The 72,089-nt window shown below is 31.8% G+C and overlaps 4 protein-coding genes, 2 long non-coding RNA genes and 1 other non-coding gene across 11 annotated transcripts; 4 read left to right on the forward strand and 3 right to left on the reverse strand.

Annotated features, from left to right (window-relative positions):
- The first annotated feature begins 797 nt into the window (after positions 1 to 797).
- Positions 798 to 6,300, forward strand: LOC112697844 (alpha-amylase-like). The gene is made up of 5 exons (XM_025751200.2): positions 798 to 994; positions 2,321 to 2,459; positions 4,460 to 4,708; positions 5,274 to 5,821; positions 5,902 to 6,300. Exons 1-5 carry the CDS (start codon positions 902 to 904, stop codon positions 6,157 to 6,159), a joined length of 1,287 nt encoding a protein of 428 aa, XP_025606985.1. The 5' UTR covers positions 798 to 901; the 3' UTR covers positions 6,160 to 6,300.
- A 394-nt stretch (positions 6,301 to 6,694) lies between these two features.
- Positions 6,695 to 11,873, reverse strand: LOC112697845 (uncharacterized). Of its 3 annotated transcripts, none has more exons than XM_025751202.3 (3): positions 11,721 to 11,873; positions 8,718 to 10,773; positions 6,695 to 8,516 (listed from the first exon to the last, which is right to left on the reverse strand). In XM_025751202.3, exons 2-3 carry the CDS (start codon positions 10,740 to 10,742, stop codon positions 6,756 to 6,758), a joined length of 3,786 nt encoding a protein of 1,261 aa, XP_025606987.1. In that variant the 5' UTR covers positions 10,743 to 10,773; positions 11,721 to 11,873; the 3' UTR covers positions 6,695 to 6,755. The 3 variants fall into 3 exon arrangements, with proteins under 3 accessions (XP_025606987.1, XP_025606988.1, XP_025606986.1); XM_025751203.3 differs by lacking the exon at positions 11,721 to 11,873 and adding an exon at positions 11,107 to 11,654; XM_025751201.3 differs by lacking the exon at positions 11,721 to 11,873 and adding an exon at positions 11,144 to 11,653.
- A 14,666-nt stretch (positions 11,874 to 26,539) lies between these two features.
- Positions 26,540 to 27,838, forward strand: LOC140180322 (uncharacterized). Its single transcript, XM_072220800.1, has one exon. It carries the CDS (start codon positions 26,540 to 26,542, stop codon positions 27,836 to 27,838), a length of 1,299 nt encoding a protein of 432 aa, XP_072076901.1.
- Positions 27,839 to 31,358: 3,520 nt separating this feature from the next.
- On the reverse strand, positions 31,359 to 37,270 carry LOC112697846 (UDP-glucuronate:xylan alpha-glucuronosyltransferase 2-like). Of its 2 annotated transcripts, none has more exons than XM_025751204.3 (4): positions 36,991 to 37,270; positions 36,106 to 36,766; positions 32,531 to 33,098; positions 31,359 to 31,997 (listed from the first exon to the last, which is right to left on the reverse strand). In XM_025751204.3, exons 1-4 carry the CDS (start codon positions 37,192 to 37,194, stop codon positions 31,607 to 31,609), a joined length of 1,824 nt encoding a protein of 607 aa, XP_025606989.1. In that variant the 5' UTR covers positions 37,195 to 37,270; the 3' UTR covers positions 31,359 to 31,606. The 2 variants fall into 2 exon arrangements, with proteins under 2 accessions (XP_025606989.1, XP_025606990.1); XM_025751205.2 differs by having other exon boundaries at positions 36,986 to 37,153.
- On the forward strand, positions 34,819 to 34,891 carry TRNAR-CCU (transfer RNA arginine (anticodon CCU)). Its single transcript has one exon. It is a non-coding gene; the product is annotated as a tRNA-Arg (tRNA).
- A 2,188-nt stretch (positions 37,271 to 39,458) lies between the features above and the next one.
- On the forward strand, positions 39,459 to 42,766 carry LOC112697847 (uncharacterized). Of its 2 annotated transcripts, XR_011873570.1 has the most exons (6): positions 39,594 to 39,883; positions 40,139 to 40,283; positions 41,372 to 41,546; positions 42,020 to 42,106; positions 42,204 to 42,301; positions 42,562 to 42,766. It is a non-coding gene; the product is annotated as an uncharacterized lncRNA (long non-coding RNA). The 2 variants fall into 2 exon arrangements; XR_003151316.2 differs by lacking the exons at positions 41,372 to 41,546; positions 42,020 to 42,106; positions 42,204 to 42,301; positions 42,562 to 42,766 and having other exon boundaries at positions 39,459 to 39,883; positions 40,139 to 40,463.
- A 630-nt stretch (positions 42,767 to 43,396) lies between these two features.
- Positions 43,397 to 44,693, reverse strand: LOC112697848 (uncharacterized). The gene is made up of 2 exons (XR_003151323.3): positions 44,247 to 44,693; positions 43,397 to 43,991 (listed from the first exon to the last, which is right to left on the reverse strand). It is a non-coding gene; the product is annotated as an uncharacterized lncRNA (long non-coding RNA).
- Positions 44,694 to 72,089: the final 27,396 nt, after the last annotated feature.

The following is a 72,089-nucleotide window of genomic DNA, read 5'->3' on the forward strand; positions in this document are numbered from 1 at the left end:
ATGTATGTAAAAAAAAAAATTGGCAAATACTTTCATATATTTTCTTTCTATCAGAGATTTTATGAAGAAGAGCTTTTTTTTGCTTGTTGTCGTTGCAGCTGAATTAAAGTTTATAATAAAGCTTATGATGAACTAGGATTTACAAACACAGTTTCAGGAATAAAGAATTTGCAATCCGATATTTGAGGGAGGACACCAAAATGACATCAGTGTTCACGACTACTCAAGGATTATTTTGTCATTTTCACACACATGGGACACTTAACTATTATATATGCGAATTAACATGTAAAGTCAGTAGCTTTTGTTAATAAATCATGCTGAAAATTAGAGTAAAGACTAATTTAGTTATTGAAAATAAATGTTAAAAATTGATATATGTATTAATTTTTTTTAAAGATTAAAATATCTAATTTTAATATTCTCAAAAACTGATTTAAATAATTACTTACTTTAATTAAACCTTGAACTTTTAATTTTTGAATTTCTAACTATATCAATTTAATAATCCGTTCGAAATAGAGATATATACTACGTTGCATATATATGTTGAATTGTGGTACGGTGTCCCTATCTTTTACAAATACGTGTGCTATCCTCTTAGCTTTATTAATATTTAATAATCAGCAGCAACATTGTTTGAATTGAGGCCAAAATTAGAGAGTAGAGGCTTCTACTTATCTACTAGCTAATTACTTGTCAAACTTTCAAGTCGTTAAATTTTGACAAAACTTTGGAACATTTTTCTAGACTTGCGCCTAACGTATAACGTACGAGACATAGGACACATTTGCGTTTCTTTGAAAATTCATTGCACCTTATTCTCATCAATGATGCCTATATAAGGCTACATAAACACCCTGTTATTTATTGCCACACACAAAAATAGAAAGAAAAAAAAATGAAGTCGTCACTACTCTTGTTTTCACTATGCTTCCTATGCCTTTGCATTTCTCTTCTCCCTTCTTTCTCCACCTCTACCATACTATTTCAGGTATATATCTGTCGCCAATATACTTTGTTGAAATTTTAAATGTTATTTGTGAAGAAGTATTACATTAGTTAAATTTAAATTAAATGAATAATAAAATTTCCTTTTCTTTTTTAAGTCGAATTAATTAATAGTACATATATACTTAAATAGAACTGTTATCTTAAAGTTTTGGATAATATATATTAGGTGAGTTTTCTGGTGCCTGGATACTGGTGACTAACGGTGGCTATGCTTTGACCCACCAATAATATCATAACATCTGACCCAAAGGACTCTCTAAGAATGAGCGAAACGACGTCGCTCAGAATTATGCAATTAAAGAATAAAGATAAATACAGTAACTTCAGAAGTTTACTGGGAAGATATTTATGTAATTTTGCATTCCAAAAATAATTTTTGTTTCTTTTTTAAATAAAAGTCTTGATGTTCCATTGGATAAGAAGCATCACCATGGTGGAGCACTGTACCAGCAGGAAATGAATGCATATGCTCTTTTACTGAAACTCAAAGCACCGTATCTTGGGATTTGGACCCATTGGAAGAAGTAGCGGTTAGAAGTGTCCAAAAGAACCGTGGCAGCTCATCAGCGTCTTCGACGGATTGATAAGGAAGAAGGGGCGTGTTCTCTTCAGGTCCAGATTTTTATTTGGGCATGTCTTCATGAAGGCCATGACAAAAAATAAAAGTAGTGAGGGTATTTGTGAAAAACAATGTATTTGTAGATGCAGCGGATGTTCAAAATGAATTCAGTTGCCAGATTGCAAGTTCCATTGTTTTATTAGAGACGAGAAACAAGTTGAGAAAACCGTGACTTTCGCAGTGGAGAAATATAGAAGGCTTTCAGCCGCACCTACCTTTGATGATTTTTGGAAGTTGTGGAACCTTTTGAACCAATCTTTTTATTTTTTGTATTTTTTAATTTATTACATTTTTCTGGGATGATTTAGTTAATTGTTTATTATTCTTAATTAATATCCAAAAATTTTACCTTTTTTTATTTTTTTTATTAGCCAATTTATTATGGTCAATTATGTCAAAGCTTTCTATTTGTGCTAAACATGCCACATGTCAACATTATATTGGTTGATCTAATTTAACTAGTCACCTTAGTCACCATAGTCACCGTAAGAGAAAAGTCACCATAGAAGTCACCTATATATTATAACATGCATCTAACTCATTTAATTATTTAGCGACGTTTTGAAACCGTTGTTAAACTAAATAAAAACTGTTGTTATCTATTATTATTTTAGTAGATAAAAACATTAATATCATTAATTAGTTTAAGAAGAAATAATTGATAGTTTTGTGGATTTATCATTATAGGGGTTTGTGTGGGCATCAAGTGAGCAAGAAGGAGGATGGTGGAATCATTTGAAGCCATTAGTGGGTGAGATTGCAGCTTCTGGTGCTGAATATGTTTGGCTTCCTCCTCCCTCTAATGCTGATATTAACGGCTCTCAAGGTATATATATATAAATTCTTTATGATTTCTTCAACATAGTTTTTCTTTCGGACATATTTTGGACATGATATTTACCGACACTCGTCTGACATGCGTGTCTGTTGTTTCCAACCGTGTCATAATAAAAAATAAAAAAATCTTTTCCGAACACACCTAAATAGCATTACGTGTCAGCGTGTCCAGTTTTATTCTTAATATATATTCTTAAAATAAATTTAGATATAATATATATTATTATTTATTAAAACAAAAAAATATTTTAAATACTTGATATAATTAAAAAATATTAAAATAATTAAAATTTTTAATTTTTATTTTAATATTAATAAAATATCAAAATATCATTACGATTTATCTAAAAAATACTTTATATTTTATATGTATGCTTGTTCCCGTATCATATAAGATTTTGAAAATCACATATCAACGTGTCTCGTATTATATCGTGTTTCGTGTCCGTGTCAGTATTCATACATCATAAATCATAACTATATATCATCCAATACAAACTAATCCCACTTTTTTTATAATATTGTTATACACATTTACTAATAAGTAAAAGAAGATATTAATATTATATAATGGACACTTTAATAAATTGCTGCCCTGCCTAACGCGGTTGAAATTAATCAGAACTGCAACTTTGTAAGTCGTGGGGTAGGGTCTTGAGTCTTGACTCAACTCCTTATTTATACATTTGTAAATAAAATTAAAGAAATAGTATTGAGAGTTCATGTCAGAATAAATATCGCCACAACTTAATTAGCCATAGCGTCGCTCATTTACGTAAATATTTCATTAATAATACAATATAATCTTAATATAATTTTTTCTAAATCAGTATAATAATATACTGAAAAGAAAAATGATTATACTACAATGCAACAATTATATATATATATATATATTAATTCTTGAAAAAGTGAAAATGTTTAATCTAAGTCCATATATTTCACTTGAAATATACATCAGGTATAAATTTCTAATTGTAGACAAATAATGATAACTAATCTTAATGTCTAAGATATTTAATTGTATTTTATATATTTTTATACTTTTAAATTTGTATTTAATTATTATATTCTAACTTAATTTGACTATGTACAAAGTCCTTTTATTCAAGTCAATAATTTTGACTATAAAATTAAATATATCTTCTAATTTTTTAATACTTGTATTTTTATTCTTAAATTTATAATTTTTAAATTTAATTTGTCAAACATAATATATAAAACTTCTATGATATTCTAATAACTTGATCAACTCTTATTTATTTTTTATTAAACTTTTATTTTTTTACCATTGGTTGTTAACTTGAATAAGTAACTTTATCATTCATGAACATTCTAGTAATAATTTCTAAAAATTTTAATTCAACATTCAGCAACTTGTCGATAACCTCAGTTTAATTCCAATTCATTATTATCTCTTTCACAATATAATGATTATTAAGTTGTTAATTATTTTGATATAATATATTTTTTAGCTAGTTATATAGGTTATTTTATTTATATAAACAAAAAATTAGCCATTAAATTAATTTTTCATATAGAATATATGTTAGAATACAAAATTTACTAATATACACAACTACATGGTAAATATTTTTGGTGTGCACATATATAACATTTTTTAGGTAATTTGAGAGTAATGGTAATTAAAAAATAAAAAACGTCAAACTTTAATTCGGAATTTTTTGTACGGTGAAAACTCAGGCGCAATCGACCTCGCGTGAAATTGATAACTGAGAGTCGCTAGATGAAAATTTAGTCAAATTAATCAAATCATCTAACGGCTCCAAACTATCAACTTCATGTGAAATCTACTGCATCTGAATTTTTACCTTCTTTTATATTATCAAAACAATATTAGATTGTTTTCAATAAATTCTGAAACTATAAAATAATATGATATATATCGAGAAATTTGTATAATATACATGATATGCTTGATTTGAATTTATATATGTAACAAAAATAGAACACAATTTGAATTTGCAGGTTACTTGCCGAAGAGGCTATATGATCTTGACACATCCAAATATGGGAACAAGGAAGAGTTGAAATCACTGGTTGCTGCATTCAAACAGAGTGGAGTAAAGGCTGTATCCGACATCGTCATCAACCACCGTATGCCGGAGAGATTCGACAGCAATGGAAATAGTATATTCGAAGGCGGCACCCCAGATAGTCGTCTAGACTGGGGTGTGGCCGAAATTTGCAGAGATGATCCTGAATTTCACGGTACAGGTATAATTTTCTAAAAATAAAAATATAATTATTTATGTAGTATTGTCATCATATTTCATAAAATATAACGTATATTTATTATTGAATAGTGAATAAATAGAAATTTACATCTCATTTAACATAAATTGATCACATGTTAACACACAATATAATATGGTAAATTTTATAGTGTCTATTATTATAGTGATTATATAAGTATAGTTGAAATTTAAGTTATATTGATTTTGCACATTTTTTAGTTACTCACAATTATAAACTTTTTATTTTTAATATTTGAAGAGTAGTGGTATTTTTTTAAAATATGGATTATTGAGATGTTATTCTTAAATGTGGAATCGTTTAACTAGATAAGTAGAAATTGGATCGTCCGATTTGTGTTAAAAAAAGTTAAAAAATTTGAAGTACTAAAATCGGACCATCTGATTTGTGTACTTTCTATAATTTTAAAAAATACCAAAATTTCCAATATTAAGGTGTATCACCACTTTTACTTCAATAACAACAACAATTAGCCTTATGAACTTTTATATATTCAAATTCAAATAACATTACTCGGTTGGTGCAGGTAACCCTGACACAGGAATTGGGTGGGGTCAGGTCCCAGACATAGATCACACAAGTACAAGAGTACAACAAGAACTCTCAGATTGGATGAACTGGCTCAAAACAGAAGTAGGATTCTCAGGTTGGAGATTTGACATGGTTTTAGGATATGCACCAAAATTCACCAAACTCTATATAGACAACACTAAACCAGAATTTTCAGTTGGAGAATTATTTGAAAAAGTGGCCTTGGGAAATGACAACAAGCCCCTTGCAAACCAAGATGCACACAGGGGCAAATTGGTAAATTGGGTGAATGAGGTTGGAAGTGGTGTACTTACATTTGACTTCACAACAAAGATGATTCTTGGTGCTGCTGTTGAAGGTGAGTTATGGAGGTTGAAGGATGGTAATGGAAAACCACCAGGTATGATTGGAACAAAGCCTGAAAGTGCTGTGACATTGGTGGATAATCATGACACTGGGTCTCAGAAGACATATCCTTTTCCTGAGGATAAGATTATGTTGGGTTATGTTTACATTCTCACTCATCCTGGTCACCCTTCAATTGTAAGTAAACCACCACTTGCATTTTTTCTGATCTTGGGATTGTGTTTTCTTTAACTATGTTTTATATATTGTACATGCAGTTCTACCATGACTATTTTGAACGTCAGAATGGTATAAAGGATAACATAAAGAGTTTATCAGCCATAAGAAAAAGGAATGGAATCACAGCAACAAGCTCAATAAACATTCTAGCAGCTCAAGCTGATCTTTACATGGCCAACATTGCCAACAAAATCATTGTCAAGATTGGACCAAATGAGAATCTTGGAAACCTTCTTCCATCAAATGCTCAAGTTGTTGCCAATGGACAAGACTATGCTGTGTGGGAATTAAAGTGAAATGCACTTTATACAGATATATGCATATGTATTTTTATTACATTTCTTGTAAAAATAAATTGATGACTAGAATAATGACATACATGTCCATTGTTGATGTTCACAAAATACACATGAATGGATATCTAAATTTAAAATATATATCTAATTAGTTTCTTTTTTTTTTTTTTGAAGTGACTAAATTAGTCTCAAATTTTAAAAATTACCATCTGAATCTCCAAAATATTAAGCCGCGAGACAGATTGGAAGAATTAATCTATATCACGGAAAAATAATGATAATCTTTTAAAGTTTCAGGACTAATATGATCACTACTCTGCCAAAATTTGAAGATTAATTTGAATATTTGTTCTGAAATTTATGTACTCTAATGTAAACTTTCAAAAAAAATCACGTTTCCTCTAGACAAAGGCACATAAAACAAATCCTCAGGGTGAATAGGTGTGTAGAATGCAATCCAATCAAAGCAATAACAAACATGTTGAGAAGTATATGGTTATAATTTTTCAAAAGGGAATGAAGAAAAGAAAGATCATGAGATGGTTAAGAATTTATTTATCATGAATCATGATGCAATATCAATAAAAATGATGTTTTCAATAGGGACTACAGTGATGTGACGAATATGATTTTCTTCTTGCAAAGAACATCAAAAACCTTGGAAAAAATGACTTCTTCTTCTTCTTTCCATTTCTTAAATCTGGTGATCCAATTGCACTGTCATAACCCCTTGAACCTGAATCAAAACTGTCCCTGGACATGCTTTTCTGGTGTTCCCCTCTGTCGCGCTCCGACCTCCATCTTCGCAACTCGTATTCCATGCCTAACTTTCCTTCTTTAGCCTTCTCAGCTTTACACATTGCATCCCTTAAAGTTTCTCTTCTAGCAGCAATCTCTGTAGTCACTTCATTCAACTTTTCCAAACTTATCATTTCAGATTCCTTAGCTGCCTCAATTTCAGCATTCGCCGTCGCCATCACTGCCTTGGCTCCCTCTTCAGCCTCATGTGCATGCTTGCTCAGCAAGTAATACTCCTCCAAAGAAAGCGTCACTACCTCCGCCGACGAATCTGCTTCTTGGCTGCTTTGAGCTAATTCACTCTCCTTCAATGCATTGATTGCCGCCATTGCGCATCTCTCGGAAGTCTTGGCAGCCTCAATCTCCTTTAGAACTTCAAGTAATCTGCTCTGCATTGCGCTCGCTGCCGCCTTCGCTTGCTCAGCCTCCTCCTTCGCTCGCTGCAGCTCTTCGCGAGCTGCTTGACTCAGTGAGTTGGCTTCTTTAGCCTCTTCAGCAGCTTCTCGTACTTTCTGCGGAATTCTAGCTTCCCTTTCTTTCATCTGAAGCAGAAGCTTTTCTGTTCTGCTTTTCTCTACTTCAGCTTCTAGAGATTTCGCAGTGATTGAGGCCATTTCCTCTTTTTGCCGAATCGATGCAAGGTTCAATTTCTCTTCTTCAAGTTCGGTTTTCGACGCCGCTGCGGCTTCCTTTAAGTTACTAACCTCAGCAGTTGCTTTTTCTATGTTACTTTTCACTTCCGCAAGTTCCTTCTTCGCAGATTCAACGGCTTCTTTTATTTCATTGTGTATCTTCGTCCTCAAAGGCCACAGTTCTTCACGTTCGGCACTTCCGTCTTGCCTCGACTGTGCTTCTGTATAAGCATTCATTTCATCTTTCAGATCCGTCAGCAAAGTCGAAGCCGTGTCCAATTTAGACTTAAGATCTTTAGCAGCTAAGATTTTCTGGTTTATTCTTTGAAGTTCTTCCTCTGAGTGTTTAAGATCTTTTTCCCAATTGAGAGAGTCCTGATCCCTAGCCATAACCGATTCCATCCGATGTTCTTCGGCTTCCATGTGCGCTGCATGTGCTGCTTCCATCGATTCCTTTATAGCAAGCAACTCAATGGTTAATTCTTCCACAGTCTTCTCAACCTGTTTGGACGAAGTAATTGCTTCTTCCGATTTCTGAATAGCTTCCTCTTTTTCAACAACTAAGGAAGCGTATTCCTTACGCAACGCGTCCAGCTCCTCTTTAACCGATGTTAGCTCTGTAACTGCCGCAGTGTACCTGGCCTTTGCGACCTCAAGCTGTGCCTTGGCCGCCACGCTAGAGTCCTCGGCGATACCTTGCTCCATCTCTTCCACTCTAAGCTTCGCGAGTTCCGAATCCTGTCTTGCCTGACGCTCTTCGGTTTGTGCTCTCTCCAGGTTCAGTTTCAGCTCTTCTATTAGTCTCTTGGTGGTGTCCAGCTCCTGAAGTACTTCTTGTTTCGCTTTCTCTGCCGTCTCTGATTTCTTTTTGTATATTGGGATCTCCTGCTGCACTTTCTCGAGTTCTTGTTCTACGTCCTTTCGTCTCTGCATCATAGAATGTGCCAAAATTAACATTCACTGAATATATCATAACATTTGGGTGGAAACTCAGATGGTTTGACTGATTTGACTAAATTTTCATCTTACGGCTAGCTCTCAGCTATCAACTTCACGTGAAGTCGACTGCACCTGAGTTTCTACCTAACATTTGTAATTTGTGTTGTAATTATTTTTTAAATTTTATACCTCCACGGTCTGTTTCTTATGAGCCTTCCAATCCACAATTCCTCCGAACTTGGAAACAGCTTCCTTTACAGATTCGAAGGGAGCTGCCGTGTCGATGAAGCCTCTATTCTCAGCATTTTTCTTTGAACTTGAAGGCGAGCCGGTTGGTATATGAGCAACATCAGCCCTTTTTCGAGCCGTTGAGTTCATCTTTCGTCTTCTATTCTCCTTCAGCATCTGCAACAATTTTATTTCCGGTGCCGATGTAGACCGTTTTATCAAGTCATTTGCATCCGTAATGGAAGAAGTTTTAACGGCAGAACCACCTTGATTACTATCATAGAAATCTTCCGGTTCAGAATCAGCATTCATGGCATCCATAGCATTACAAGAATTTGAACTCGTCAGTGTTGAATTTTCCTTGCTAAAATCAGTAACTATGATTTGAGGCAATGATAACATAACTTCTTTGGTACTGTCATCATGGAACTCTTTTGTTTCAGGATTAGAAGCCGGAATCTCCGTTTGATCATCGATGGTAGTGACACTAGATTCATCATTGTTAATATTCTTCTGCCTCTCAAGAATTTCTTCAGAATTTGCTTTTTCTGTAGAAGCTGAATTCTCTTGTTCTAAGATTTGACCATCATTTGAATTATCGGTATTAACATTCTTCTGCTGCTCAAGGATCTCTTCAGATCCTGGATTTTCTGTAGAAGCTGAATTATCTTGCTCTATGATTTGATCATCTTTTGAGTCTTCATCATTAACATTCTTCTGCGGCTCAAGGATTTCTTCAGAACCTGCATTTTCTGTAGAAGCTGAATTTTGTTCTATGATTTGATCATCTTTTGAGTCTTCATCATTAACATTCTTCTGCGGCTCAAGGATTTCTTCAGAACCTGTGTTGTCTGTAGAAGCTGAATTTTGTTCTATGATTTGATCATCTTTTGAATCTTCATCATTAACATTATTCTGCTGCTCAAGGATCTCTTCAGAACCTGTATTTTCTGTAGAAGCTGAATTTTGTTCTATGATTTGATCATCTTTTGAATCTTCATCGTTAACATTCTCCTGCTTCTCAAGAATCTCTTCAGAATCTGCAATCGCCGTAGAAGCTGAATTATCTTGTTCTATGATTTGATCATCATTTGGATCATCATTAGTAACATTCTCCTGCTTCTCAAGGATCTCTTCAGAATCTGCATTTTCTGCAGAGGCTGAATTATCTTGTTCTATGATTTGATTATCTTTTGAGTCTTCATCATTAACATTCTTTTGCCTCTCAAGGATCTCCTCAGAATCTGCATTCGCCGTAGAAGCTGAATTATCTTGTTCTAACGTTTGATGATCATTTGAATCATCATTATGAAAATTCTCCTGCTTCTCAAGGCTCTCTTCAGAATCTGCATTTGCTGTAGAAGCAGAACTATCTTGTTCTATGATTTGATCATCATTATTAACATCCTCCTGCTTCTCAAGGATCTCTTCAGAATCTGCATTCTCCATAGAAGCTGAATTTTCTTGTTCCATGATTCGATCATCATTATTAACAATCTCCTGCTTCTCAAGGATCTCTTCAGAATCTGCATTCGCTGTAGAAGCTGAATCATCTTGTTCTGTGATTTGGACATCATTTGAATCATCAGTCTCAACATTCTTCTGCTGCTCAAGGATCTCTTCAGAATCTACATTCTCTGTAGAACCTGAATTATCTTGTTCTATAATTTGATCATCATTTGATCCTGCTGTGTGAAGCTTAGTATCATCCAGCGGCGATGATGCCGAGTCATCTGTGGGAGGATTTTCAATTTCTTCAACAATAATTGGACTACCAGAAGAAGCATTAGGCAGCATTGCTGATTCGGTTAATTCCTCGGCTGTTGTCTCCGGCAAACGAGTCTCGGATTCTTCTCTACTATCACTAACAGTGGATTCATTTACATGTGAAGTTTCACCAGGGGTTTCTACATTTTGCTGCTTTTGCTCATTAGCACTTTCTGAAGAGGATTCTGATGAGGGTAGATTCTCCTCAACACCCTCCATTCTTATCAACTCTTGGAACTGCAAAAGCTACCTGAAACACAAGATGCAAAGAAACTCAATCAATGAAAAACAAAATTAAGAACAAAAATGATTTCTTATTGCCCAAAATAGGGACCTGATTGAAAAACTTCTCTAAAGACAATACTTTTAGATCAATCAAACCATATCATTTTTCTTTTAGAATTCATCATATCTATTGGGAAGTTAAATTAGATCAAGGGTTATGCAAATTGCCCTGAAGCACTAAAATCATGATATTTGTTAAGCCTTCACATTGTTCTTTGCACACAGAGACATACATTATTTAGAATTCTAGTCTTCCTAAATAGAATTACCAATATAAAAAACAGAACAAAATTGAGACCTATATATTACACCATCTGCATTCTGTAGCAGCTAACCTTGTGGAGGCAAATATCTCAGCCTTTAACATTTGAAGATCATTGTGGTTGCCGGGCAATCGAATTGGCAATCGAAAACCCCGCGAATTCTCAACTGATTTGTTGAAAAATTCTGGTGATATATATAGTTATAATGAAGGTTGGCAAAGGCAATAACAAATATTTCTTAATCCTATAATCTTAATGCCATGCAGTTAGGCAAATATATGTTCCAATCCCAGCTACAATTGATATAGAAAACTGCTATAATCCAAAGGTTTTGCAAGATGGAAAAGAAAAAGAAGTGATGATCATAACAAATTAAAGATGAATATACAAGGACTTGATTAAAAGTCAATACTAAAATTTTGCCACATTATCTTGATCGACATGCAAAGAGGGTATACAGCAGACAGGGAGACCAATTCAATCTCCAAGGAAGAATTGGCAAACAACCAAGAACATAAACCAGATATTAAGCTACAATAATTTGGGGTGTTGAAAAAATGTAGGAAAATAGAAAAATAGAAAAGGAAAAAAAGATAAAAAAAATTAAAAAAAATTATGCATAGGGGGAGAGAGAGAGAGAGAAACATACCTTGATTAAAGCAGAAACCAAAGTGATGATTGAGAGTTGAAGAGATATTAAAGATCACTGAAAAGTTTCTGAGGAGGAAAATACATCAAACAATGAAAAAAAAATCAAAATTAGCTTCAGGGAGGAAAAAGTATGAAGCTAAATTTAGTAATTAAGAAAATAAAAGCAAAATGAAAATAAAATAAAATGTGAAGAGTTAAAAGGTTTGCACAGTTAGTGCAGCTAAGCCTACCTTGTAACACAAACAAATAAACCAATAGTAATAATAATATTATTAATATTTCTCTTTCTGTTTTCTGAAATACTACTAAATTTTAAAGGTGGCAAAAATATTATTTAAAAAAAATAAAAATACTTTTTGCATGTTAAAAATCAATTTAATCTATTATGTATTTATATATAAATATATATATTATTTAATTTATTGTTAATATATATTTATATTTTAACTTATTTTATATGAATAACTAATTTAATAATTAATTATTGTTGTGTATGTAGCATAATTGTAAAAGATTTAGAAAATTGATGCTATGTGATTTGATTTCTTCGTGTTCTAAGAAAAGGTCACATGACACTTGGATGATGATAGCTATAAGCCTATAATAGTGCATCTACACACATACACCAATGTAACTAATTTATTGTTAGGGTTACTAAATCTAAATACATCTATGTTGACGCAAGTTTGATTGTCTTATAGTTTATCTTACAGCAAAATCTACCAGTAGCCAGATCAGAATTATTGAGTTAGTTCACCTTTTTAATTTTTGATCTGTTATCTTATAGTTTATTTTTTATTGTGCATTATGAGTCATAATTTAATTTTATTTGTTTTTATTTTAATTTTGTAACGGACAATTTTAATAATTATTATTCTGACTTAATAACGCCGCTAGTAGAAAACCGAAATAACTAGTTATAGTGGGCATAAAGAAGCTAAATGAAATAAGTTCTTTTTATACGTATGTTTACAAAACACTTCCCTAAGTTTCCAAGGAAATACAATCGAACAGGAGAAGAAGAAAAAAATACCATTTGAAAAATACAATTGAGATTTGTGGATTTCTCAATCATTATAGACGAACAAAAATAGAGTGACATCGATAAAAAATCAATTCATCACCTATGACAACTATCCATCCTGTGGTTCAAAATCAACAGATTTTTTGAGCAACTCGTAAATTGAGTAAAATAATCCAAAAAGAATTTCAAATTATTTTTTTATTTCTAGTTTCTAGAATATTTCTATTTCTTCTTTCTATTCTAAAATAGAATATTTATTCAGTTCTATTTCGAAATATTTAATAATTTTAACATCAATTCTATTTTTAATTCTATGTCTATAAAAGACACCTATTTCTATATCTCAAAAATATTAGATAATAAATTTTACAAGTTTTATTTTATATCTAATATTTTATATTAATAAAATTATTATATACTTTTTAAATACTTATCAAAGTGCCTTTTACTGCAAGTACTCATCTTTCGTATTTTTCATTCACACAATAACAATCGACGTTTATCGAAGTCGATAAACTAATTTCCTGCTCTATTAAAGTTCAAAATATTTAAATTACCTTTAAATTCTTGAATCAATTTTTCGATAATTTCTACACTAATTTAACAATTTAAAAATTAAAATAACAAAAAAAAATAGTCCTGACTTTTGTTATATTTTTATTTTTTGTCGATGATTCAAAATTCCAAAACATATACGTCAAATTACTAAAAAATTTGAATAAATCAATATCATCTATGATTTCTATAATTTTAGCCCTTTAATTTCTTGGTCATGCTGTGTATAATTGTTATTGTAGCTTTTTAAAGTTAAATCTTTAAATCTATGATGTTAATTAATTATATTCATAACATAAATACAAAAAATGACAAATATATAAATATTTAGTAACAAAAAAAATTAATAAAAAATAATCAAAAAATTTTTTATTTAATATTTATTAATTTTTGTTTTTCTAATATTATTAAATACTAAATAAAATAAATTTTAATAAATTTTGTTTTTGTTTTTCTAGCATTACCAATAACAAAAATGATTATGAAAAAGTAATAGTGAACGAACTTTTTAGTTTGTTTTTGAAGAACCCTAAAAATCTTCCATTGTTTGAAAGTGTATTGAGCTATGTTGAATTTGAAAAATTGAAATGGTGATCAAGCATTATTAAAATATAAATTAAAAAATTATTAAAATTATTATTAAGTGTTTATTTAATTACTTCTAATTGTTTATTTGATGAATTTAATTTAGTGTGTATGAAAGAAAATTAGTTTTTATTGGGCCAAAGCTAACCAAGCCCAATCTGACTTTCAATAAATTAACCCTTATGCAAAAATCATTTCATATCAAGTGGCTGAATTTAAAAAAAAAATAGTAAAATTAATTGACCCAAGAAATTAATGCAAAGTCCAAGTCAACATATCTCTTGGTCCAACATCTTTCTTGATCCAAAATAGAAGAAGAAAGAAGGAAATGGATCAATCACTCTTCGGTTACCTACTTTCTTTGGTTACTAGAACTCAAATTTCAATTCAATTAATTTCTCTTTTAGTAACTGTAACTCCCAATTCAATTCAATTTAATTTGTATTGAAAGCTTTTATCAAAGGCTTTTCTTTTCTCTCTCTTCTCTCTCCTTCGGTCACGTCTATCATCAAAAAGGAAGATAAAAGAAAAATAAAGCCTCAGAAAAAAGGCTATGAAAAAAGGCTAAGAAATATATTTTTTATGGAAAGAAAAATTTGAAAAAAGACTTCAAGATTTTGTTGCCAAGAAAAGGAAATGATCGGTCTCGGTCAAGAAGCATCTACCTTAGTAAAAACTTATTTCCATTTTTTGTTCCACCAAGAAGAAGATAGCCTCTAAATCTCAGATAGGAAAGAAGCAAAAATAAGAAACTTGAAGTTGTCCTGAGTTAGAAGTTCATCAATGGTCAAAATTAAATCTTGGGGCCAAAGTCAATATCAATGGCCAAGATTGAAGAAGATGTATAAAAAAGGATGAGAGCGGTACATGCAAGTAGGTTTGGGTTCCCTCTCTCTCTCTTCTCTGTTCGAACTGCTGCTACTCTAAGGTTGGAGAAGAAGTTGCTAGGTTGGCTGAACCAGTTTCAACCTTAGAAGCTTCCCCTTCTATATTAAAGGTGAACGGCCAAGGGTTGAGATCAAGGAGAAAAAGTGTAAAGCACAGAGTTCTCATAGCTATTCGAGCTTCCTGAGTTCTTCTCCTTCAATGGTACTCATTTTGTTTTCTTTTTATTAGTTTTGTCTGTCTGAGTCTCATGGTGAAAAAGGCAAATATGGTGAGGTTTGTAAGAAAAAACCAATGAGAGAAAAAAGACAATGATCAAAATTAGAGAAAAAGTTATAGATGTTTCAGAGTTTCTTTGTACATCTTTCTATTGTGTTTCGTGATCCTGTGTGGATTCTCTTGCAAATTGGGTTAGTACTTTGCTGTTGAAAGTTAGATTGAGGTCTAGTCAAGTTCAGATTGGAGTTAGAATCTGGATTTATCCCAAATAGGAATGGGTAGTTTCTAAGGAGAAATTGGTATTTGTAATGTGAAAATATAGTGAAATTTCATCATTGTTGTGATGAAGACTGAATATATGCTACATTGTACCTAGTAGCTGAATCAGGATGTATCTGAAAAAAATCTCCTGAAATTCCATTAAAAAATTAAAAATTAATATTCAATAAAAAAAGACTAAGATTCAACCCTATTCTCTTAACCACTTATTACCATCAAGTCACAACTCCAAGTTGTCTCCCACGATTAATTTTCATGGTGTTCCCTGAAGTGAATAGAAGCTTTTAGCGCGACAATGGAGGTGAAGAGGAGCCATCTTTGCCGGAATTCCTCTGCCTTAATGTCCACCGGACATTCGATGAAACTCCGGTTTTCGAGTTTAGAAGAAAAAAAGGAGTCCAAGCAGATCAAGAAGAGTTGCCTCTTGACGGTTCAGTAAGAGGTAACTTCCACCAAATAGTTCCTTGCAAGACATTAAGAAGCTGGTGATGATAGCTTTAAGGATATGTGTATGCGTCAAACAAAACCTTCTATCACAAGTACATGGAAAATAATGCAACTAACTCATCAAATATATATATATCCTCTCTTCATATATATGACATTTCAAAAATCAAATCAATGTTGGTTACTTGGTCATAGTAATTAATTAAATTTAAGATCACTACTCACACGTGAAAATATTTTTATGTGATTAATATATAATTAAAAATTATTTAATATAATACGTATTTATATCTTAATTATTATTTTTTTATAAAGATATATTTAGCTGAATAATAACTAAATTTAAATATTTTAAGGTCTAGTTTGGGTAAACAACTTAATTAAGTTTCTTTTGAAAAATAGCTTAAACAATAAATGATTACATTAAAAGTAGCTTATAAATAAGTTATTTTGTATTTGGATTTTTAGTCATGCTTATTTTATAAAAATATGGTAAAAAGTAGTAGTATTAAGAGAGAAGTCATTTTTTTTAACTTCTCAATAAGCCTCTAAATAGCTTCTTAGAAAGCCCCAATTTGATTTTGAAAATTGCACCAGACATTAATACTACTATTTTTCATAAATCAAAAGCTAAAAAAATTACTTTTGAAACTTTTCAAACAGGCCCTAAGTGAACCAAAGAATAAGTTTTAATCTTAATATTCCTTTGGCTAGAGATGAAATAGAAAGAAAATAAGCAACAATTATTTCTCAAGATTTAAAAAATAAGTTCATCATTCACTATATTTTAAGATAGTTTCAAATTATTAATTTTCAGAAAAAAAATTAGTGCGATCAAATACTTAATTATAGTTCTTCTTTTTAGAAAAATAAATTAAGATAATATTGTTTATCATGCATTGATTATTGCTAGGGTCATGTGTTATCTCGAATAAAATAAGAATTAAATATTTTTTTATTCCTAAAGTTTGAGGTCAAAATCAAAATCGTTTTCGATTTCTTTTTCTTATTAAAATCATCCTCAACATTACAAAATATTATAAAATTATTTTTTTATCCATAAATAATAATTTTCAGACAATTTTACCCTAAAACAAAAATAAAAAAATCTTTTCTATTCTCACCCCTAACACCCTCTGCATCATCAGTCATCACGACTACCATCACCACACCATTCTTTATCCATCCATCAATCTAAACACATCACAACATCACCTTTTCATCCAAATAACACCAACAATAGTAATAGCAACTTAATTTTAAAGTGAAAATAGAGAAAAAAAATTGGCAGTAACAATTCAATGACAACAACTCAGAAGTTATATTTTTTATTCCATCTCTATTAAATTACCAACAATGCTATAACACAATATAATGTTTAAAAAATTATCATTTAAATTGTAATTCAGACATACACATGTTATTAGGGGTAATGTAGACCATCAATTGAAAGCAGAGAAGAGAGGCGTGTGCGGCCACAGGCTCAAAATTTTATTTTAATTTAAAGATCTCATAACAAAAAATAATAAAAACACTGATGTATATGTTCTTCAAAAATAAAAATGAAAAATTGGAAGAACAAAATGAGAACATCGAACAAGAATAGACAGCAAGGAAAGAAAATAGGAATAGAAAGACGGTGGAGTAGGAGACCCAACTCGAGATTCAACTTCAAAATGAGATCTTTGGACTTAACACTGGAGTAGGAGACCTAAATCGGTAGCTTCAGCTGAAATGACGCTGTTGAGGTCAATGCCAACATGGTTGTCGTTGAGTCCTAAGGAGGAAGGCGAGATGAGGAAGGCGAGGCTAACACTAATGGAGGAAGGGTTGAAGTTGGTGATGGAGAGAGAGAGAGAGAAAATTTGAAGAAGGAGGCAGAAAACGGAGGTGGTAAGGTGGCGAAAAGGGAGAGAAGAAGAATTTTGGAAAGGGATGGGGGAGGAAGAGTCCCAAGAGAGAGTGGTGGGTGAAAAGGGAAGAAAGTGAAGATTTATCCAAAAGAAGGTGGGTTTAATTTTGTTTTTTAATATTATTTTTATTATTGTTAAAGATAATTTAGTTAAAAAATTAAAATTGAGGTAAAAAAGACGAATGTTTAGTAATGTTGAGAATGATTTTAATAATAAAAAAATATTGGAGACGAATTTGATTTTCACCCCAAACCTTAGGGATGAAAAAAGTACTTAACCCATAAAATAATATAGAGTCCCACTAGGGAGCCAATGGGGGTATTTGTACAATATGTACAATGGGCTGCTTATTTAGCCCAATATGAATTAAAAATGAAAATTATCCACGAAATAATAAATTTAAAAACTCTTATTCAGTTATTTCACATCAAAATTCAAATTTCAAATTCTCCAATTTCAAATTTTAAATTTTTAAAATATCCAGTTAGTTATTTCAAAAAAATAACCATCTAAAATCCTCCAATACTCTCTTCTTTTTCAACCGGCGGCCACCCCACGTTCATCAATAATCATCACATTTCACCGTCGCTACTTAGCTTGCCACACGCCACTCACTCTTAATAAAAATAACCATCTACTTAAGGATAAAAATAATTATTCGCATAGCTAATGAATTGAACTAAACTCAATCCAATCAAAATAGTCATCTACATGAAAATAAAATAACCATCCGCATACCTACTAAAATGACCATCCTAAATTGACCATTAAAATAGAAGAAGATGAATAAACAGAAGAAACTATTATTGTGGTGAAACATAATTTTGAAAGACTAGTCATGACAAAAGCGGCACTATTGTGAAGCATAGGGCTCAAATCTTGAAAGAAGCTAACCATGCTTAGATCCGAAAAAGGAGAAGAGCATGGTGGTATCATCGGTGAGAAGATGTTTGAAGGAATGGGAGAAAGTGAAGCCGGTTTGGAAGAGAGGCACGAAAACAGCGACAACAACGTTAGGCTGAGCGTCGGAGGTGAGGACGGTGTCGGTAGGAGGATGCAGCGGCCTCGCCGGCGAGAAATTGAGGTGAGAACCGGAGAAGATGACGGTGAGTTTTGGACGTGTAATGTAACACCCTAACTTTCAGCACGTCATGATCGTACCAAAAGTGAGGCGTTACTGACCTGTTTTCTGTATTTAATATTTAATACTGAGCCTTTAGTTCGATTTTGCGTTTCAATTTTTAAGAAAAAGCCGAAAAGTTTTGTTTCTATTAATTAAAATCATATATCAAAGATCTCCAAGCAATACTAGTCACATAGTTAGTAAGAATAATAAATATCATACAAAAGAATTCAAATAAAACTCAGATACAACTCCTATCCCTCTGTATAAAATAAAATGTTAACTAACAAAGGCGCGCGAGGGAATTCTAGGAAAGCGACTCAACATATAAACTTAATTCAAATAAGACTAATAATCGCTCGCAGCTTCAAACTGAGTCTTCGAATCTGTGACACTGAAAGGGTGGAAGATTTTAGGGTGAGAACAACCCACGAGTTCTCAGTAGAAAATGGGAATGCCATAAGAGTAATAAAATAATGTGCAAATAATTAACTTTATTCAATAAAACTGTATTTTTATCAAACCTTTTGAAAATACTTTTTACTATTATTTTATATAATTAATTACCTTCTTTAAATTTCCGAACTTAAGACAAATCTCAATCATAACCTCAGTTATTAATCACCTCAATACATAAACTAATAGCACAGGAAACAAATCAACACACAAGCAAATAGCAATAAGACAAACAGCACAATCACAGAGAGACAAGATAAGCAAACACAATCAAATGCAAATGTGCAAACAATGATGATGCATATCTAATCCTATCGCAGGTAATGAGCTCATTTGTCGGTTTCGACCCGCACCTGACGCAATCCGACTCGCAAGTCAGATAAGGCATTCCAGCGGCATAACCTCTGCAAGTTTCTACTTCTTGCAGGCGCTGATTCTCCTGCTAAAGCATGTGCCACTTTCTCCTGGAAGTCATTCCATACACACGGGCATCCCCGCACAATCATTCACACATAAAGCCCATGGCCTCCAGTGAGCGTTACGTATCGCCATCCTCACTGAGCCGTCTCTATTGTGTCAAGTGAGCGTTACGTATCGCCATCCTCACTAGACACTTGGCACTAAGGTCCAACAACACTCAATATCTTTTCGGTCATTGCTCTCTGCTCTTCTATGGCAGAGATCCCTTTACTTAATAAACCGGATTCAAGTCATTTTTTATTTAAAACCAACATCACTCTTTATAACCTTTTCCAAGCCTCCGAAACTACTTTATTTACAAGAAGTTCTTCTTTCATACAAAAATCAGTTCTTACTTAACCATGATTTTCCTAAACCAACTTCAACACCATTTCAAATTTAAACCTCTTTCAAAAGACTAAAAGAATCATTTTTTATAAATCAATAAAACTCATTCCCACTATCTCAAATAATTTCAAATGCGGATTTATTTTCAATATCAAAGTAACCCCAAATCAAGAAAAGAAAATCAGTTTACATAATATTCAATCAAACTGACTTTCCAACTCAATAATCAGAATTTTCAGCCACAACCAACCAATTCAGCATAATCTCATAAATTAAAATTTTAAATAGTTCTATCAAAATCAGAAAACCAACATCAATCATAGCCTCAATTCAACCCGTTGCAATTCAATTTCATCAATTAACCACTCACAACAACAAAACTAGTTACGATACATTTATAAATTATTTGCACTTATTCACTAAACTTTAATGACATTCATAAATTAAAACGATTAATTTTAAAATAAAATCATCTACTTCCGTACGAAATCAAAACAACAGAAGTTTTAGAAAAACTTCCTAATCGAACTACTGAAGAAGAAAATGTCAAAAATCGTTTATGACTTCTAAAACTCCAATGAACTGAACTCAAGGAGAAGGGGAATTACTTCACCGTCAGCTTCTACCAAACAAAAATAACGCCAACACAAAAAAAAAAAGATATAAACATTTTTACCGGATTAAATTTTTTATTGAAATTACGAATCTTAAGAAATTGGAACTGGAAACTCATGGTTTCCATGGAAGCTCACACTCTCTCTCTCTCGGCCTTTCTTTCTTCTTTTTTCCAAGTTCAATCCGGCGGTGAAAGCAAAGAAATGAAAATGATAAGGCTGATAGAAATAAATGGATAATTTGTGGTGGCTAATACTTCATTAGGTGTCATTGATTAATAGTTAAAAGTGGCATGTATAACAATTATATGTATGTATATATGCACAAAAACACATAAGTCACGCTTCTAATTCTTTCATTTAGTTATATATATAAAGGGAGCATGTGTCATGTTATAAATAAGTAACAATATAATATTGTAATAATATAATACAAGCCATGTTTGGCTTCATGTTTTCTTAATGGCTTCGGCCAAATAATAATAATAATTCTTTTATTTATTTTATTTTTTAAAAATATTTTATTATAATAAAAATTATTTAAAAATTCTAATAAATTTTAAATTAAAAATATTATAAAATTTAATTTAATTACTTTAAAAAAATAACTTTCATTAAGTTAAATTATTAACAAATATAATAAATCATAAATTATTTAATATTTAATTTTTAAAAATTTGGATTGTTATATGTATTAGAGATTATGACAAAATTAGAAATAACTATACATAATAGGAATGAATTTAAATATTAATTTTAATTTTTAAATTTTAAAATGTGAAATTAAATACTTAATTAATGATCTAATTTTTAATTTTAATTTTTTTAATTTATTAAACACATTGTATACAATTATTATTGGTTCTCAATACTTTTTCAATAATATATAGATAATGCTTGATGATCTAGCTTGCAAAGGGATCATGTTGTGTTTGTATTAGTTAATTAATAATGCTTAAGCTAATAATAATAATGTGTTTTACTCTTATTAACAATATTCCATATTATAAGGTCATAATAATTGGTTGTTGGAGAAACCAAATGACGAAAATGAGAGAATGGGCTAGTTGTCTCTTTGCTAGTCATTAGTCAATTTGCACATTTTAGTAATGTGCATCCATACGCAATCTTGCAATGTCGTTACATAATTTTACCTTTTCAAAAATCAAAGCTTCTTGGAGATCAAAAAATGGGGGCAGTAGCTTTCTCATTATTATATAATATTCCTAATCTACATGCTAATTTGTTACTAAGGAATTCATTGATTTAATTTAATCGACAATTCATTCTTTCTGCTCTCATAAAAGAGAAGAGTAGGATTTTTTTTTCAATATTTTTTTATTCGGCAAGTATATGACTAATTTATTATAGATTAAATTTTTATTTAAGAATTTGTGATTAGTCAATATATCATTATATATATAAAATAAAATTTAAATCTCAAATATTTATTTAAACGGATAAATAAACTAATCATTCAATCAACTTAAATCAGTGGTAGAGTTTTTATTTATTAGTATATATTTCAGCTTTTTTAATATATTGTCTTCAACTATTTATTAATTAACAAAGTCGTCTTTCACCTTTTTCTATCGGTAAGTTGGTCAATATTTTACAAAATATTTCAAAAATCTCTTTAATAATAAAGTACTAGTATTAATAATAACAAATATATTATGCAATATTACCAAATATTAAAACAAAAAATACTTTTAAACTAATATACTTTGAATTAGAGATATATATATTTATGCTATTTTTTTAATTACTTTCATGTACTATTTTTGAATTATAGATATACTATGGCGGGTTTGTGCTATCTTCATTCTTCACAAACTTCTTAATTTGGAGTGGTTCTTGTAGTTCTCTTGTCTTTTTTTAGTTTTGAATTTTCTTTTAAGTTTTTAATTTAAAAATTCAAAAGATAAAATCGTAGCTGTGATAACATTAATACAATTTAAGAAAGATTTGTAATAATTTTTTAATTTATTTTATTCTCACCTATAAAGTAATATTATTCTAATTAAAAGACTATGTCTAAAGTAATATATACTTTAGAACAAGTCAATGCGATATTTATTACTTCTAGTTTAGTTACTGTTTTATTTGTCGTCAAGTCTAATAGTTTTAAAAATTTCTCATTTCATGTTTAGTTTTATTTTTTTATGTTTCTCAGGTCATCATTCACAAATACTATTTTGATGCATCACTTTTTATTAATAATAGAAAAGTATAAAAATATACTTTTTTTAATATGAATTAAAATAATAATAAACTATTATAATATAACGTTGCATTAACTCCAAGTAGCATATATAGATAAACATTATCATAAATAAAACATATAACTTAAGGCCATAACTTAATATAACAAATAAATAGTTATAATTTAATATTTTGAAAAGTTTAATAAACCCCATAGATCATAATATTGTTTTGCATAAAGAGACTAAGCTAATTATATGTTATTACAAATATTAAAAGTTAAAATGCATATGATTTTATATATTTAAATGTAGACAAAACAGAGGTGTATTAAAAATTAAAATGCATATGACTTTATATAATTGTTGTGATTTTTTATTATTAAAGTGTATTTGAATGAAATTATAATATTATGATTAATGTAGTATTTTTAATTTAAATGACATTTTAAAGTTTATATTGGACTAATTATATTTGAATGTATTTATTTATATTTTATTTATTATTTTATTATAAAACAGTTATTTGATTTTTTTTTGTGATTAAACAATTATTTTGATTGAATCACGAAAATTGGTTGAACTAAAAAACTAATAAATATAAATCAATAATTAAAACAGTTTAATTTAAAAAAGAAGACGGTACCTATAAATTATCCCACAAATGTAACAAATTAGTGTTTATCAAGAGCACGTGGAGTACGTATTTTATTCTCTTAACAAATTTATTCTATAAAGTTAAACATTACTATTACTACATAAATAAATAATATAAACAGCACAATAATTCTGTAAATACAAAATTTTATTTACATATTATATTACAATTTCTTGATAAAAAGGTGGTGAATCAAAACTCTGCAATATACACAAAACAACAAAAAAATGTTCCTGCAGAGTTAGGCTATTAAATTTTTTTTTAATGAATTTCACTTAACAAAATTCACAAGTCAAAAACTCAGTCCAACTATGTATAAAGCTGAGCTTGTGTAATAACAGAGCCAAAACACTATATTCTTTTAAGCCATAAAATGTTTAAGTCCGAAAAAAAAATCCATAATATCTGTAAATCTATATCAATTTATCTTTGTACCATAGTGTGACCAAACACTTTCTTCAAGAGGAATTCACACTCTTTTTATCATCATCATCATCATACACTTTCTTCAACACGAACCAACACTCTCATCCGCAATGGCATCATCATCATCATCATCATCGGAGATTTCAAAATGGAGCTCCAATCCATCGCTGGTAGATAAAGATAGACGATCAACCAAACTATAAAATATTAGTTAAGGATAAATCAAGTAAGTCACTGCGCTGACGTAAATCTGTATCAACTTACTATAGTGTGGCCCAATAAGAATATGTTTAAATTTAACTTTTAGATGGAAGTACAAATTGAAAAAAGAGATTATATTGAATAAGAATACATAAGAGTACATATAATTCTTTATATTGATATTTTTATGTCCTTAGGTAATACCAATCATATTTTTCTTCTAATTAAATAAAAAACACCAAAACATATATCAACAAAAAAAATAAATAATATACTAACAAAAAAATTATCATATTCTCATAATCTGAAGACTATACTAGTACAAAAATTTTAAAAAAATACCAAAACAATTTAAAAGACATTAAAGATATAAAAAAGTTTGAAATAAAAAAAAATAGCTGAATGTATACAAAATAAAGTATATAAAATTGAAGTAGAATTTGACTTTGAAATGGGAGTACCGAACCGGGATTATATTAAATAAGAGTACACATAATTTTTTATATTGGTATCTTTATGCCCTTAGTCAATTTCACTCATATTTTTCTTCAAATTAAATAAAAAAGATCAAAACATATGCCAACAGAAAAAATAAATAATATACCAAAAAAATATCATATTTTTATGAATGAAAAGTACACCAGCACAAAAATTTTAAAAAATACCAAAATAATTTAAAAGACATTAAAGACAAAAAAGTTTGAAATTAAAAAAAATAAACTTTATATTATTTAATATTCTAATTTAATTTACAAAAATAGTAAAAATTTAATATAAGTCAAACAAAATTTTATGGACCTTTTTTACCTTGAATAAAAAAAACTAGCGGCAAGTAAACAATTAGTAAAAAATAATTGGCAAAGTCAGATATTTATAAAGAAATCAAATTTAATCGAATACAATAAATCATGTTCAAGTGCCCTGTTAGGGTTTTTTCGTGCTTTGCTAGGGTTTCTTAACATCGCCCATAGGGTTTCACCAACACAATTGATAATTACAATCACAATACACCAAACATTTTCTCATTCTTTATTCTATCAGTATGGATACATTAGGAGGTAATCAACAACATACAGTAGAAGAAGACAAGGAGAACACAGAGGAGGTGGTGGTGCTTGAAGAGGAAGACATCTCTGAAGGTTTGCACGCATGCCTAAAGAGTTTGAATGGGAGAATATTTGCTGATCGCACCTTTTCAACAGGCACAATGGAAGGGGCTATGACTGCAATATGGGATAGACCGGAAGGATTGAGAGTCGTAGACAAAGGCAAGAATCAATTTCAGTTCTTTTTTTATAAGGATACAGACGTTGCACGAGTTGAACGAGGTTTCCCTTGGCTATTTAAGAACTTTATCCTCCATGTTGTGAGATGGAAGGAAGATCCGATGGAAGGCAAAAATGCTATATCTACTTTTTCAATTTGGGTCCAAATATGGGGCTTGCCAGAACAGTTTAAAACAATTGAAGTTGGACGTAAACTTGGTATGAAGATTGGAAGCGTTGTTGATGTTGGATTATATGAGGTGCGAGGGAAAGAAACTCGAATCATTAAAGCCAATGTGGAGATAGAAGGGGATAGGAGGTTGAGGGATTCGATGAAGATCACTAGATCAAATCAAAAATTGATCGAAGTAGGGCTTCGATATCAAAGGCTAAGAACATTTTGCACCTACTGCGCGCTTCTAGGACATGATTCCAAACATTGTCAACAGCTGTTGGATGACTCTGCGAGTAACGGTATTATAGGAGAAGCTATTGGAGAATGGGTGAAGGCAGATCAAGTAGGAAGGAGGATTGAGAGTAAATCGAATTCAAACTCCTCTTATGCCAGAGCTCCTGGTTCTTCCACCCCTAAACCAAGGAAGAAACCAGCTCCCTCTTGGCTACTGGAGAATTTTGCTGATTTAAATATAAAAGGGGATAAGGAACAGGTGAGGAAAACCACCACTCATAATTTAATGACTGCAGAGGAAGGGAATGGTTTCCTAGCAGACGCTTGGAAGGCTCCGGCGGGTACCGTTACAAGTGATATTCTGCAGGACAGACCCATCCCAATGAATAGTGAAAAGAATATGATTACTATGAGCGAGGCTAAGGAGGACAGAGGATGAAAGCAAAGTATCAAACAACTTGCTAGGCAAATGGGGAGCCATGGAGAGACCTACACTGTCTATAAAAGGGGGTATATTGGTAAGGAGAATAGTGGCAGCTCAAAGAAGCCCTGTTTGGAGGAAGCCTCAGGTGGTAATAAGGAGGTGGAGGGTGCCAGCCGTCAATTGGCACCCAAAACCTCATGAAGATCTTAAGTTGGAACTGTCGGGGTTTGGGGAGACCCCTGATAGTCCAAAACCTTAAAGGGATTTGTCGATCCCACTCCCCCGAAGTGGTATTCATTTGTGAAACTAAGAATCAACCTCGAATGGTGGAAAGGACGCTACGGGTATGCAGGTTTGAGTCTTGGAGAATTGTGAGCCCGATTGGGGTAGCGGGAGGTTTAGTCTTGGCTTGGAAGGAAGGGGTGAAAGTGCAAATCGTCTCAGAGAAAGAGTACTACATTGCTGTCACGGTCAAAGACTTGTCTAATAGACTGAATTGGGGTTTAATTGGTGTTTATCTTAACACAAATGAACAAGTTAGGGCTGGTCAATTCCATGAGCTGTCAGCTACTATACAGAAAATGCAAAATGAAATGATTGTGATGGGAGATTTCAATACCATTGCTAGTCAGGAGGAGAAAAGGGGTGGAGGGTTGAAATCTTGGTCCTCTATTTCAGATTTTAATAACTTTATTGATGGAAGTAGCTTGATGGATCTTGGTATGGTGGGTAGGAATTTCACTTGGTCCAATAAAAGGAGAGGAGAAGAGCAGATTTTAGAAAGACTAGACCGTATTTTGGTAAGCAACAGCTGGCTGCACATGTTTCCTACTAATACAGTGACTAGGATGCAGGAAAATGGATCTGATCATGCCCTTTTATTATTGGATACCAGTCTTCAAGTTGAGAGATCTAAACGCAGGTTTAAGTTCCAACAGAGGTGGTGTGGGGTCGAGGCGGTTAGAGGGGTTATTACCGAGGCATGGAACTCCTATGTTGAAGGTTCAGCGATGTTTGTTTTAGCTCAAAAACTGAAACTCTGCAGACATCGTCTTGTGCAATGGCAGAAAACATCCAAATCCAACTCTAAAGCTGAAATAGAGGAGATTCTCAAAAAAATAGAAGAGCTTAGAGAGACAGGAATTAATGGAGGAATTGAGGTTGAGGAGCTGGAAAACATGCTGGAGAACGCTTATGGTAGGGAGGAGAGCTACTGGAAAGAGAAGTCTCGGATAAAATGGCTGAAGGAAGGGGATAAGAACACTAAATTCGTCCACCAATCATTTCAATCCCGGGTTCGGCGTAATAAAATCTGGAAATTGGAACGGAATGATCGGAGCTTTGCTACCTCTCGAGCTGATATAGCCTTAGTTGCAGAAGACTATTTTAGAGATATATTTTCTTCTACCAACTCAACTGATCCGGAGGGGGAATTTGAAGACTTTCTTCCCAAAGTTTCTTTAGCCATGAATAGAAGATTACTACGGCCAGTTTCTCTAGATGAAGTCAAACGGCTGTGTTTAGTGTGCACTCTGAAAGTGCACCCGGTGATGATGGGTTCACAGCAAAGTTCTTCCATTACTACTGGAACATTGTGGCTGGGGATGTGTTTCGAGCGGTGAGAAGCTTCTTTATTGGAGGTAGGATACTTAGAAGTTTCAACCACACACAGATCTGTTTAATCCCAAAGGTTCCGAATGCTATCAACATGACACAGGTCAGGCCGATTAGCTTATCCTCTGTGGTTTATAAATTTATTTCTAAAGTGATTGTTCATCAGCTACATAGTATCATGAATAAACTAATTAGTCCTAATCAAAGTGCTTTCTTAAAAGGAAGACTAATTAGTGATAATATATTTATAGCTCATAAATGTATGCATTACTTGAAAACTAAGAAGACGGGCTTGAATACTGAAATGGTCGTAAAGCTTGATATGAGTAAGGCCTACGATAGAGTGGAATGGCATCTTTTATGGTTCATGCTTCGAAAGTTAGGATTTGATCCTAGATGGATAGGTTGGATTCAGGAGGTGGTGACTACAGTTTCTTACTCTGTTGTTGTTGAATGTCAACCCTTTGGTTTTTTTTAAGCCAAATAGAGGAATCCGACAAGGAGACCCTCTATCACCATATCTTTTTCTATTTTGTGCAGAAGGTTTATCCTTTCTGCTGAACAAGGCAGAGCAAAACCGTCTTATCTCTGGTATCCAGATCAATAGAAGATGCCCTCCTATCAATCATCTACTCTTCGCAGACGACTCTATCCTATTTAGTAGGGCCTCGGAGGACGGATGTTATAATATCCTGAAGATCCTTACTCTATATGAAAGCTTTAGTGGTCAGAAAGTAAACTTATCTAAATCAGCTGTGTTTTTTAGCAATAATACCCCGGAGAAAATGAGAACCGCCTTGGCTAACAGGCTCAACATTAGATACATAGGAGCACAGGACAAGTATTTGGGGCTCCCTTCAACGGTTAATCGGTCGAAGAAAGAGACATTTGGGGCTATTAAAGAAAAAGTGAGAGAAAAGATCCAGGGGTGGAAACGACATTTACTATCTACGTCAGGTAGACATGTACTAATTAAGGCAGTCGGGGAGGCCATTCCTATTTACACACTCTCTTGCTTCAGGCTTCCAGATACGTTAATTTGCGAGATTCACAGTATTCTCACCCAATTTTGGTGGGGCAAAAAGGAACAGAAAGAAAGATGGCGTGGATTAGTTGGGACACCATGTCTAGACCAAAGAAGGAGGGTGGCCTTGGTTTTAAAGACCTGCGAGCTCAGAACCTAGCGCTACTTGCTAAACAATGCTGGAAACTAGCTACACAACCTCAATCATTATTGTCCAAAATTTTCAAAGGCAAGTACTACCGTTACAGCAATATCATGAGAGCAGAGACAGGAAACCAACCTTCTTGGGGCTGGAGAAGTCTCTTAGAGGGCCGCAAAGTTCTAGAAAAAGGCATATGTTGGAGGGTAGGCAATGGGAACAGCATTCGCGTTTCCCAGGATCCGTGGGTAGCTACATCCCAACCTTTCCTTGTCTCACACAGCTCAGTCATCAGCAATCAGAATTTAAAAGTAGCATGGGTGAATGAGCTAATCATGCCTAGCAAACAATGGAACCTGGAATTAATCAACAGTATTTTCTCTTCAGACATGACTAATCGTATTTCACTAATAAAAATTGAGGAAGGTGATGATCATCTATTTTGGGCCAAAACCAAAAGCGAAAAATATGAAGTCAGCTCAGGCTACCAAATTGCCTACCTGTTCTATCATTCTCCAATTGATTATTGCCCCAAATTGATGCAACACAAAGCCACATGGGTGGAGCTCTGGAAAATGCCCCTACTTCCAAAAATCAAGTTTTTCCTCTGGCGATGTTTGCACGAGAAGCTCCTGGTTCTGGAGAACCTCCACCGTTGCATCCACACAATATCCCCTCTCTGTAGGCGTTGCAATCTCAGTCCAGAAACCATTTGTCACTGTTTATTCTTCTGCCAAAAATCAAAGGAGGCCTGGGATAGAAGTTCATTACCTGGGTTAGTTTGTGGAGATGGGTCCTTCTCCTTCTGGCGAACGTGGTTGGAAAGTGTAGGCAAGCTCAAGAGGCGGAGAAGCAACAACCGTGACTTTCAGATGTTGGCGATTATGTGTTGGCAAATCTGGAAATCAAGGAACCGGCTCATCTTTGAACATGATTCTGAAGGAATAGAACAAATTCTTACTTCAACTAGCAACCTTCTTCAAGACATGCAAGGCCACATACCTTAATTTTCTACTGGAGTGTTTCATCTTCTTTTTTCTAAGCTTTTGCGTTTTTACTCGTTAAAGAGCTTTTGGGAGATCCCCAATTCCTGTACTGCTGTCCTAGGAATGGACAATATCTATTTTATCCAATTGAATAAAATACTTTACTTTTGAAAAAAAAAATACAATACATCAGGATTCAAGAGATTATTATCTGAAAATACTATGTTTTATATTAAAAATATTTTTATTATTTTTAACTAAAAAAGATGAAATACAAAAAATATTATTTTCAATTTTGTATTGTTTTTTAAAAATGTTTTCGTTAAAAATATTTTTAAAATGTTCAATTAATGATATTTTCATATGAAAAAAATGCCCAAACCAATCAGTCCCTTAATATTCAATAATAATAGTAAGAATCTAATCATCAATGCAAATTTTGTACATCTATTAAAATATAACATTTATATTTTTTATTAATAGTAATTTTGTGGATTAAAGTATATGACAGCTAAATCTTAATGATAATTAAAAAACAAAAAATTTGCTGACATGAAGCATTCATTTAACCAGCCTAGTATAATTAGAATATTCCATTATGAATCAAATAGTTATAGTTTCATTTTCTTCTTGAATATAGAAACATAAACATCTAAAAACAGTACTAACTAGTAGAGCTATCATATATCTCAATTAACAAATGGATGATGATTTCTTACAATGATGATAAACTGGCATACTACAAAAATGAGTGCCACAATTTTAACAAGATGTTTTGGCTTTATTACAGACAAACTAACACCGGTTTTTTTTTATATATACATCTCCACATTCATGAAAATAGACTCAATTCAATTAATTAAACATTGTTGAAGCTTCCGTGTTCTTTAATTATATGATTAACAAAAGACCAAGTGATGCACAGACCAACGAATACCAAAACTATCCATATAAATAATGAATTTGTGGTATTTATTTTAACATTTTAATTTATTTTCCTTAAATGTTGAGTCTGCCCAACTCAGCTTGCAATGTCTATATGATAGTAATACGTTATTTAAGGAGTTAACCTTTTAAGAGAATGCATTTGTATTTCTTTAACTTATTTTTTAAAAAATCCTTGAATTTCCCAAGAAAAAAATCCTTTTTATTATCATTTTTTTTTCACAATATTAATTGCCCCAAGCAACCACAGAACCACTGATTAATAATGTCTTATACTACTATATATCTTTTTTTATATTTATCTTATTTTAAAGAATATACATATCTACTATATTTGCAAAAAAACATAAAAATAAATACATAAAGAAGAATATTAAAAGGGTATAAAAAATATGCATAAATAAATAAAGAAGAACTCTCTACACGAATATAAATAAATATATTAAATTCATGAGTAGAGTAGTTTTATTAAATTTGTAAAATAAAGTTTAACTTAACCCATTCGTCTCTATCTCTTGTTTATACAACATGACTATGTGTACATAAAAAAAAAAATCAATATTCAACAATATCTTTGAAAATCGATATAAAAAAAAGAAAAAAAAAGATAAAATAAAAATAAAAAATTAAGAAAAAAAAAAGATGGTTCACTAAATTATCTAGTTGATTTTTTTTATTATGATTAATTCATCAAAAGTGAACCAGATCTTCTGGGATCCGTAATATTAATCTTCCAATGTTGATCAGGCAAACCTAATTTGGAAGCTTTTCTTCTCTCCCAATTGAGGTTTGTACGACGTCGTTTTGTGAGCCTACACATGCGTTGAAGCTTTTTGTCCATTTGGTCATGCAGCTGCCACCACTTATGATGTGCCACGTCACTAGCATACACCCTTTGGTCCTCAACGTCCCAATTGCAATCATAGTCCCTATAACAATACCATGGCTTTAATCCAAGGTAGTGTATTGAGTATAGCTTTGGTGGCTCTGCCCCAAATAGATGGTTCTTCTTGCTTGCTTCTAATGTTGTGTTGGCCCAAAAATTCTTCAAGTAGTTCACCCTCCTTGGTAACCTGTTTTCATTAAATATATTCATACAAAATTTAATTAATTAATTAATTTATAAAACTCAAGTGTACGATATTCTTAATTTTTTGGTATACAAAAAGTTTAGCTAGCTTCAACTAAAGTTACATTGTAAGAGTCATGATGCACGTCTAGACCAGATGAATCACTTAAGCCTTCAACATTAATACTAGCTAATTATTTATATAAAACTGTCTTTGTATAATAAAAATAATAGTTTAAAATTTTTAGACGATAATTTAGTTAAATATATCAAAAAATTTTAAATTTTTTATTTATTTTAAAAAATATAAATATTTAAATAAAAATTATATTATAAGTACATTAAAATTAGTCATTAATATAAAATACATATTAAAATATAAAATATATATTTTAGTAACTAATTTTGATAGACGAATAATATTTTTATTAAAATAAAATAAGTAATTAATTTAAGAAGAATGTAGTATTTAATAATCATAATTTTGATATGTTACTTTTTTTTTTCGTGAAAATAGATTAGGTTATGGAGAAAAACCTGTGCCACCAGACAAAAATCTCGTTAAGGAAGCCTTGGTCACCACCATTATATGAAACAATATCATATCTACTCTCCATCAGCACATTAAATGTGCAATTTGAAGGCTCAATCACCATAATCCCAGAATTAAATATACTCTGATCATTCCCAGTGGCCGACATTTGTGGAAAATGAAACAGAACATCAAGGTTCCTCAAAACAACAATGTCAGCATCAATAAAAATAACCTTGTCATAGTCTGTTAACTGCCACAACCGAAATTTACTGTAGTTGTACTCGTTGTAGGAGTGTTTCTCCGCCTTTGGGTTTCTAATCCGAGTTATGATTCGGATCTTCCACCCAGATGCGGAGAGTGCACGACGCTTGGCAGCAGAGATGGAGTTGTCAAGAAGGAGGATTAGGTCACGCTTGGTTCCCGTTCTGAGGAGGCTTTGTGCCAGCATTATTGCGCCACACACATAGTCGTCGGAGGAGTGAAGCACTGTAGCGTACGCCTCACGTTTTGTTTTTGCATTCTTTGTAACCATTTTTTGAATCTTCGACGTGTCATACACTTTGTCAATCCCTATAAGCCAAAAGCATATTATTTTAGAAAAAAAAATTGTAATTTTACGTGGACATTCAATTATGTAATATAGTATTAACAAAAATAACTATATTTTATATTGACTGCGTGAATAGTTATCTAAAATAATATATATGATTAGACGACTCTATAATACTATTAAGATGAAAATTCAAGTGAAGTCAACTCTATGTAAAGCTGATATTCGAGAGTCTTTAAATGAAAATTTAGTCAAATCAGTCAAATTATCTGACAGTTTTCAGGTATCAACTTCACGTGAAGTCAATTACACCTGAATTTTCACTTACTATTAATGCATCAAACTTAAACTCATGCATTCAATTCGGTGTTTAAAACAAAGCATAATTTTTTATGGAGAATGTTAGGTAAACAATGACCATCTTAAACAATATGAACAACTACCAATAAAAGCACATTACACCTTCAAATTAACCATCTAAATCTTAATATTAAAATAATCATCCGTACACCTAATGAAATCAACATCCGATATATCTATTGTTCACATTATTTAGTTCTTTTATTGTCTATCTATATTTTTTTTTAATTTAGAGAAAAATAAAAAAGTAACATTTAGTAAAAGTGATACGTACTAGGGAGACATACAAAGAAAAACAAAGTTATATTTGCTACTAACTAGTTTTACTTTAAAAAGGGTTAGGAAGCCATCAATTATAGTGGTTAGCTTAGTTCATCAGATTAGGAAGAAAAGGATGCAGTAGGTTAGTTGTTGTTTAGTGACACATTATAGTAACTTTAATGAGAGAATTTCAGATATATATAAAGATTAATTATTATATCACTTGAAGGTCATTTGGTATTTTGGAAATTTTAATTATCAATAGCGTGAGTCAGCCAAAACAAAATAATAATGTGTGGGTCTAACCATCCTCCAGTTCCCTAACCAAAAGGTAATTAACTAACAACTTTGATAGAAAGATGTTGATAAATTGCAATGCAAACAATCGAACGAAATTGAATCTACAAAACTTTATCTTTACGCTAGTTCACTATATGAAATTTTTTGAAATGCTGAAAAAAAAAATGTGATGCCTTAATGGGATTTATGTATAAATCACTTATTCACGTCCTCTAATGGTTATAAATCAATCTTTATGTGTTTTGAAATTGACTCGTGTTCTTTTAACTGTTAATTTTGTATCCTGCTTCACACAATGGACGCAAATAAATGTTTTCGTTGAAAACTGTCTTGATAACTTATTTCTTAGCTTAAAAAAAAATTATAATAAATCAAACAAATGCTAATTAGAATTATTCTTCCGTTAACAAACTTCTATAAACTAATATTAAAGTGCTAAACTCCAAAAGAACCAGAAGAGAAATTATTGTTTATATGCTTAGAGGAGTACTACGCTTCTCCAATTGGCATAATAATCTTCACCATATATATATATAATAGACTATTCCACCTAATTTTTGTTTCCTATTATGTAATTTTTTTTAACTAGAAATAATGTGTGTAGTACAACATTATAACCTATCTGTCTTTTTAAAATTTATTTAAACGAAATTATTAGTTGTGAATGATGTGAGATATCAGCTAATTCAACAACTTCATGAACCTTACATACAAAATAATGATAAATGTAATAAAGTATGGATGAGGTTGGCCATATCCACGTGTCAGTTATAAATAATAAGAAAAAGTTGAAATAGATGCCGGCAAAAATACAAGCAAGCGCCTGTAGCTCAGTGGATAGAGCGTCTGTTTCCTAAGCAGAAAGTCGTAGGTTCGACCCCTACCTGGCGCGATTATTATATCCATATTTTTCATACAATTTTGTCATTCTAACGAAATAGTTTATATCTTTTTAGATACTTGATAATATTATTTATTTTTCATATAATTTTGTCAAACTAATGAAGACTGGAAGAGACTAAATTAAACTTTTATATTGTATTTAAAATAAAATATATTGAATTTAATTATATCTAAGTATCATATTTAATTTAAAATAAATATAAAAATAAAATTTTAGTATTTAGTCTTAGAAATTTTAGTCTTTTCTATTTTTACTTTCTAAAGATATTAAATGAGCTAAAATTTTAATTTTAATATCTGATCATTAAATATAATACTAAATCTTAATTTTTTAATCTCAGTTATAGTCTTTAAAAACAAACATTCCTTTATAATTAATCGATTAAAATTCATAATTTTTTAGATATCTTATTATATTATCACTCATATTTAAAAGTATGATGATCAGTTTTTAGAATATCTTATTATATTATCACTCATATTTAAAAGTATGATGATCAGTTTTTAGAATATCTTATTATATTATTACTCATACGTGAAAGCACATACTTTAATTTGCCGAATAAAGGAAAAATATAATGTTTCTTTCTCCCTCTTTCTCTTTCCTTAACTAAATTGATGATTAACAATTGGCAGTGTTTAGAGTGCTTTCCATATAAAAGAAATTTTACTATCAAGCTAGAGAGGATCGGAAAATAAAAGATATACAAGATTTAAGCCAATGGACGTTGGTCAAAGCCTAGCAATTTTTCAATAAAATTTAATTTTAATGCAGTGTCAATATAAAATTATTTTATATGTATATCTAATCACATAATATCACATTAGTAAAAATAATTATTTTTTATATTAACCGCAGAATAATCATCTAAAAAAACAATTATAATTGCACAACTGTGTAAAATATTTTATACTGTCAATACATCAAAATTATATTCTTTTTAATATATATATAAAGTTTCCTGAAAATAATGAGAAGTTTATTGTTAAAACTTTTGTTAGTAAGTGATAGTATTTCTTAACTTCTAGCTGAAGAAATGGCCAATGGACATTAACTTTGAACTTATTTAACTACTTAGCTTTCTTTCAAACCTTAGTAAACTTAAACTTTAACCATATTTCTAGCTATGCAATTTACTCTAATAACTAAGAAGATGCATGATATTAAACTTTGAAGGTTAAAAATAAAAAATACATACATACCTTGTTCCCAAAGAGGCAAAGCCAACTTGCATGATCCAACAGGCAATGAAACCTTTTGCTCCAATCTCTTCAAATCAGGCTCATAGTACCACCAATCACCATCATTCTTAACCAAATCATTGCACCTAAAAATTTCCAACATTGGCCTACACTTGCTTAAAAAAACAACCTTAGTCTTCAATCTCCCATAATCCCTCTTACCCTTATTCTTCGCAGCCAAATTTGCCACAATTAGATGAACTTGTAGCCTATAAACATTCCTACCCCACCCTTCTTTATTATTGTTGCATGGCAACTTCGCCACAATTATGTCCATGTTTTGATGCACATTGAAATCCGGCATGGGAATATCTGGACAAGATGGAACATCGCTCTCTTCTTCTTCGTCGATCCATTCAGGGAACAAATCTGTCCAATTGAATTGGGAGGATACCTTCTCAAAGTGAATTGGGATGATTGTTTTTTCACCTTGCATGTTCCATTCACTAACATCATCTTCTTCTTCATCAAAGTTCACCATACCAATGTTCTTCACTCCTTTACCCATAATTTGATCAAAGAAACTAGGCTTCTCTATCTTCATTGCATTCTTCTTTGGCATCTTTGGTGCTTTCACTTGAGGCTCTTCCATCACTGCTTTCATTTTTATGCTTTTTTCTGCCTAAAAATATTTAAATTAATTATTTTAAAATTTATCTAAATACATAAATGTGATTAGATTAAGAAGACTGTTAAACCACTCTTCCATCTTAGCCCATGACAACAATAAAGAAGTCTCACGACTCACAAATTCAGCCTAACAGAATACACAAATTCAATTATAATTTTTTTTTAAAAAAAAATAAAAAGTGACAATTTTTGTTAAGAGTACAAGGCTCACCTTACCTTGTGATGGCATTCACGTAAGGAGCATTTGACAAGTGATGCTGCATTCTCAAAATAGATAGAAGAAGATGGACGAAATAGAAGTGTTGCATAAACTATGAGAAACATTGCAAGACAGAGCAAGTTGATTCTAATCACCAATGCTTTTTTTCTAGAAGGTGATGTTTTCAACACTTTTTGAAAACTTGATGAAACCTCCATCATCCTTAGGGAGCAACAAAAAAAAATTAATGTTAGATGCAATAATAATCCCCCAAATGAGTACTTGACAATATATATGAAAAAACAATAAGTAATACCCCACTTCTAGTAGCTAATTAATCATGATGCTTAGTACAAGTAAGCAATGATTATATTATTTAGAGAGTTAGTAGTTGTTAATTAAGACCCCGTTGTTTTTTAAAATAGGATAAGATAAGACATTAAGAATAATATATAAACGATAAAGATACAAAATTTTATATTTTTATATTTTGTTTGATGATAAACTAGAACAAATTATGAAAATTTAATTTATTTTTTTTTATCTAAAAAGTTTGAGAAGAAAAATATAATAATAAAAAAATATAATTATAAAAAATTAATAAAATAAAAAATAAAAAATAAAAAATAAGTTGTGTTTTTTATTAGTGTTTTTATATTTTTTCTATTAAGATGAACACAAAATACACTAATTTAATATTTCTAGACACAATATCTCTATCTATATCACATTTATCAAATACAATTTTGTATTTTAGTGTTCCTATCTTAGTGTCCTGCCTCTATAAATAAATAAACGCAGCGAAAAATAAATTAATTATGAGTAAATCATAAATCAAGATACGATGACCATGGCGGCCATATATTTTGTTCCATGTGTCCTTTTCTTGTTGGGGATTTTCCTTTTGCTATAGACAAATGAATTGCTTTAGTTATATTTTAGGTTGGTGGATGGCACCAAGAATATGAATTTGTGAACAAATTTCCAAAAAATGACCAAAATGTCATTATAGGATGCTCTTGTCTACTAATCATTTTTGTACCATATCATAGGGATAGAGTAGTAAAAAAGCAAATTCTAATTTTATTATAAAATTGGTGCAATGGCGTTAAGGGCAGGTCCAACAACCTAATCGATCAGTTGCCATGTCAATTTCTCTATATATAATTGAAAGGTTATAATTATTTGTGCTCATGAACTAACATATATATGATAATAATAACAATAATCTGAAAGATCTACCAATATTCTTCATATATAATTATGAACCACTTTTGGTTATATTATATATTTTGTACATTATATTATTGACATATAAAATATGTTCGTAGGTTGCACGTCACAATAAAAATTATTTTCATGGCATGTTTTAATTTCCACACTGCTGGTACAACTAATTAAATATATGGAATGGTGAACTATCACAATTTTTGTCCCCATTATTTTTATCCTTTTGAGTTTTGATGATTAGACTAACTAGAGTGTGGGACGGACCAATGAACTCATATTTACATTGAAAATTTAATTATTAAGCAATTAAATTACCTAATTTGGTCAATGGTCAACTATGCAGGTGGAGTTAGTACATTATTTATGGATAAATAATGTGGCAAATCAATTGTTGTAAGTCTTTATTATTAATTAAGTAGAAAGCAAAAAAAGAAAAGAGAAAAAAAAAAAAGAACTTCATCAAGTAGAGAAATTCATTTCTACTTTATAAATTTAATATTGAATATGGGTTCTTCTAAATAAATAAATAAGAAGATTTTGTTATGTTCTATTATTTTTTATTTGTTTTTGCATGAAGATAAATTCATTATATATATACAACAAAAGTGGATTTTGAAAAACAAACAATTATTCTATCAAGTATTTCCCCTGTGCAAATACAGCCACCCCTCACAAAAAAAAAAAAAAATTCAATCTCTTATTCTATTATTTAACTAAATTAAAGAATGCAATAACTAGCAGTTTAAGTGTAATTTTTATTATTAAAATGTCTTACTGAAAATCGTGATCTTTTCATTTGACAATTATGTTATTTGAGGTTATATATATATCATGATAAGTTGCTACATCTTTTTTATAAAAGATAGATAAGATGCTAGATAGTCTATTACCATCAATAATTGTCATCCCTAATTTTAATCTTTGAGAATTGAGCTTCTTAGTTCTTACACAACAAACTTTTTTTGGCGTTTACTACGATACGATCATAAATTCATACGTATCGATACAATTAAAATGTGGACAAATTAAAACACGACACGTGGATTATATTTTCTACGTCAATAATTAATTTTTCTTTTTTTAAATATATATTATATCAATTATTTTACAAAATTATCCTTATACTTTAATAAAAATAAAAAATATTTTTTATTTAATATTATAAAAGACTAAAATACCCTTTTTATATTAAACAAAAATTAATTTAAAAATCAAAATCAAAATACATCTCATTATTCATATATATTAAAAAATTACTTCATTGATCATGAACCCTAATCTAATCTCTCTCACCCCTGTTCATACAAAAAAAAACACATCTGAACAATTTTTTTTCATCATTAAATATCAATCTACCAATAAAATACAACCTTATTCCTAATTCCTATCCGGACAGCAGCAGCCTATCCTCACCCTCTCTCTTCATCGTAGCTGCACTCTCTCTCCGTCGTTCTTCACGCAAGCAGCCGCCTTGTCGTTCCCCATGCATCAACAGCTCATCGTGTCGTCCTCCACGTAGCAGCAACCCTGTATCACTCTCTAGCGTCGTGCCTTCCTCCACTCCTCCCTGCAATTGCCACTCTCTGTCTTCCGTTTGCAGCTGTTCAGCCCTGCCGTTTCCGTCGTCTAGCCCCATAGTTTTCGTCGACACAGTCCCCTGCATCTAGAATGGAGCCTCAGGTAATTTGCAGTTCAGTTCCAGCGTTCTCTGTTCTAACTTTTGGTTTTTTTATTTTTTGATCATTTGTTGTTTTTATAATTTTAATTATTTGTGGTTATGTTCACCATTCCAGTGTTCTCTCATGTAATTTTTGCTGTTGTTATTTCTTGATTATGTAATTTTAATTTGTGGTTTGGTATTTAATTTCAGCTTGTTCTAATTTTAGTGTTGTTGTAATTTTAATTTATGCTATTCTAATTTTAGTTTTAACATAGATGGTGATACACAGTTGAACCAAGGGGATGATGAAGATAAGGTTTCAGGCTCCAACAGCAAGCAGAGTTACAATTTTCAAGCTTCCGATGTTAATCCTAAGAGAGAAAAGTACCTCAGATACCGGACCAGACTTAATGCTGCAGAGTATGCTTGTTTTAGCTGTGTAATTTAGTTTTTATATATGTTTCAAAAATGCCAACCTATCCTAGATTCAAACCTTATATTTTATTGGCTTCTTTCATGCGGTTTTAATGCATGTAATGTGAAATATACCTTCATCCTTTGGTAAAGAATTAGGAAATACATATTGAGGTTTGGTAACCATATCTAAATTATCTTCATTCAATCCAAAGTTCATCAGAAGAGGTGCTCTGTAATTTTAGCTTCAGATTGGTATAGTTACTCCTCTCCTCCATATAATTTACTTTTCCTATTTTTGTTGGGAGAAAGAAAAAGAGAATGATGATAACTTGATTTGAGAAGGGATTAGTTTCATGAGCGCGCGTTTATGGTTCATATTCATAATAAAATAATGATACTGATGTTGCAATGTTAACTTTCCTAATCCTAATTAATTAAGGATTTAAGGTCTAGTTTTTCTTTTCTTTAATTTTTGCCTTTGAAAATTGTTTCTAACAAACATCACTTTACAGTAAATACTTGATGAAAATGTTTGTATTGAGGCAAATAGAGAAATTTGACAGAGAAATACTGATTAGTATATGATGAGTATAACCATATTGATTTCGGCTTTGATTATCATTGCTGGCATAGTATCACACTTAATGACAGCATCCATGAGTAAAGCTCTCTCAAATGCATCAAATCAAAGTAGCAATGATATATAATGCAAGGTTTGGTGAAAGGCCGTACTCAAAGGGTGTAATGTAAACAGGCTAACCTAACAATTACATCAGTGGCTGCTGCTGTTTCCAAAATTTTTATCAATTTTCATACTCCAGTGACAAATGCAGCCATGCAATCATGGTGAAGCTTCAAATATCAAACAACTTCAACAGCTTCATTGTCTTGTCTTAATTCTGAGCTCTTCTTCTTCCAACATCATTGCTTCTCTAAGGCATTTGGCTGTCATCTCTACTAAATGAACACAACAATTAACTAATAATGCATTTGGATTTGTGTATGTAAATTAAAAAGTGCGCATTTTGATTAAAAGATTATGTGTATTTTTTGGAACAAAAATATGTATTTATTTATGCATGATATAACAGCTTGGCAAATATTTGATGACGATGGCAATGGCAATGGCAGTTCAACCAAGTCTAACAAATTAAAAGGAGGCAAAGTTGAGTGATTAGGGATGGATAGCCTTTGAATGTTTCTTGATGTTGATATGAAGAAGACATACATGAACACCAGAATTTGCTATGGGAAGTTGGAAAAATGGTATTAAATGGTCAAAGGCACACCACTGAAGTATCACTACGTGAATTCTTCTTTGCAATTTTTCATTAATTACTTCTTCTTTCTCTGCTTTTGGTTTGGAGGATCCTCTGAGTGATGTTTTATGTGCTGCGGTAACTTTGCTTTAATATACAATATACTAGATTTAAAATGTGTGATACACACAAAAATACTAGAATACAAATGAGTACTATAAAATAAAATTATTTAATTTTAAAGGTATATTAGTAAATGCTGTTGCATTATTAGTTTCATTAATTAGTGGAAAAGTCATAGCATCATTTTGTGATGAAGTGCATATAAATCAAGGTAACCATAAACTTGCATTACACCTTAGGATGGATGTTACATTGGATTTGTTTGAAATTGAATTACAAACAAGATATCTTTCCTCTAACTAACTAACTGACATGCTAAACTCATGAGAATGGGATCAATATATGTCACATATTCAGGTGGAAGCAGTCTGTCTTACTCTTGAACCGGCAGCAAAGAATTCAGTGATGCCTTTTTTAGTGAAGAGAATGAAAAATTAGCAATAGGTTAGTTGTTATTATGCTATTATAGTGTCTCTCATTCTCTGTATTGTAGCAGCAAAGTCAGTAAGGAGTTGACTAATATCAAAGCTTCTATTTCAAGCGTTTGAGCACTCTTCTGATCTACAAAATGATGAGAAGCAGAGGATCGCACTTGGAGAGAATATAATGAGGCTCATGCGGAAGTTGGATACTATTCAAGTATGTGTTACTGATGCTGTTTACATAATATCAAATCAGCAATTTCTTTTCAATATACCTTGATTTGGTAATAAAATGTTGCATCAAGTATGTATTTGTTTCACTATTTTTTTATCAATGGCTTTACATTACAATCACATGCGATAATTGTGATTTGTAAATGATTAGATACATATGCATTAGGAGGATTATTTAGAGTCTTAGTTAGCTTCCTTGTCCTTGATCAATGTTATATACTAGGGCTTGCATCCAAATTTCAGGGAAACAAGAAAATCTCTGGCAAGAGAGCTTACATGCTTGCAAGAAAGGCTTGATTCTGTAATGGCCAAGAGCAATGGAAGAGGTTCAATCTTCTGAGGAATCATCAGACTGGGTGAAGGCTGAGAACTCGAAAGAATGTTATGTGTTATAAGCTTGTAATTATGAAAAATATGAAAAATTTACAAAATTACTTTGTGCACGCAAGCCATATCTCACCCTCCAAATCTTATCTTAATCCTCCAATCATTCAGAACGAAAAATTACATCCAGAATTTGCTATCAAAATTTCAGCCCAATCCACCATTGAACCACTCCCCAACTGCAGATTTATAGTGACCGCATAATCAACCCAAAAAGAAAAAGAATTATCATCCTAGTAACAATATGGTAATGAAAATTGGGGTCAATTACATCAAATTAATCCATACCGAAGTGCATATTATTCGACTATGATCACAAAATTGTAAAACTTAAATTATTAATTTAGTAAAAGTATGATCATCTTCATGAAATGTTTGAACAAAAAAAAATCAATTATTAGACTAGACGTGTAGTTCAACAAATCACATAATATTCAAAAGAGGAACTAGTAAGCTTGACATTCCCAGCAGAATCCACAAGCGATCAAACACTCAAAGCCCCGACCTAATATTTTCTTCAACAAGGAGACACTTTATCAAGATTGTGTTTAATAACAGATTTTATTAATGAATAACGATATTACAGAGGTCTTTATAAATTCATGTAATAAACTTGAATGCATTAGAAATGTTACATCTTTTTGTTTAAATTTACAGCTTTGCAGTTTTGGCATCGTAACAGCTTTGGCAGCAGTTAAAGAACCAAAATTAAGTTGATATTTATAGTACATTTAGTTTAGCATATACATTAAAAAATAAGAAAGATAGAAAAACCACCTTTCCCTGACCTACATATAACTAATCCCTTCTCAAATCAAGTTATCATCATTCTCTTTTTCTTTCTCCCAACAAAAATAGGAAAAGTAAATTGTATGGAGGAAAAGAGTAACTATACCAACCTAAAGCTAAAATTACAGAGCACCTCTTATGATGAACTTTGGATTGAATGAAGATAACTTAGATATGGTTACCAAACCTCAATATGTACTTCCTAATTCTTTACCAAATGATGAAGGTATATTTCACATTACATGCATTAAAACCGCATGAAAGAAGCCAAGAAAATATAAGGTTTGAATCTAGGATAGGTTGGCATTTTTGAAACATATATAAAAACTAAATTACACAGCTAAAACAAGCATACTCTGCAACATTAAGTCTGGTCCGGTATCTGAGGTACTTTTCTCTCTTAGGATTAACATTGGAAGCTTGAAAATTGTAACTCTGCTTGCTGCTGGAGCCTGAAACCATATCTTCATCATTCCCTTGGTTCAACTGTGTATCACCATCTATGTTAAAACTAAAATTAAAATAGCATAAATTAAAATTACAACAACATTAAAATTAGAACAAGCACAAATTAAATACCAAACTATAAATTAAAATTACATAATCAAGAAATAGCAACCGCAAAAGTTACATGAGAGAACACTGGAATAGTGAACATAACCAGAAATAATTAAAATTATAAAAACAACAAATGATCAAAAAATAAAAAAACCAAAAGTTAGGACAGATAACGCTGGAACTGAACTACAAATTACCTGAGGCTCCATTCTAGATGCAGGGGACTGTGTCGACGAAAACTATGGGGCTAGACGATGGAAACGGCAGGGCTGAACAGCTGCAAACGGAAGACAGAGAGTGGCAATTGCAGGGAGGAGTGGAGGAAGGCACGACGCTAGAGAGTGATACGGGGTTGCTGCTACGTGGAGGACGACACGATGAGCTGTTGATGCATGGGGAACAACAAGGCGGCTGCTTGCGTGAAGAACGACGGAGAGAGAGCGCGGCTACGATGAAGAGAGAGGGTGAGGATAGGCTGCTGCTGTCCGGGTAGGAATTAGGGATGAGGTTGTATTTTATTGGTAGATTGATATTTAATGATGAAAAAAATTGTTCAGATGTGTTTTTTTTTTTGTATGAACAGGGGTGAGAGAGATTAGATTAGGGTTCATGATCAATGAAGTAATTTTTCAATGTATATGAATAATGAGATGTATTTTGATTTTGATTTTTGAATTAATTTTTGTTTAATATAAAAAGGGTATTTTAGTCTTTTATAATATTAAATAAAAAATATTTTTTATTTTTATTAAAGTATAAAGATAATTTAGTAAAATAATTGATATAATATATATTTAAAAAAAGAAAAATTAATTATTGACGTGGAAAATATAATTCACGTGTCGTGTTTTAATTTGTCCACATTTTAATTGTATCGATACGTATGAATTTATGATCGTACCGTAACAAACACCAACTTTTTTTTGTTACAAACTTCAATTCCTAGCAGATTGAATTTTCGGAATTGGGCCACCAATAACCTTTCACTCATCCTAACGACATTAATTGGGTGGAATAATTGTTGTTATTACCAAACTGAGAGCCCTAATTAATCCGTCGTACACAATACCAAATAAAACATCCTTAGATGAAAAAACTAAAAGTTGTAATCAATAATTTTTTTTAGGTTTTAAGGTTTATCTATCATTAAGATTACAAATAGAGAAAGTTTTTATTGAATATATACAAAATTTAAATTTTTAATATATTTGTTGAATTTGAAAAATTAACTTTAAGTGATAATCAAATATTATTAATTTTTATCAATTGGTTATATGATATTTTTGTTCGAGTGTACAGAAAAATAAATTAAGCAAGATCAGTCAAAGGACAAATAATCAAGGTCCATCAATACAAGCCCACACACTAAAACTTTGACCAACTCCAATTTAGCTATAGTAATAATCTGATGCAAAAATTGAATGGCTGAAGTATGAGGAAGAAAAAAAACAAATAAATTCAAAGAAAAGATCCATGTTTATTCGGTGAATCTTTCAAAATTCACCACTCAGAAATTTGAACCCCAAGTTTAATTCTTTTGAATTTTTTCTAACTTTTACCGAAAGTTAACATCTCTTTTTTCTCTCTTTTCTCTTTCATTCTATTACAATAAGTCACTAAACCAAAAAAGAAGAAAAGAAAAAGATCTGAGGCTAGAGTTCGGCGAAGAACAAAAATTTTTTTACTAAGTTCAAGCAAATTTCAGTCCACAACAAAAGAAAAGATTGCATCCAATCAGAACATTTCAAAAGTTGATTTCCTCATTTAAGCTACACCAACAAATCATGAAAAAATGTGCTGAGCCTCAAACACAAATCAAGCAACCATGGAGATAGTGAAGTCAAACAAGCTCAGTGACAAGTTCACGGTCCAAAACAAAATTTGGGGCCAATTGAAAAGATTCCCGATCAAGATCAAAGAGAAAGATTCGGCCTTCTTTCTCTCTTTGTTCTGATGACGCTGCTACAAAATCTGATGCTAGAGAAGAAGATAGTAAAGAAGTTGAAATTGCTTCAACCTTGAAATGTTCACTCTTCTATAATAAGGATGAACGGTCAAGGGTTGAAGGCAAGTGAGTGGAATAGAGCACTGGATTCGGTTCTCATAGCTACCTAAACTGTTCTAAGTTCTTCTCCTTCATGGTTTTCATGTTGTAGTTCTTTTTCTCAATTTAATCTGTTTGAGTCTTATTGAAAAAGACAAACATGGTGGGATTTGTAAGAAAAAGTAAATGAGAGAAAAAAAGGTAGTGAGTTAAACTTAGAGAAAAAGCTATATAGTTATTTCATAAGTTCTTTGTATCTATTTCTGTTTTGTGTCATGATCCTGAGAGAATTTTCTTACAAGTTAGGTTAACACTTTTTTGTTGAAAGCTAAGTCGAGTCCTACTCAAATTCAAATTGGGTTAGAATCTGAATTTGTCCCAAATAGAATTGGGTAGATCTTAGGGAGAATTGGTGATTGTAATACATTAAAAAAGAGTGAAATTCTGTCACAGTTGTGATGGAGACTGAATGTAGGCTACATTACACTGAGTAGCTGAATCAGAATACATCTGTGTGTAATTTTTTATTCTATGCTCTATCTTTGTTTCTGAAATTTAGGAGATGAAAAGAAAATGTCTCCTAATTCGATAGGAGACAAAAATAAAAATATCTCCTCAAGTTCTCTTCGTAAAATTAAATTAATAGTCAACAAAAAAAGAGGTTAAGATTCACCCCTTTTCTTAGTTACTGATAATCATTGATATTTATTTTATATTTATTAAATAAAAAAATTTAAATTTTTTTACTAATAGTAAGCTTATTATGTGCTTTTATAGCACATTGCACATATTTACTAAATCCTATTTCTTATATATATTTTTTATTTCTAGCATTAAAAGTAAGAATTTAATGTCATATACAATTTTATTTAAATAATTAATCGTGTATTGTTATCTTAATAAAATTACTAAAGTTTTTTAACTTGCTATTCAAAAAATCATCTAAACACAGAATCTAATCAATAGACTATACGTAATAAAAAGTTTATATATAATGCAAAAATCATTTTCTCAGTTACTCAATGATACAATTTATTAATTGACACTTCAAGGAAATTCAAGTGCATGCTGCAACAATTTGTTGTTTAATATTTGACCAAGTCAAAATGAGCTTTCAACTTGAAATATTCAGAATTGGACATGCGTATACTGCTATTTCAGAGAGAATAATCCTAACAAGTCCTAATATATAATAATTGAGAGAACATAGCCTTAGGGAATAAGATGGAATTTCATTCTTTATCTCCGAAAATAACTGCAAATAATAACACATTATTAACACCCACTTTGATGATTGGACATTTGGATACTATTTGTTATGGATTCGTATTTATCTCTGAATCCAATAATAATGGTTTCCATGCATGCTTCGTTACTTTTTAAATTTTCTTCTTTTATTTTATGTTCATCAAGAACTAAAGACGGCGAGTTAATAAAGTTTTTTTTATTTAATTTTTTAAATATAAAAATAAAAAAATTGCACTAAAAAATTAATAGAATATTTATATAATGTATACAATGAATTATTTATTTGACCTAATATGAGTTAAAAAATAAACATTCAAAATAAAATACTACTAATTTTTTAAACACAATACATCCATATATACTATCCAAAATAACTATTTGGATACCAGAAAAAATAAACATATGATATTCTACTAAATCAAATATTCCTAAATCCCATTGTACAAACCAACTTGAGTTGGTCGACAAATTAATTCTTAACCTATTAGATTAAAAATATCGTAAACAACAAAAAAAAAATTCTATTATATACATTATATAAATACTCCGTTACTTCTTTATATTTCCTCAAGTCAAACGATCCATCCCGTTTGACGATCTTAGTTCAGAAAAATCGAATCGAGCCAATATTTCTTTTCGTTATAAAAATAGATCAACACTTTATTTTTTTAATTTTGGCTCGCTATTCATAACAAAGAGTCAAAGACATGATTGATCTGAGTCTGTCAGTCCACCTGTTTGATAATTCTACTAAAAAAAAATATAGGGTACCAACATATTATCCGTTAACTTCTGCCAACTCTTATTTATATTTGTGTTTCATAGAAGTGTGTTCGTAGATGTGTCTAATAATTAATATATTTTAAATACATATATAAAGAGACACATCCAGAAAATATATCTATAAAGACACTTCTATTAAACACAATTATAAAAAAGACATTTTTATTAGACACATCCACAAACACATTTCTATAAAACACAATTATAAATAAGAATTGGTAAAAATTAGCAGATATGCTGTTGGTAACGTAGCGAAACCGTTCTACTAATAAATTCTAATTTTATTTCATAATAAATTTTCTTACATTAATATTCTTTAGTTTTCATTTTGTGGTGCATATCTCACAAATCCTACGGAGTATGATTAATTTTATAAAAGAGAAAAAAAAATATATATATATATATACTATTTTGTGCGGTATATATATTTCTCATATGGTGAAATGTATGTTGCTTAGCTTCATAGCAATTTTTGCGATTTGCTTGTAACTTTCACCTTTATTAGATATCAACTTGAAAATCCATTACATGTATGATACACGTGGTTAAAGAATCTAGGAGATATGATTAATAAAAACGTTTTTTTTTTTGAATTCCTAGCACAGAGTTAATTAGGAATTAATCTCGTGAATCGGATATAGATTCCAATGAATTACCATATATATAAATTATTAATGTATGTAGTGTTTATTTTTTCTGATGACTTGTTTATCCCTCCCTTTTATTATTAGAGTCATTTACAAGATAATATATAATAAGATATTACTAACGATAGATAAGATAATTGCCGCAAACTGATCTTATGAGAGAATCACACATAAGTTAATGGACCGGATGAGAATCAGAATAAATAAAGTAAATAAAACTTCACTAGCACAAAAGCTCAAGTAAATTAATTATCTTAACGAGTAGTTTAGATCATCTAAAATATAAAAAAATTAAAAAATAAATTATTTAGTGATGAGACTTATTTTTTTGATAAAAGTGATTAATTCAACAACAATAAATATACTCTTATTTTTCAATTTTACTCACTTATTAATGACCTAGAAAATAATTCTTGATTATTTGTATGGATCAAATTAAACCAATTACAAATATTTGAATCATTCTTTATATATATATTGTATTAGAGATATAATTATATTGATGTGTCTTTTTTTATTAGTTTAACTTTTTTTTTTTAAAAATAGTTTTATAATATAAGATCGGAATTTAGACTCAAAAATTTAGAATTCAATCTTTATTGATTATGAAAATCAAATTACAGTATAAGAATAATAAAAAAAATCTATGTAAAGAGATATAATCATTCATATAAATAAAGAGTAATTTATTAGAAAATAATACTACATTACTAATAAAATTTATTATTTTTTATTAACTCTAAATATTAAAAGATTAAATTTTTAATCATAAATTTTAAATTTTAAATTCTAATAGTATAAAAATAAATATTAACTCAAAATATTAGTTAATATTGATAAAAGTATTAATTTCTATCATTTTCTAATAAAAATAAATCAATAAATAAATAAAATTTGTTGGAACTTATTTAATACGAAATCTTTGCAAATTAAACACTAATAATGAGAATCTGACATTTCTAAGTAAAATGATAAGCTGCCACATCCTTTTTTTTTTAATAGTTATATTACAGCCTCCATCTATACGGGAAGAAAAACTAAAATAATAATAATAATAATAATAATAATAATAATAATAATAATAATAATAATAATAATAATAATGTTCATACCCTGACCCAATGCAAAGGCCCAGGTCCAAATAAAAGGCCTAACCTGAAGGGTTACGCCTAGACAAATACCGACCTTCACATAAGAAGTCGGTATCAACCACGACCTGATCTGAAGAAGTCGGGTAAGAGATTAGCTGGCAGATAAACACTCATTCAAATGAGTAACCGCCCCGAAAATCTCTCTAACCGCTTCATAAAGCCGTATCTTAACCTCCCCAAGATAATGGGGACGGTTAGCACCCTAAAGATACGGCACTACACCAACGGTGGTTATTGGCTCACCACTATAAATACACTGACACCCTCAGGTATCTATAAGTTCCAATACATTCTAAACCTGCTTAACCTCATGCTGACTTAGGCATCGGAGTGTCTTTGCAGGTACCACCCCCCATCTCTTGGAACACACAACTCGGAGGCGGCTCCCAGACGTAAACCAAATCGGAGACCACACTCCTCCAGCGCTTGGGCCTCAGACAAGCCCAACCACCATCCGGTTCTAGGTAAGCCCCGGAACATTGGCGCCGTTGTCGGGGACCCGCGAGATCATCCCTCGATGGCGGATAGATCCCACGAAGAAGGCCATGCCGAAACAGATTCTGAACAAGAGAACCTTGATATGGGTAATGGCAATGAAGACAACGACCAACACAGAGAGGGTACCTCCGGAGTAAAGAATCCAAAGGTAAATTCCTCAGATGGGCGTGAATCAGAAAAGGACGGACCATCCCACATAGCTGAACTAATGGGATTGGTCCATAGCCGCCTGGAGCAATTGGAGCAAGAGCGGGAAAAACAGAAGGAAACCGAAAGGTACCTTAAAGAGGAGATGGAACGGTGAAAAGAGTTAGAAAGAAAACTCTTACAGCTAGAATCCTCCCTCAAGAATTCCCGCGACGAACAAGAAGATCAACTCCCGGGCGGAGAAGATCCTTTCAGCGAGGACATAATGAGGGCAAAAGTTCCAAGGAACTTCAAAAGCCCTGATATGGACCTCTATGATGGAACCACGGATCCGAAGCATCATCTAAGCAACTTTAAAAGTCGGATGTATCTAGCCGATGCCTCCGACGCTACGAGATGCAAGGCATTCCCGACCACTTTATCGAAAGCAGCAATGAAGTGGTTCGATAGCCTTCCCCCGAGATCCATCACCAGCTTTGAAGACCTCTCAAGGAAGTTCTTGATGAGGTTCTCAATTCAGAAGGATAAAGTAAAACATGCACCGAGCCTCCTGGGAATAAAATAGGAGGTCGGAGAACCTCTACGAGCCTATATGGAAAGGTTCAATAAAGCATGTTTGGAGATCCAAGACCTGCCCACAGAGGCAGTCATAATGGGGTTAGTCAATGGGCTCAGAGAAGGTCCCTTCTCACAGTCCATATCAAAAAGACACCCCGTTTCTCTAAGTGATGTACAAGAAAGGACCGAGAAGTACATCAACATGGAAGAGAATGCAAAATTAAGGGACCTGAGTTGGCGACCTGGACCCACTTCCTCATCCAAGGAGAGGGAAAGGGAAGCCAAGAAGAAGGAAGAACTCGGTCTCGAAAGGCCCAGGAAATATCACTCTTATACTCCTCTAAAAACCTCTTTAGTGGACGTATACAGAGAGATTTGCCACACTGAAAGGCTTCCACCCCCTAGACCTATTAAAAATAAAAAAGGGGGAAGCCGCGGCGATTATTGCGAGTACCATAAGATATATGGTCACTCCACTAACGACTGCTACGACCTTAAGAATGTGATAGAAAAGCTGGCTAGAGAAGGTCGGCTTGATAGATATCTCATAGAAAGGTCGGACGGTCATGGAAAGAGAAAGCGAGATGACATGGATAGAAGAGATCCACCTCCACAGACCCCAGAGAGACATATCCACATGATCTCAGGAGGGTTTGCGGGAGGTGGAATCACCAAATCTTCTCGCAAAAGACATCTCAAGAGAGTCTATCAGGTCGGGGAGGAGACACCCGACCTCCCCACCATCTCATTCACAAAAGAAGATGGGCAAGGAGTAATTCCCGGGCACGATGACCCCGTGGTGATAACCATGATCCTAGCCAATGCCCATCTCCACAGAACCCTAGTAGACCAAGGAAGCTCGGCGGACATCCTTTTCAAGCCCGCCTTCGACAAGCTAGGGTTAGATGCAAAAGAGTTGAGAGCCTACCCTGACACCCTATATGGGTTAGGGGATACGCCAATAAAACCACTAGGATTTTTACCCCTTCACACCACTTTTGGAAGAGGGGAAAAATCAAGGACTCTGAGCATAGACTTCATAGTCATCGACGAAGGGTCAGCCTACAATGCCTTAATCGGCAGGACTACCCTTAATCGCCTCGGAGCAGTGGTATCCACTCCCCACCTTTGCGTGAAATTCCCGACTCCAGGAGGAATAGCAACGGTAAGGGGAGATCAAAAATTGGCAAGGAAATGCTACAACGAAAGCCTAAATCTGAGAGGAAAGGGCAAAGAAGTCCACATCATAGAGCTAGGCGGCACAAGAACCAGAGAAGAGTTGCGACCCCAACCGGGAGGAAAAACCGAGGAGATACAAGTCGGTGAGGAGGAAGGAAAAAGCACTTACATAGGAGCCAACCTAGGGGAAACCCTAAAACAAAGGTTGGGTGAACTCCTAAGAGCTAATTCCGACCTCTTCGCCTGGAAGGCTTCTGACATGCCCGGGATTGATCCCGAGCTCATGTCCCACAAACTCTCGGTTTACCCAGGGTCCCGACCTGTACAGCAAAGAAGACGCAAGCTCGGCCCAGAGCGAGCCTCAATAGTGGAGGAACAAGTACGGGCGCTCCTAGAGGCCGGCTTTATCAGGGAGGTCAAATACCCAACGTGGCTAGCCAACGTAGTGCTAGTCAAGAAACAGAATGGTAAATGGAGAATGTGCGTCGACTATACCGACTTGAATAAGGCATGTCCTAAGGACCCTTATCCCCTACCGAGTATTGATACCCTGGTGGACTCCAGCTCGGGGTACCAATACTTATCATTCATGGACGCCTACTCGGGATATAACCAAATCCCGATGCATGAACCCGACCAGGAGAAAACATCGTTCATCACACCAAGAGCCAACTATTGCTACGTGGTCATGCCATTCGGGCTCAAGAATGCAGGAGCCACGTATCAAAGGCTGATGAACAAAGTGTTTTCCCCCCATCTAGGGACCCTAATGGAGGTATACGTCGACGACATGTTAGTAAAAACCAAGCAAGAAGTCGACCTCTTAACTGACCTCTCACAAGTCTTCAACACTATAAGGTTGCATGTGATGAGACTAAATCCCGCAAAATGCGCCTTCGCGGTAGAAGCAGGAAAATTTCTAGGATTTATGCTAACACAAAGAGGGATTGAAGCCAATCCCGACAAATGCAGAGCCATCCTAGAAATGAAAAGCCCGACTTGTTTGAGAGAGGTTCAACAGCTCAATGGCCGACTTGCAGCCCTCTCCAGATTTTTGGCGGGATCGGCACTAAAGTCCCTTCCACTATTTTCTTTATTGAGGAAGGGATGCCAATTTGAATGGACTTCGGAATGCGAGGAGGCGTTCCAAGAGTTCAAAAGATTCCTAAGCCAACCTCCTATCTTGACCCGACCAGTACCAGGAAAAGACCTCGTCCTGTACCTATCCGTGGCAAACAGGGCTGTCTCATCAGCCCTGATCAGAGAAGACGAGGTCGGTCAGCACCCGGTCTACTTTATCAGTAAGGTCCTACAAGGCCCTGAACTAAGGTACCACAAACTAGAGAAGTTTGCCTACTCCTTAGTGATAGCCTCACGAAGGCTACGACCTTATTTTCAGGCTCACACAATAAGAGTCCGTACGAACCAACCCATGAAGCAAATCCTCCAGAAGACGGATGTTGCAGGGAGAATGGTTCAATGGGCGATCGAGCTCTCCGAGTTTGATCTGAGATACGAAACTCGGACAGCAATTAAAGCCCAATGCCTCGCCGACTTCATTGCAGAATATGCCGGTGAACAAGAGGAAAGGCCGACTACATGGGAGCTCTATGTAGACGGGTCCTCCAACAAGACAGGGAGCGGCGCGGGCATAATATTGGTAGATGGAAAAGGAACCCAGATAGAGGTCTCCTTAAAATTCGAATTTCCGGCTTCAAATAATCAGGCAGAATATGAAGCCTTGATTGCCGGATTAAAGTTAGCAGAAGAAGTTGGCGCCACAAAGGTGATGGTCTATAGCGACTCACAGGTGGTGACTTCCCAAATAAGCGGAGAATATCAGGCAAAGGATCCCAATATGAAGAGGTACTTAGAAAAAACCTTGGAGCACCTTGGGCACTTTGCGGAAACCGAGGTCAAACACATAACTCGGGATCTAAATAGCAGAGCGGATGCCCTATCCAAGTTGGCAAGTACCAAACCAGGAGGAAACAACAGAAGCCTGATCCAAGAAACTCTCCAAGAGCCCTCGGTGTCAAAAACAAAGAATGAACAAGAGGTACTTGAAGTAGTCGGATTAAACCTCGGATGGATGAATCCTTTAGTCGAATACCTGAAATTCGACATCCTCCCCAAGGAGGAGAAAGAAGCTAAAAGGATCCGAAGGGAAGCACAACATTATACTTTGGTAAGAAATGTCCTTTACAGAAGAGGAATATCAACACCATTGCTAAAGTGCGTACCGACCTCAAGAACCACCGAGGTGTTGGAAGAGGTACATAGTGGGATCTGCGGAAACCATCTCGGAGCAAGGTCGCTGGCCAGAAAAATAATCCGAGCAGGATTCTATTGGCCGACCTTGCAGAAAGATGCCACAGACTTTGTGAAAAAATGCCAACCATGCCAGATGCATGCGAATTTTCACGTAGCTCCACCAGAAGAGCTCATCAGTATCACTTCCCCCTGGCCTTTCGCAAAATGGGGAATGGATTTGTTAGGTCCTTTTTCCCAAGCGCCAGGACAAGTCAGGTACTTGATCGTGGGAATAGATTACTTCACAAAGTGGATAGAAGCAGAACCATTAGCCACCATCACCGCTCAAAGAAGTCGCAGGTTCCTCTATAAAAACATCATCACAAGGTATGGAATACCTTATTCCATCACCACAGACAATGGAACCCAATTCACCGACGCCACCTTCAGGAGTTTGGTAGCCAGTATGAAAATCAAGCATCAGTTCACCTCGGTGGAACACCCACAAGCCAATGGGCAAGCCGAGGCAGCTAACAAAGTCATACTGGCAGGATTGAAGAAGAGACTACGAGAAGCAAAGGGAGCTTGGGCTGAAGAGCTCCCCCAAGTGCTGTGGGCTTATAGGACAACCCCCCAATCCGCCACAGGAAAAACGCCCTTCCGACTAGTCTACGGCGTAGAAGCCATGATTCCAATAGAAATCAATGAGCAAAGCCCAAGGGTAATTCTCCATGATGAGGTCGGAAATATACAGGGGCACAAAGAGGAGCTCGACTTGCTCCCCGAGGTCCGAGAAGGTGCCCAAATAAGAGAAGCGGCATTAAAGCAAAGGATGACTACTAGATACAACAAGAAAGTCATTCGAAGAGCTTTTGTCCTGGATGATCTGGTCCTCATCAGAAACGACATTGGAGTCAACAAATCAGGAGAAGGAAAGCTCGCCGCAAATTGAAAGGGGCCATACAAAATCAAGGAAGTGTTAGGGAAAGGTTATTATAAAGTAACCGACCTGAATGGCACTGAGCTACCAAGGTCGTGGCATGCTTGTAATATGAAAAGGTACTACAGTTAAAAGCGAACTCTACTCCCTGATGTACTCTTTTCCCAACTTCATGATTTTTTCCCAAAAAAGGGTTTTTTCTGGAGAAGGGTTTTTAACGAGGCATCATAGTAGAGACTAAGGGAAAAAGCTATCAAGACCCTTAGTAGCAAAAAGGTACCTTCACAATCAATAAAGATCTTTTTTCATTTACAATATCTCTTTTAATATCCTCCTTTATTTTTTATAAGTTTTTCTACGAAACGCGCCGACTTAAGCTCGACAAAACGTGAAAATCCCATGAACCGACCTAGATGGTCGTCAGGATAAAACGACGAGGTACAAGTCGGCGTAAAGAGGTTATATGAGTTGATCGTAAGAACTCAGGAATCATCCGACTCTTAAGTCGAAATGAAAATCCGAGTAAAACAAACTCGAAAGAGTTCCGAGTAAAAGAAAATCGAGCTCCGAGTAAAGGAAAAACGCATCGCAAAAATAACCTAAGTCATGAAACTCATCAAAAAGCAAAGTGAGTATAAAGGATACCGAAAAGAGATAGGAAAACCTGGAAAAAGTTTAAAGGCTGCATAAAAGCCTTTGAACTTAAAAGGGCTCAAGAAAACAGTACAAGCTAACAAAATGTTTTTCCGAAAAGATCAAACATATCCAAAACAGAAAAGCATGTGCACGCACAAGGTAACTTAAAACCCTTATCCAAAAAAGGGTATTTATTTCGTTTTAAACCCTTATCCAAAAAAGGGCACGGATCGGAATATTTTGTTGACGGCCTTAAAAGGCCAGAAAGCAATTGTTCACAACCACCAACAGAGAAATAAAGTTTAAAAAAGGGGGGACCCACAGGCCGGGCCCCCATATAGCCATAAAAAATAATAGAAGTCATTTTTTGATCAGAGTAGAGGAATCACCACCACCAGGAGAAGCGCCACCAGGACCGGGAGGAGGAGCCGAAGAGGAAGTCGGGGCAAGGATTGAAGAACTCGGAGCATCTTTGGAACGAGGAGGAGACTCAATAATCCTCTGTCCCCGAGTCTTTAGGTCTGACTCGGAAACGACCTCGGGGGCAGGAGGATCAACAATGGCACCATCAATAACCACTTTGTCAGGATGTAGTGGAGAAAGGTCCAGGTCGGGGGCTATAACCCTGACCTGTTCCAAGAAAATTCTCCAAGACTCCTCGGCGCCCTCGGCGATAGAGTCCTCCAACTCAGTATAAGCATTCCGAGAGTTCACCAAATCCTTCCTCACCTCCACCATATCTTTAAATAAGCTTTGATAACTCTCCTGGGCTGCCTTCCTCAGATTTGCCTCCATAGTGCATTGGGCTTGCAGCTGGCTCCCCTTCTCCCGGAGGACATCTCTCTCCTTCCTCAGTTTATCTCTCTCCTCCTTCAACTCCCTCTCATGTTTTTCAAACATGAGAAGCCTCTCCTCCAGCTCCTCAACCTTCGGGGAAGTCCCCAAGGAGCTGAGGGGAGTCTTCTCAAATATGTCCAAAAGTTTGCCACAAACTCCCGCCGCCCTAAAACTTTCCTCGGCCAGAGCGGTAAGGTGGTTCCGAACAGAAACATCATCCATATTTATAAGAGGATAGATGTTCTTTCGGACGAATGCAAGAGCATCCGCCTTAACCCCACCTTCCCAAGAAGGGCCAGACTCTGAAGTCTTGCGCTTCTTCTTCTCTGGCTCGGAAAGTAGTTGGGCAGAAGGAAGTGGTCGAGTCAAACTTGAGGAGGAAATAATAATAGGTTGAAAGGGAGTACCCACATTTCTAGGAGGAGGAGGAGGAGGAGGAGGAGAGATGACCGCCTTGGCACCCCCGGACCGGGCCCGGGACTTCGCTTTAGCTTCCTGCACCCTTTGGTAAGACTCCTGAGCATTCTTTTTTGCCATATCTACAAAAGAGGCAACCAAGTTACAAGTCGGTAAAATACAAGTCGGCGGGAACAACTCGGAAATAAGAAATGCATGCGCTACCTATGCAAGATTGAACAAAAGTCGACGTCCCCTGAAGGATTTTCCTCGTATCTAAGTATGGGGCCCTCCCCCACGCTTCTCGGAAAAACCCCACAATGGCCGCCTCCACCTCATCTAGGTCATCTAGACCAATCTTTTCGCAAGGGGAGGCCGGCAACCAGTAAAGGGGAAAGCGAGGGGAGGAATGCTCGTCCAGAAAAAAGGGGTGGTGGCCCTCTACGGCTTGAACTTTGAAAAAGAAGTTTTTGAAGTCGTGGAAAGATTCGTCAAAAAGGGTGAAAATCCTCCGACCTTGAATGGCTCGGAAGGATACCCACTGCTGCTTGTTGTTTAGCCCACTAAAGGGCTTAGTCATATGAAAGAGAAAGAAAAAAATCCTCAAAGAGGTCGGGAAGTCCAGAGCATGGCTGATAAACTGATAAATCTTCAAAAAACCCCAAGAATTGGGGTGAAGTTGAGCAGGGGCAACTCTACAGTGATGCAAAACAGATATCTCGAAATCGGAGAAGGGAAGAAAAACACCCAAACGGGTGATCATACATTCATACATAAAGAAAAAATGAGGGGCCGCCTCATTTTCTCTCCCAAAACAGATCCGGTCTTCAGGACCCGGGATTATCAGTTCATATTTTGGCTCGTCCTCCTCCGAAGTACAGAGCCTGTGATGAGTACGAAGATGAGTAATGAACTCAGCATCGACCAACGGTTCCTCCCCAAGAACCGTAACGTCAACCCACTGAGAAAGAATTTCTACAGAAGCCATTTTTTATATAAAGAAAAAGTGGCAGAGACCTACAAAAAGGAAAAAGAAAAAGAAAAATCAAAAAACAGGGCCCCTAAAGAGGAGAGACATGAAGCTAGAATCTACAGGACAACCTATCCACTCGCAAAACAAAACATGCAAACATAAAGCATGACATGAAAAAACAAAACTAACCTTTATCCGAAAATGAAGGTTGGAGAAAAACAGAAGTCTTCGAACGCAAGAATGCAGCACGAGCAAGATAAGGAGAAGTTTGAAAGATTGCAGAAACGGAAAATAGAAAGAGAGGGAAAGTATTTATAAATACACCTAGGGGCATAATGGTAAAAACGGAGCAGTCATTAATGAGATTGCACCGTTACCAAAGCCCTCAACACTTCCCCAACGGACACGACGCTTGAACTGACGTAACTGTCAGAAACAAAAGGTCGCGAAAATCACGTCGGTTTCTAAGACCCGCGTTTTCTTCAAACAAGTCGACTATGCACCCGAGTTGAATACTTGAACCCAAACTTTAAAGAAAATTTGGGCTCAAGTAGGGGCACTGTTCATACCCTGGCCCAATGCAAAGGCCCAGGTCCAAATAAAAGGCCTAACCTGAAGGGTTACGCCTAGACAAATACCGACCTTCACATAAGAAGTCGGTATCAACCACGACCTGATCTGAAGAAGTCAGGTAAGAGATTAGCTGGCAGATAAACACTCATTCAAATGAGTAACCGCCCCGAAAATCTCTCTAACCGCTTCATAAAGCCGTATCTTAACCTCCCCAAGATAATGGGGACGGTTAGCACCCTAAAGATACGGCACTACACCAACGGTGGTTATTGGCTCACCACTATAAATACACTGACACCCCTCAGGTATCTATAAGTTCCAATACATTCTAAACCTGCTTAACCTCATGCTGACTTAGGCATCGGAGTGTCTTTGCAGGTACCACCCCCCATCTCTTGGAACACACAACTCGGAGGCGGCTCCCAGACGTAAACCAAGTCGGAGACCACACTCCTCCAGCGCTTGGACAAGCCCAACCACCATCCGGTTCTAGGTAAGCCCCGGAACAAATAATAATAATAATAATAATAATAATAATAATAATAATAATAATAATAATAATAATAATAATAATAATAATAATAATCAATTACATAAACTCTTTCGGCATCATCGTTAAGAAGCTAAGAAGGGACTCGTCTGATCAAAATGCATTGGTTTTTATTTTTATTCCCTTTTATTCCGCTGATGAAAGAGAAAATAAAAGCTATGATGTAAGCATTGATGATGTAGTTAATTAGAAAAATTTTGTCCTCATATTCTACATAATTTGTACGAAAATATTTAATAACAAAAAATAAAAATATTAAAAAAAAATTGTTAAAATCGACTATTTTTAATTTTATTTAATATATTTAATAATAATAAATATTAAATAAAATAAATTTAAATTATTTAAATAGATTATTTTTTTTCTTTCTAATATTATCGTATATTTTTGCATTGATTAGAGGAGAGAATCAATTTGCTGACAAATATATAAACATACCACATGTGACTCATTTCATTTGAACCCTTGAAATAAATGGGAATAAATCATTCATCCCCTAATCTATCTTATGCCGCCGCCTAAGATTTTTTAATTAATTTCCTAAACTCCAATAATTAATTTACAATAATATTCACAAAACTTCTCCAAATTAGTTGTCCTTGCACAAAAACCGTCGATTATATATAACCAAACAGTTACTTAGTTATGCTAAAATATTATTTTTTATGTTTTTTTTATAAAATAATCAACTATTATCAAACATTTTCCATTGCTCAATAATTAAACATGTCATAACAAAATAATTAAACTATTTTTACAGTAATATAATTAATATTTTTATAAAAAAATATAATATTTTTATACAGTACAATAATTAATTGGTAGAAACTCAGGTGAAGTAATATAACTTTACGTAAAGTTGATAATTGAAAGTTGTTAGATGATTTAACTGATTTGACTAAATTTTCATCTAACGACTCTCAATTATCAATTTTATGTAAAATCGACTGCACCTGAGTTTTCACCTAATTAATTAGTAGCTAATTTTTTATAACTATATGTATTGGCTGATTTTTCTCTCTCTCTAGGAGAACCAATAAAATGTTAATGTTGCAAATGTGAGGACTGGGGAGTGTTAAAGTTAGTCTCACATCAAAAAAAACATAGAAGAGTGAGAAGTTTATAAGATGAGAGACCCATTAACTTGACACCTTAAGGTTTTGAGTTAGATGTTGTGTCTTCTCATCTATATTCTCTCACTTGATTCCTCTTCGAAATGGCAAAATCTTCCCAATAGTCGAGAACTCTTCACGGTTGGCCCAACATAAAAATCTGAAGCTATTAACGTGATGATGAAGCTAAGGGTTCTATATTGTTGCTATATAAAGCCCTCTTACACTACACGTAGTTGAGAGAGTAGAGTGGTATAAAACTAAAGAAGATGCATTACCCTCATACTCACCAACAAAACACGAAATATGAAATAAAGAAAGAATTGGAGAAAGCAGATAAAAACAAGGATGGTTGTTACACCAGGGATGAACTCAAGAGTGCTTTCAAGAGTCTTGGTTCCAGGATCCCTTCATGGAGAACCCAATTTGCTCTCTGGAATGTTGATTCCAACGGCGATGGACAAGTCAGTGGTCATGAAATTGATGCTCTTATTGACTATATCTTTGATCGCCTCAATAATGGTCACGGCAAGCTTAATTAATTACTATTATCCGAACTTTATATACTAATTTAAATACGTTACATGTTTTTGAGCCGTAGTTATTTCTATTATGAAATTAGATAATTTGATGTTAGATATTTTTTTTTTTTAAGTGGATATATTTGAATGTGTTGCATGGTTTCCGAGCCTCCACATATAGTGCAACAATTGGTATATTTGTGTCACATAGAGGACTCGTGAATATCTACTTTAATTTTCATGTATGTGTCTTATGTAACTGTTTATATAGAAGATAAATAATACTAACTTTTTTCTGGAGATTAATTTTACTTTTATGTTTAAATCAATTTATATATATTCTCTCCGGGATTTATAAACAAAACCTTAAGAAAAAGGATATATATATATATATATATATATATATATATGGATATATTTTGAATGGTAGAAATTAATAAAAGAAATTGGGTTGGTCGAGTGGTTAGCTCACTTGTCCGCTTAAGTAAGTGTCGGAAGTTTAAATTCTGCATTGTGCATACAGCAATTTATTGGTCAGCTGTAGACCCTTTAAATAAAGCTCAGATCCACGACGAATTAGTTCTTGACCTGTCGAATTGAGAGATACTGTAGACCAAAAAAAAAGAAATTAATAAAAGAAATTCTCGTTAAAAGACTTCTAAAAATCCTACCTTTCTTATCTCAGTGGTAGTCAACAAAACTACTTCATAGACTATCACAACACCCTCACAAACGAAAACATGAAGGCATGCTAAATTTTATCCTTCTCTCTAAAATAAGAAATTTTCATAAGTAAATGTTTTGGAGATACGTTTAGTTTTGTTTAATTTGTACATGGTTTTTCGTGAATTATTCTTTCTTCTAAAAATTTAAAAACAAATTAAAGTAATCCTATGAGATATATTTGTGTTTACTCGAATAAGAAAACTTAATTAGCTTAATTAAAACCTTGCAAAGAGGTGATTAATCATATTAAAATATTCTTATATAAAATTAATAATTAAAAATCGTTAAATAATTTAATATATTTATTAAATTGCTTAACATAATATGTATCTATATCTTAATTATTATATTTACTTAAAAACATCACTATGTAAGTAATCATTTTTTTCGTTTTTACTATTAGCTCGTTAATAGATTTCCTCATGTATTGTTAGAGATATAATCTGATAATTATTTTTGTACTTCTTTTCATCAATTTAAAATTAAAAAAATTTCATAATATAGTATTAAATTTTTTATTATTTAATGGTCTACCATTGTTAGCTTAATGATACAAAAAAAAGCATAAATTAAGAAAAATGAAAAGAAAGAAAGTTTACGTGGGTTAGACATTTATATTGTCTCTTTTTATTAGTTTAAATTTTTGAAAGAAGTGGTATAATAATATAGTATCAAAATTTTATACATGTTCGAAAAATTTAAAATTCGATTCTTACTTAAAACAAAAGAAGTGTTAGAGATATAATTATTTTTATTATAACTTTCTATTTCTATTCACTTAATCTTTTTTTTTTTTAAAAAGGTGGTATTATGACAATATAAAAATTCATGTAAACCCCAAATAAAACTCTTATGTGAGAAGTCTATATACTTGCACCGCTTGTCAAATTTTTTTTAATTACATATATTAACATATAGTTTTCCTTTTATTGCATAAAGAGATTAGATATATATAAGAAAAATAGAAATAATAAAATCAAGGTTAACAAATAAAAAATTTTCGTTTGATTTTTTTTCTTCACTCCTTTTTAAGATTATTCTAAGCTATATGGTGCATATGTATCTATCTAGAGGCTTATTCAGTGTGAATAGTGTTGAAAAGAGATGCATGTATATCTTTTTTTACCTTTTTTTCTTCATCATTTATATAGTTTAGTATTGTTTATTGGTTAATTGTTGGTTAATTTATAATACAAAGTGTATTTTTTCTTATTATTAAAATTTGACCTAATTAACAAAAATATTCATTTCAATTTATAAGTGATTTCAAAATTTTTCTATAAATGAATTTTTCTATTATTACAGTGTAAAAAATCATATATTCCAAGTGAAAGATACGATGAATTGATGCAAACTAATCTTCTAACGAGAGAATCAAACATCACATGCCACATAATGTTATATCATATTTGACCCAAGATTCCGATTTGGACTGGTTGAGAATGAGAATATAAATAATGCAAAACTTCAGTGGTACAAAAGCTCAAGTGAATTAAAGTAACGGATTTAGTAAAAAAAAAAAATGCAAAATAATAAAACAAAGTTATAACTACTTTTGTTCTTAGGGGAAATGCTAATTTATTGGAACCCGATATAATTGTGTGTAAGGTCTTAGGTGTCAGATATGGAATATTTAACATGTTTCTATCCAACCGCTTATATTTTTAAAAAAGATCATTTATCATACAATAGCTGAACTTTTATAATTAAAAATTTTACAATTTAATTCTTATTGTCCTCTTTTTTAAAAAAATTAACTAGAATTTAAGTACAAGACAAAAATAAGAGTCATCCAAGTTTGAATAATTTTTGCATCGAATAAATTAGTATAAGGTATTAATATATTATTTGTCAATTTATTACTAATAATAATTAATTATTATATTTTAAACACATGTATAGAGAGATACATTTAAAAAATATATCTATAAAGATACATCCATAAAAAAAATATTTTTATTAGATATATCCATAAAAAAACTCATTAAATACCGTTATAAATTAGAGTTGGCAGAAATTGGTAAAAATATTGTTAGTAACATAACAAAATTGTTAAATAAATTAGTTCCTAGCAAAATGGTTACAGTCAAGTAAATTGGCAAATTTTTTTTCTTTTAAAATTTTAGACAAGTTAATCGCCTAGTTATACAAGTTTTAGAAAAATTAATGATTAATTTGCCACTAAAATGCTAGTAAACTTCATCTGGTTCTAATTTATATCTAATATTCTAAATAAGTATAGACTAATTTATCAGGTTTTTTTGTTAAGTATTAATTTATCTTATAGAAAATTATTATTAAGAGACCAAGTTAATATATATATATATATATATATATATATATATATATATATATATATATATATATATATATATATCAACCATAATTTTCCTTGAGAATCTGGCTTTTCTTAAACGATAAGTGGCGACTTCAACGGGAAGGGTACTCATCAAATAAAAATGTGTTCCTCTTTTTAATTTGGATTCTCTGATGAAAGGCAAATTGAAAACCATGATGCAAGCATTGATGATGTATGATTCATTAAATTCATTCCATGCATCTTAACATTATTAAGTAATCAAAATTAAAATACAAACATTTTGCATTCTATTAATTAACATTTTGTTATATATAATTAAGATTTTACGTGTCAAAATAATATTTTTTAAATTTAATTTTGATACAATAATTTAATTTTTTTTAAAGAAATTGATTAGTCTCTATTCTTAAAAATCATTTCTAAAAACCATTTAATTTCTATATATCAGTCACGATATATTTATATCTGACATATCGATATATCACTATTTGACAACCAATTACAATTGTTATTTAAACCAATTTTCAAATAATTGTGATCGTTTAAAAATTTTTAAATTATAAAAAAATACTTTACCTTTTCGATAAATAATCAGAAATTAATAAAAAAAATTTACTCTATTTACAACTAACTTTATATTATCACATCATTAACAATAATTATTTTTTACATCTAAATAATTATAAAAAGATATGTAATTTAGGTAGCGTTTATTTTGAGGTATCGGGACAAAGACTGAAAGACTGAAATTTAGTATCATATTTGTTGACTCAAAGACTTTCAAAATTTTAGTATTTCAGTATCTTCAGAAAATGGAAACACAAGGAACTGAAATTTTTAAAGACGGAGATTTAAACTTTAATAACATTTTATATCTAAAATACCTCATTTCAATTAATTAATTCTAATTTTACCCTTTGTGCAACTTAAATTAGAGCTTTATTCTTATTTCAATTTTCGTCTCTTACTTTGCACCAAACAAAATACTGAGATTATATTTATTTCAATCTCTGTCTCTTAGTCTTAATCTTTCGGTCTTTGTCTCTCCACCAAACGCTAGTAACTATCTAAAAAGTTCTACACTATTAATACATCAAAATCAATTATTCTTTACTTTTCTATAATTTTTTATTATTATTCTCTAAAAAAAAATTGAAAGAATATTATCCAATATTACAAAAGTAGTTGAAGAGATATTATATATCCAGATGGCCATTGCTTCAAGCCTTCTATTATTCTTATATAAATCATCTTGTCCTAACACATCATTTCCATCCACAACCACATAGCCTTCAAAAAAAAAAGGAAGAAGAGAGAAATTATTAAAGATGTTTTATTCAGAATACAACCCACCACCTGAAAACATGAGAGCCGAAGTAAAGAAATTATTGGAAAAAGCAGATAAAAACAAGGACGGTTGTTACACAAGGGATGAACTGAAGGAAGCTTTTAAGAATCTTGGTTCCAAATTCCCTTCATGTAGAACCCAATTTTGTCTCTGGAATGTTGATGCCAACCATGATGGAAAAGTAAGTGGTGATGATGAAATTAATTCACTTATTGACTATATCTTTGATCGTCTCAAGAATGGTCACTACAAGCTTAAGGACCAAGTTGCATGATGCATGCACCCATAATAATTCTCTTGAGGTGTGTAGTTCTTACTTTATATTATAAATGCTTCTAAATAGTTAAGTTCATCTATGACTATAGTTTTTATATACTTTATATGTATGGTTTGAGTTTTGAGATTTTGTAAGGGTATAAGTGTCTTTGTAACGAGCTTCCATAATTAGTGGGATAGTATATTTGTATTACACAGAAGATTCGTGAATTTCTAAATATCTAATAAAAGTGAAAACTCAGGTGCAGTCGACTTTACATAAAGTTGATAACTGAGAGTTGTTAGATGATTTAACTAATTTGACTAAATTTTTATCTAACGACTCTTAACTATTAACTTTACGTGAAATAGACTTGTACCTGAATTTTCACCTCTAAAATTATGTATGGGCTTGCTTATGTAGTTTTATGTAACTCTTCATATAGTGGATAAATATTAAATAATAAGACCACTTATATTAATATATCTTTCATTTCTCAACACTTAAAATTTATATATTGGCCCAACTAGAATGGGTACCTAGTAAGTTGATCATTCAAATGATGTTAAATCATGAACAAAAAAACATGATGTTAAATTAGTTATCCGATCCTAACAGAAAAAGTATGTAGAATTATATAATAATAATGATAAATATAAAAATACATACTTTTTTTATATCTCTTTTTTTTTGTAAGGGTTTTTTTATATCTCTTAACTAGATGTTTCAGATTATTGCTTACGCGCAGATAAATTAACTAACCATTAGATCAATTTAAAATAGTTAAAAATAAAATTTTTATTAAAAAACTTCATTGAAAAAATACTGGTAACCTTGGCCCCTCTTGCCAACCTTATAGAATATCTTGCTTTTTTTTTTTTGATCGATAGATAGAATATCTTTCTAATCTCAAACATAAGCTAAAACTATTTTTGGTCGTATAACAAAGGCCTTAAGAGTTTGGACTAAAGAAAAAAAGCCAAAACCAGAATAAAATTGGGTTTCACGGCCATAAGTCTAATTAACATTTGGACTTTCAAGCCCATAAGTTGAGACACAAACTCAGGTCCATAGTTTGGCACGTAGGAAAGCTTTAGTAGCCTAAAGAAAAAAAAACAACGATTTTTGCTCGTGAATGTTCTGAGACAATATTATTCATAAAAAAATGAAATTAAACTTATATCCATAAAAAATATTTTTTTTTATAAAAATATTCGATCTTTAAATTTTTGTTGACTTTTTAAAAAATTAACTAAAAATTTTAAATTATTTCTACCTTTTATCTTTAACTTATAACACTATTATTATCGCTTTTTTTTTTATCTAAACCCCGCAAATTTTCATAATCATCCATCTATCACCACTATTTAAGTAACACCACTATTACCTGCACTGTCATCGCAACAAAATCGACCTAAATTTGATTGATTTAGAGTTAAAAAATTTAGATCTAACAAAATTTAAAATTTATAACAAAATTTGAAAATTCTATATCTAACTTTAATTATTTAGGAATTTTTGTTAAATTTTATTAAAAGTCAACAAAAATAAAAAAAAATTAAATATTTTTGTCACAAAAATAACATCTTTTATGTATATAAGTTTAGTTTCGTTCTTTTAAAAGCGCTTTGTAATTTGCAAACGAAGAATTGAAGTTTAAATTTTTCAAACATGGTTACAAGTTTTACAAAATCCATGTTTAACTAAGTAGTATAGTAATATTTTAAACCTACATTAATACATTATTCCAATATCAGAAAATCTTCAGGTCAACATTTTTTTACTAATTTTGACTACCATTTAACTAGTATATTGTCAAACTATTTTTAACAAATAATTTTTATTAATTTATATGTATAAATTTTAATAAATATAAATATAAATTATATATTTCATATGTATAAATTCTCAATAAATATAAATATAAATTATTAATGATTAAGTACAGTTCTAAAATAATAATATTATAGATTAAGACAGACAAGAGTACACTACACACGTGTAAAGCAAAAGCATATCCACAATATATAAATTATGGCGTTAACAATGTATATACTATAGATTTTGATAGTTAATTAAGAACAAAAGGATGAAACAAGATGCGTAAGGATGAGAAGAGCAGCAGCTCAGCCATACAAATTAAAGTCCATATTTTATTGCTAAATAAATTTAAATTATTAATTCCTAAAGTAAGCGCAAGGAGAAGAAGGAAGATGCTCCTCAAGATTGATGGTTTCAAATTATCATTAATTATTGTGACACAGATGATAAACGTAATTAAGTTATATAGATATAGGAAGGTACAACACAACATATGAATGATCCTTCTAAGAAATTAACTTTTCGCACATTTGATTTATAGAAAGAATGACGGGCGAGTATATCTTAAAATATTTATTAAAGAAAACGATGCTGTCTTGCAAACAAGTAGTAATTAATCAAATATATTAAATTATATAATAATAATTCATTCTTAATTATTATTTTTATATAATTAGGATCAATTATGATAAATTAGTATTATTTAATATATTTGAATATTTATTATAAAAAATTACGTATTTATTATTATAATTCTTTTAGTATTTATAAATATCTTTTTATATTGTATCATTTCACATAACTTGAATAGACAACTTGATTATATTTAATAATATACAAATTCTTCGTCTAATTTAGTCTTTCGTTTCTAACACGATAGATAGCATGAGACATTGGCAATGATTGGTTAGACAACATAAAAACAAATTGCAAGAGTTAAAACCATCGCTAAATCTAAGAAAGCACTGCAACATGTCGCTTTTGTTGTAATGTGAATAAATAAAATAAATTTATTTATTATATTCGTTTTTTCTTAAATGACGAAGTAATAATCCAATATAAAATTTAAAATTTAATTAGAATTTAAAATTTTCTAATAAAAATTAAAATTGAACCAAATTGATAGTTAAAAAAAATAATTTTAATATATTAATAATGTGTGAAAAATCTTATACGATAACCTAATTAATTAGATTTATTTATTTAATTATGATCTTTTAAGTAATAAATTTAAAAATATTTTTAGTGAAGTGTGACAACACACAATTGATTATTCGTATACACGAATATAATTTTCTTTTAAAAAAAATAATAAATCAAAATACAAAACTTTTAGTGTCCACCTTTTATGTAGCCCATGATAGATAATACATTACATGCATAATTTAAGAAATGTAAAGAAAACTTATAATAAAGTTCCTAAAGAAAGTTCCTAAAGAGGTTGCAACACACAGTATCTGTCCTTATACAGCGTATCGATGTGTAAAGCAAAAGCTATTATTAGTTTGCAATTTTGCTTGGTTTAATTTAATTTAGGGTTAGCCATACATTCTTATACTTTTTATCTCCGCCGAAGCTTCTGAGCTTCCGCTTGAAGAACCTAGCCTGCCACCAACTAGCTAGCTTGTTTATATTATATATAATACGATTTCTTTGATCTTCATATTTTAATCACTTATATATGTTAACAAAAATTGTTAAATAACTAATATTTTTATTTAACAGAAAATATATATAGAAACAAATTTTTAATTAATCAATATTAATTATTTTTTTAATTCTAAAAATTTTAATTTCTTAAAAAATTTAAAATTTAGGATTTATAATTTAAGATTTAAACTAAAAATTTATTATTTAGAGTTTAATATTATTTAAGATAATTAACATAATTTTAAAAAATTGGTTAATATTGGCCAAAAAAATAATTTTTAATATCATTTTTTACATTTAAATTAATACTAATTAATTATTCTATTTTTTCACTAAAGTATTGGCTCTTTAATATTTAGAAATTTAAAAGATTCTAACGTGTAAGACTTTCTTGACGGGAAGTATCAATAATCATGTTGAATTACTTAGCTTGATCAGATGAAACACTAGACTTTGTAGCTAACAATTATAGAGAGAATAATCAACGATTCTTGTTCATGTTCATCAATCAACAAAGCAAAAACATGCATCCATGTATCTATGTACGAATTTATTTCAAAATTAGGCGGCGATATATATATATATATATATATATGACACTAAAATTACCTATATAAATATGAATAATATTACTTAATATGATAGGAGTAGTCGATATATATTGTATATGCCTTTGGGATTTTTCATTTTAACAAAATAGAATTATTTTAGTTTTCACATATTTATATAAATTTTTAAAATAAATTAAAATCTAAAAAATATCTATTTTTCACTTTTTTTAAAATAAAAATTGAAAAGATCTTAATTAGTAATACAAGTATATCTAATATTTGAGTATCAATATAAAACTAGATATATATAATTAAAAACATCTTCTCTTTCTCTTCTGATCTAAAAGAAAAAAAACGAAAAAGATTCTCACCCTAAAAGAAAAATAAAATACAAATTGCAAATAAATAATAATATTATAACATTACCGCATGTTTATCATACAAAAGCTAAACATTACTAATATTATATCCACAAACATTTACATATAAATACCAAACCCTTCCCATAGAAACCTACATACTCCATTCAACAAATAAAAAATCATTACAACAAACAAAACACATCAACCTTTGTTTGTGATTTTGATTGATTAATTATTATTATGGCATTTATAGAGTACAAGAATGTGTATAGTGATGGGAAGAGAGTTATGACGCTTCAACAATTCAAGCAATGGTTGAAAACATCATTTGACAAAGACGGCGATGGCCGCCTTAGCAAATCGGAATTGCGAGAGGTTTTCCGGCTCACGGCCGGAGGCTTGTTCGCCGGTTGGAAGAGCGATAGGGTGTTGAAGTATGCCGACACGGACCACGACGGTTTCATCGATGATGGCGAGTTTAGAAAGCTGGCTCAACTTGCTGAGAAGCACTTGAACATTAGGATCACTAAGTAGATTATATTAAAAACGAAAAAGGTTTGTATTAATGTGTTTTTAGGTGAAAACTCAGTTGCAGTCAACTTCAAGTAAAGTTGATAGTTGAAAACTGTTAAATGATTTAATTGATTTGATTAACTTTTCATCTAACGACTCTCAAGTATTAACTTTATGTGAAATTGACTACCTCCGAGTTTCTACCATATTTTTATTCTAACATCTAGATAGTCAATGGAGTGTTTATATTGATTGTTTTGAGGGGAAATGTAATTATGATGATATGTGATTTGAATTCATTTTATTTTGTGTAACAATGTTTTTATTTTAGATTCACAAATTTTACTTTCAAGTGTTTATGTGATGGAGCATTCTCACAACTTGCAAATTCGTTCACGTGTTTCCATAATTAAATTATCCTTAGATATTATTATTGTGGTATGCATTAAAACCGATCAAATTAGATCAAAACCGAAATTTACAATTAGCTTCTATGAAGAGTTAGTTATTATTGCAAGTCTCATGCCTGTTAAAAGATATGTTTTTAATAAGAATAAAGTATCATTTTTGTTCTTAAAGTTTCGATAAATTTTAAAGTTGTTCATAACATTTAAATCGTCCTATTTAAATTTTTAACGTTTTAAAATTTTTTTAATGTTATCCTACCGTTAATAATTTGTTAACAGAGTTAATGGTGGGACAAAATTAATACGATTTTAAAATGTTAGAGATTTAAATAAGATAAAAATATTAGGAACAAAAATAATACATTACTCTTAGAAAAATTACTAAATTAAGTAAATTAAAAGTAAATTTTTAACGGGATAAATTGCATTATGAATCTAAGATTTTTACTCATTATGAAATACTTGTAGAATGACTAGTAAATAAATTTTTAGAAAAAGAAAAAAAAAAGCATGATATATATCAATAAAGTATAAATTATACCTTTTATCTCTAATGTACAAAACTTATTTAATGTTAAATAAACCTTTACTTTTAATTTGAAATAAATTTTAATTTTAATTTTTAATAATATTAATTTTTTACTATAGGTAGTTATTTAATTATTTTTTTAATCACATCTAATAAATTACTCTTAATCACATTACTTTTTTCTAAATAAATTTATTATTTTAATTTTACTCTTAACCACATTACTTTCAATAAATTTGTTTTTGATTAAGATCAAAATTAAAAAAATAAAATGAATAATTATCTATCATAAAAAATTGAAATTATTGAAAGAAAAAAATAAAATTTATTTAAAACTTAATTAAATAAAATAAAATTTATAGAGACAAAATATATAATTTATACTTTATTGTGTATGTATCATGCTTTTTTCTTTTTCAAAAATTTATCTACAAGCCATTCTATAAGTATAAGTAAAAATCTTAAGATGATTTACTATCATTTTATTTGATTTGATAATTCTTCTAAAAGT

This window comes from Arachis hypogaea, chromosome 16 (genome assembly GCF_003086295.3).
Source record: "Arachis hypogaea cultivar Tifrunner chromosome 16, arahy.Tifrunner.gnm2.J5K5, whole genome shotgun sequence".
In the NCBI taxonomy this organism is placed as follows: Eukaryota; Viridiplantae; Streptophyta; class Magnoliopsida; order Fabales; family Fabaceae; genus Arachis; species Arachis hypogaea.

Bases quoted from the DNA above. Each gene is read 5' to 3' on its own strand.
- LOC112697844 (XM_025751200.2), top strand. From the start codon at position 902: ATGAAGTCGTCACTACTCTTGTTTTCACTATGCTTCCTATGCCTTTGC. The intron at 2,460-4,459 runs GTATATATATAT...TTGAATTTGCAG, and splicing joins TGATATTAACGGCTCTCAAG to GTTACTTGCCGAAGAGGCTA. The intron at 4,709-5,273 runs GTATAATTTTCT...CGGTTGGTGCAG, and splicing joins TCCTGAATTTCACGGTACAG to GTAACCCTGACACAGGAATT.
- LOC112697845 (XM_025751202.3), bottom strand. From the start codon at position 10,742: ATGGAGGGTGTTGAGGAGAATCTACCCTCATCAGAATCCTCTTCAGAA. The intron at 8,517-8,717 runs GTATAAAATTTA...TCTATGATGCAG, and splicing joins ATAAGAAACAGACCGTGGAG to AGACGAAAGGACGTAGAACA.
- LOC140180322 (XM_072220800.1), top strand. From the start codon at position 26,540: ATGGTGGAAAGGACGCTACGGGTATGCAGGTTTGAGTCTTGGAGAATT.
- LOC112697846 (XM_025751204.3), bottom strand. From the start codon at position 37,194: ATGATGGAGGTTTCATCAAGTTTTCAAAAAGTGTTGAAAACATCACCT. The intron at 36,767-36,990 runs GTAAGGTGAGCC...AAATATTTTTAG, and splicing joins TACGTGAATGCCATCACAAG to GCAGAAAAAAGCATAAAAAT. The intron at 31,998-32,530 runs GTTTTTCTCCAT...TAATGAAAACAG, and splicing joins ATTTTTGTCTGGTGGCACAG to GTTACCAAGGAGGGTGAACT.